Below are 72,089 nucleotides of genomic sequence, written 5' to 3' on the forward strand. Positions count from 1 at the left end.
TTATATCAACCAACTCCAAAGTGCCGCAATGTTAGTGTTTGTTGTAAATAAAATAGCATTATCATAATAGCTATATTCTGTATTTTTCGCAATAAACAATTAAGTTAATCTTCCATTTTTATTTGCATCTGCTGGCTTTTTAAACTGCTGAATAGCCCACGGAACGTTGATATGCCTACAAGTTAGCCTACTAATGTATTAATTTATATTTCTACTTAATGTATCAACCTGATGATTCCGAAATTGGAAGGTTACTGTATCATTACCACTTACGTATGAATATGAATTTACACCTCAGACGGGAGGTGATTGGTTGCTGATGTTAGCGCAATAACTGTTAGCGCCTCAGTGGTTGTTCACAGGGGTCAATGTACACGGTAGCTGCATATTCACTCATCATAATTAGTAGCCTATATGAACATAAACATTGATATATAACCGTTATATACACATATAACAATGAATAGAAATATTTAATTTCCTAACTGTTTGGGGGCCTGATGGGTTTTTTAGACTGCAGATTGCGCAGCGCGCAGCAATTCTGACCCTCGTGAACAAGCCGAGGTTATATAGTCTCGCGATCTATCACCTTAGTTGCTCAACAGTCAAAACAAGGGATTACACTTAGGCCTGTTTTAGTGGCTGTCCGGGGAACATGGCTGTCACTATTACTGTAATCAGTCGGTCACCAATCTAGCAAAAGTATTTATTAGGAATTTGTTTACTTTCGCTTTCGGATAAAACTCAGACAACAATGAATCCCAAGAGGTAAGTAGCGCCATGCTATAGTTAGCGGGCTACTTCAGGCAGCGGAGGTAACGAGATGTAACTTAACGTGGGCGTAATTTTATCCTGCCAACTAACGTTAACGCTAGCTACAAGTTTACTGGTTAAAACTGTTTGATATCGAGCTAGCAGTTTGTTTGTCTAAACTGTCTTCATTGCTTACTAGCATGAGTCATAACCTAGCGGTCAAACATGGAAATTGTTCCAATTGTTTTTTTTCATTCATTTGGGGATTTTAGAACCACTTCAAACAAGGTATGCTTGTTTTTCATGTAACGTTAGCTATAGTAGGTTTTCCTTGGCGTGACGTTTTGATAACCGTAAAACTCTCTCAGACAAGGTGACTTTATATTCGGCTTTATTTTCTCTGATTCGGAAATTCTAATTAGCATCAAAGTAGACATACAAGACTATAGCCCTTGATCATGACTCGTGGTTCCATACACATGAGTCATTGGTTGAAGGCGTCTTGTAAGGGGGGTTGGTTCGTTAAGCGCCACGACGCCCGGTCTGTACAGTAACACGCAGCGCTTTCGGTGCTGTTTTGGAAACATAAAGACCTCGGTGAGAAAAATATTTATTTGTTTAAGTTTAGATTGATACGTACTTTTTTTTATATGGTTAGTGTTCCCAAACGGCCATATTTATATGTTACATCGCTTGTTTACGGAAATCAGTCAGAAGGACCGAGGGTGTACTAACGTTACCTGTTTTAATTAGCCACAAACTTGTTGTCACTGATAAATACTGCCGGCTGTAACTGTTAAAACATCGTACAGTAAGTGTGTATTTTGCATTTGTGAAATTATTTTGATGTGTTATGAAAGAGTGATCAATGTTTCAAGGACCGTACCGCGAGTCAATCTAATCACGTTTAGATGGAGTATTTGGCTGTTCTTGCTTCCAGAACCAATTCGCCATTTAAATAGAACATGTAACTTGGACGAAGGAGTAACATTATTTTCCTTTAGTCGAATATTGGGCTAGCAAGACTACAAATCCCTGCAAGCTCCTGCACTTAATAGTTGACACATCTGAGGTTCAGTCTAGCTAGCTAGCCAGACATGTCACATCAATGTTTTCAGTTACCCATTTAGCTACCTCTACTCAAGTTATTCCACGTCTAGCTAGCTAGCTAACAAACAATGGGCCCATCTAGCTAGCTTGGTGGTGGTACTACCACAAGCTTGTTATTTTTAGTCAAGTGTAACTTGGCTAGATAGAGAGTAAGTTTGTTACGTTTGCCAATAAATGTTTTGGATGTTATCTAGCGTTCCATTATAAATGATTAAATTTCTTCAACTAATGTGAAGAGAACAACAAACGTTTGTTTTCTTATTAACAGGACGTCATGAGTGCTGATGGTGGCATAGTCCCTATTGACACCTCTAACTACTTACCTGTGATGGCTGAATGTCCACATTTAGATGACAACTCAAGCGACACTGAGAACTGGGAAAGTAATCTTCACAGACACTCAAGGTAATAAACAGCTTTCATTAGGGAAGAGTACTGTATTGCTACTTACAAAATGAATTGTAGAACAAGGACGTCACTTTAGAAAGACTTCTGAATGTGCTTGATTGTTATTGACTGTTCAGCATTCAAGACAACTGTCTAGTACTATTTTATATACAGTGCCTTCAGAAAGTATTCACACTCCTTGACTTTTTCCACATTTCGTTGTTACAGCCTGAATTTAAAATTGATTACACTTTTACAAATGTATTAAAAATGAAAAACTGAAATGTCTTGAGTCAATAAGTATTCAACCTTTTTGTTATAATTCTAAATAAGTTCAGGATTAAGTATTTGAGTACTGAGTCACATAAGTTGCAAGGACTCACTCTGTGTTCAATAATAGTGTTTCAATTTAATTTATTTTTTATTTACAATGTTGGCAGGACGAAAACAAATTCTTGTTTAAATGACGGCTTACCGGGGAACAGTGGGTCAACTGCCTTGTTCAGGGGCAGAACGACAGATTTTACATTGTCAGCTCAGGGATTCAATACAGCAACCTTTGGCCCAACGCTTTGACCACTGCCTCCCCCGCCACCCCAGTTTAACATAATGTGTGGATGAAAACCTAATTGCTGTACCACACATTCGATTTTCTGTAAGGTCCCTCAGTTGACCAGTGCATTTCAAACAGATTCAACCACAAAGACCAGGGAGGTTCTCCAATGCCTCAGTAAAAATACCCAATGCCTGGGTAAAAATAGAAAAAAAAGCAGACATTGAATATCCCTTTGCGCATGGTGATGTTATTAATTCCACTTTGAATGGTGCATCAATACACCCAGTCACTACAAAGATACAGGCATCCTTCCTAACTGTTTCCGGAGAGGGAGGAAACCACTCAGGGATTTCACTGAGGCCAATAGTGACTTTAAAACAGACTTTAACGGCTGTGATAGGGGAGAACTGAGGATGGCTCAGTTACTCCACAATACTAACTTAATTGACAGAGTGAAAAGGAAGCCTGTACAGAATACAAATTTCCAAAACATGCATCCTGTTTGCAACAAAGCACTAAAGTAATACTGCAAAGAATGTGACGAAGCAATTCACTTTTTGTCGTGAATATATAGTGTTTGGTGCAAATATAACACATTACTGAGTACCACTCTCTATATTTAAGTATAGTGGTGACTACATCAGGTTATGAGTACGCTTGTAATCGTTAAGGGCTGTGGAGTTTTTCAGGATAAAAAATAAACCCACTTGAGCTAAGCACAGGCGACTCTTGCTTGACGCCCAAAACACATTGAAACGGCTGTGCATACGTACACACCACCTCATTATTGTAGTCCTACCAAGACTAATATTGCGTTCTAGAGAGGACTGGCATGAAGCATTGTATTTGCTTATCAACGTTTTGAATGTAGAATGTACTAGGAACTAGAATATTTCTGCCGTGCGCCGCTTTGACAGATCCCATGTGGCGCACTCTACGCTGAAAAGACTATTATTTTCTGTGTTATATAGCCCTATTGGATGAAACTATTATTACTAGAGATGTTGGTTAAGTAATTATCCAAGCATGTGCATTATTCCAGATGCCGATTCACAGTTTCCAAACTGCCCCCTGGTCATTTAAAAATTTTATGCTGGAAACCTGGAGGTTTTTATTCGATGTTCCGGTATTTGTATAGATGTTTCCATAAAATGTTTAAATTGAGGAAGTGCCATTATTTCAGTTATCAATGGAAGACATACTTCCTAACAAAAATGCCCCCCCCCCCCCCCCCTTCTGGTTTGTGGTGCTGAACAGTAGCTGCGCTTGATGCTTTTATGGCCCAGAAAGTGAACTTGCCATTTACAAAACATTTAGCGGGGATGCCCTGCTTTAAGATCTATTGCCTAGGACATCAACAGCCAGCTGTGGTTTTATTTTAAATAATCTATAGGTACAATAGGCCTATTTTTCTTGTTGCACATTTAGGCCTAATTAAACTGACTAATTTGGTAATAATCAACTTCAATTCACTGGCACTATGTAAAATAGCTTAGCCATACTCAGTGATAGCCTAATATATACTTTTAGTGAACTTACTAGGCATTGCAAGACAAGATATTGTGATATAGATGACCAAGATATAGCCTATGTGCACGGTTCCGACTATATGCCGGCACCTCCTTTTGCTAGCTTGCCTGCTCTTTCTTTTCTCAAAGAAAGGTGTGTTCAGTCTTTGGCCTGTTGCGTGTAGAATAGCTCAGCCTCCTCATTTGATAGCCTCTACTTTTAGTGAATTCACGAGCCATTGCAAGTCCCAAAATTGCGAGATGCAGCACTGCCTACAGTTCCTATGCCTGGCTGTACCCCCTTCCTACCTCCTTTCCTCACTAGCTTGCTCTTTCTTCTAAAGGCCTACAGCTTTTGATTTACCGATGCACGGTTCCGACTGTCTGCCTGGTGTCTACAACTACAGTTGAAGTCGGAAGTTTACATACACCTAGGTTGGAGCCATTAACTCGTCTTTCAACTACTCCACAAATTTCTTGTTAACAAACTATTGTTTTGGCAAGTCTGTTAGGACATCTACTTTGTGCATGACACAAGTAATTTTTCCAACAATTGTTTACAGACAGATTATTTCACTCATAATTCACTGTATCACAATTCCAGTGGGTCAGAAGTTTACATACACTAAGTTGACTGTGCCTTTAAATGGCTTGGGAAATTCCAGAAAAAGATGTCATGGCTTTAGAAGCTTCTGATCTAATTGTCTAATTGACATCATTTGAGTCAATTGGATGTGTACCTGTGGATGTATTTCAAGACCTACCTTCAGACTTCGTGCCTCTTTGCTTGACATCATGGGAAAATCAAAAGAAATCAGCCAAGACCTCAATTTCTTTTGTAGACCTTCACAAGTCTGGTTCATCCTTGGGAGCAATTTCCAAATGCCTGAAGGTACCACGTTCATCTGTACAAACAGTAGTACGCAAGTATGAACACCATGGGATCACGCAGCCGTCATACCGCTCAGGAAGGAGACGCGGTCTGTTTCCTAGAGTTGAACGTACTTTGGTGCAAAAAGTGAAAATCAATCCCAGAACAACAGCAAAGGACCTTGTGAAGATGCTGGAGGGAACCGGTACAAACGTATCTATATCCACAGTAAAACGAGTCCTAAATTGACATAATCTGAAAGGTCGCTCAGCAAGGAAGAAGCCACTGCCCCAAAACCACCATTAAAAAAAGCCAGACTACAGTTTGCAACTGCACATGGGGACAAATATGGTCTGATGATAGGAAAATGGAACTGTTTGGCCATAATGACCATCGTTATATTTGGAGGAAAATGGGGGAGACTTGCCATCCGAAGAACACCATCCCAACCGTGAAGCACGGGGGTGGCAGCATGTGTGGGTTTGCTTTGCTGCAGGAGGGACTGGTGCGCCTCACAAAATAGATGGCATCATGAGGATGGAAAATTATGTGGATATATTGAAGCAACATCTCAAGACATCAGTCAGGAAGTTGAAGCTTGGTTGCAAATGGGTCTTCCAAATGGACAATGACCCCAAGTATACTTCCAAAGTTGTGGCAAAATGGCTTAAGGACAACAAAGTCAAGGTATTGGAGTGGCCATCACAAAGCCCTGACCTCAATCCCATAGAAAAGTTTTGGGCAGATCTGGAAAAGCGTGTGCGAGCAAGGAGGCCCTCGAACCTGACTCTGGTACATCAGCTCTGTCAGGAGGAATGGGCCAAAATTCACCCAACTTATTGTGGGGATCTTGTGGAAGGCTACCCAAAACATTTTTACCCAATTTAAACAATGTAAAAGCAATGCTACCAAATACTAATTGAGTGTATGTAAACTTCTGACCCACTTGGAATGTGATGAAAGAAATTAAAGCTGAAATAAATCTCTAATCTGACATTTCACATTCTTAAAATAAAGTGGTGATTCTAACTGACGTAAGACAGGGAATTTTTACTAGGATTAAATGTCAGGAATTGTAAAACTGAGTTTAAATGTATTTGGCTAAGGTGTATGTAAACTTCCGACTTCATCTATATTCCTGGCTGTGCCCCCCCCCTTCCTCACTAGCTTTCTCTTTCTTTGCTGTGAAATAGGCTAATTCCAAAAACAAATTCTTGCATATGTCAACTACTCTACTCCTCCTTTGCAAAAATACGTAATCTAAGGATTTGAGTCGATTGTTTCAGGTGATAATAAAACATGTTTTGATTAGTTGTTTCTCCAACTTTCTAGCAAGTCAAGCTAGCTTGTACTGCAGCTAGCTAGCTCAATGCTAGGCTAGGTTGAAGATACCATTGTAGCTAGCAACCGCCACCTAAAACTATGATAAAGAACTTCATTACCATCATACTTGAAATGGAAGGCCACACTCATATAATTGGCTTAGCAGCCGATGTGTATTTTTTAACACTACTATTAAAATAGTTCTCACTTATAGGAATGGGTAATTGTTTACAAGTTGCTAGCTATCCCATAAAGCCATTACTGAAAACCACATCTATTTAATCCAGTTTGAAATAAGTCAAATGTGTTTTGTTTCAGGAATTTACTTGCAATCTGGAAATATTACAATGATCTATGAATGTGTTAATTTCTGGATTGTCAGAGCCCATGTTTCTCAAGTAGATGCGTATCGAATCGTCTTGAAAGGGAAAGATGCACAATAGGGGATTTTAATATGCGTCATTCTGTTACCAAGTCGGCAACAGAATGAATGCAACTGAATTGGCTAAAATGGGAATTAATAGTAGTCACAAAGCACAGCTCAATGTGTCCTATCATAGCTGACACCCCATTCTTTCTTCAGACATCTTTGAATGTTAATTTGGAGTAGCTATTTAAGAGTTTTTGGAAAACGTGGTCACAAACTGAGGAAGATTTTACCGTCATTCTGTTACCAAAATGTACATCTACACTGTTCTTTGAGTAAATGGGTAGTTGACGTGCCACAGCTTTTTCACTCCAATGTAATTTCATTTGTGAAAACTTTTATTGAATGGGTAAGAAGATACTGCTCTGTTTGGATCATCTGTAGACACATACAATGAATAAACATTTTATACATAATTTTTGTGCTAACACTAGCTAAGCGTTAGTGTTAGAGATTAGTGTTAAAGTTACATTTAGGAGTTAGGTTTAAGGGTTAGCTAAAAAAAAAGGTTAATGTTTAGGGGAATGGTTAGCAGAAATGCATAGTAGCTAAAAAGTAGTAAGTATTCGAACTCGCAGCTAGAAGTTTGCGTTATACGCCCACCCGACCAACCACCCTACTTTCATTTTTTGCCTTAAGTAACCACCTGTCTTACGTAACCATACCAAACGTAACATATCACACTAATTTGGGTATCCTGGATTTTCTTTTACTATGCTGTTTCTAGTCTAGTAGACCAGGATCACAACAGACAACGTGTCAAATGAGGGCTTTTTAGGGTGTGGCTATTCTGGTCCATCAGATAGTGTGTCAAAAAGACATAGGCTCAGATGCATATTGTGGACTGTTAATCATGTCATATACTTCCTTAAAGTGGTCGTTTGGGCTTTTGGCAAGGAAGCCCCTTGTCTACCTCCCCCAGAGTCAGATTAACTTGTTAATACTATTTTTGTCTCTGCGTCCAGTATGAAGGAAGTTAGTGGTTTTCCATAGAAGATGACAAGTGGAGATTACATTTTGAAAGCCCTTCATTTTCAATGGAGGGAAGCGAAGTGGTCGGGGGACCATTGGGTGACGTGAAGAAGCTTAACTTATACCACAAGTCTATTGACCAATCCAAACTCACTATATTTTCTATCCCCTACTGGATTGGCCGTTACCTCACTATTTAGCCTGCTTGCTAGCCCCCACAGGGGGGCGACGCTAGCATGGCTATCCGAATTATCATGTTCAAAGGAAACCCACAGTTGGAGGTAGTTTTGCGAGCCAATGCTAATTAACATTAGCCACCTAGCTAGAATTCGTAACATGTTTTTTGCAAATTCTAAACATATCATACAAATTGTGATTTGTAACATCATATGAAATGGGTGATGGATATCCACAAATTAATACATACCATATGAAATGTAACATACTATACTGAACAAAAATATTAAAACAATAATTTCAATGATTTTACAGAGTTTACAGTTCATACAAGGAAATCAGTCAATTGAAATAAATGAATTATGCACTAATCTATGGATTTCACATGACTGGGCAAGGGTGCAGGCATGGTGGGGCATAGGCCCACCCACTGGGGAGCCAGGCCCAGCCAATCAGAATGTTTTCCCCCACAAAAGGTCTTTATTACAGACAGAAATACTCAGTTTCATCAGCTGTCCGGGGGGCTGGTCTCTGACAATCGCACAGGTGAAGAAGCCAGATGTGGCGGTCCGGGGCTGGCGTGGTTACACGTGGTCTGCAGTTGTGAGGCCGGTTGGATGTACCGACAAATTCTCTAAAAGATGTTGGAGGCAGCTTCTGGTAGAGAAATTAACATTAAATTATCTGGCAACAGCTCTGGTGGACATTGCTGCAGTCAGCATGCCAATTGCACACTCCCTCAACTTGAGACATCTATGGCATTATGTGACAAAACTACACATTTTTAGTGGCCTTTTTTCCACCAGGACAAGGTGCACCTGTGTAATGATCATGCTGTTTAATTAGTCTTGATATGCCACATCTGTCAATTGGGTGGATTATTTTGGCAAAGGAGAAATGGTCACTAACAGGGATGAAACAAATTTGTAGAATACATTTGTGAGAAGTTTTTAGTGCATATAACATTTCTGGGATTTTTTAATTTCCACTCATGAAATATGGGACCAACACTTGTGTTTTTTAAAATATTTTTGTTCAGAATAAATTGAGTTTCCTGTATTTACGCACAGAATCATACAAAATTCTCTGAGACCAGGTTGCTGTAGTTGTAATCCTACCTCTGGATGGACTTCTCACTCCTGTGATTCTCAACCAAAGCCCTTATCTGGGGAATAACTCATTTATATGAATCTCTAGCTCAAATTAAATGTTTATTAATATCAACAAACAAAACACATTTTTAGCACATATTGGCATTGTAATCTACAGCCAAGTAAAACCGAAGTCAATTGGTGCTGTCATGTTCATCATTCGCAAATCAGCAATTTTATTTAATCAACCAAGCAATTCTGCTGAAGACAATCGTGTCGAGTCGGAAAAGGCTATATAAGGACACGCCTTACGCCCAAACCTTTATTTCATTTTAGAATTCATCACAATTGGGTTAAGGTAAGGGTCCGTTTTAGGTTTTTGCTAGTGGGTTTAAGCGTCAACTGTGTCCTTCTAGTCTTCCCCTGTCGAGTCAGGCGATATCAGGACAGTAGACTGGGAGGTCGCACTACGTCAGAAGGGCTGCTCTGTGAGTCTGATTCAGTGTCGTGGAAAAAAAGCGCACAGCCATTCATTTCTACGGGTCTCCCTGTCTGAACTGAATGACTGGTCCTCGCTCTTTTTCTTCTTTTTTGTTCCAATTGGGGCGATCGAGGCTTTCGAAAGATAATTTTACAGCTAGCAAGCCGAACAGTCTACGAAATAATGCTGAAGTTCGAAAGTAATGCCCAAGGATGCTGAACCGGCTGGCAAGGCTGCATTGTTCGGAGGAGCCCAAGTCCTTTGTGCTTTCATTCCTCAGCTCATCCCGTGCTGCTTTGTCTTTCATTTGCCGTGCGATACAAACGGGTAAGTCTGCGAAGCATCCTATCCATTGCATTTATTATAGCATATGTTGATTACCTATGTTTTTGTAAATATTTATTTCAACGGTCGGCTTTTTGTGGCTTTCCCCACGCATTCTTATGAATGGCAAGAGGAAAAGAACCAAGACTACGGGTCTTGTTAAAATGAAGTGTGTCCTTTCATTGGGTTTGCCGATCAGAACGCATAATAGGGTTTACCTTTTGTGGAGGGTTAAACTCCCGACACTAGCGTGCATTCTCTCTGTTTTAATATCATAGGGAAAGTGTCAGCAGTGCTCTAAATTATTGATGGGACCCTTTTCTTTAAGGAACGGGACTCAATGCTGCAGACTCTTATAACACCAGTTCATCTATGCTTTGCCTCCATTCTCACAGTCATAGTAATGGTCTTAAAATGACTAAACATAACATTAAACATCGCAATTTGCATTTGATCATTTCGTGGAAATCAATGCCTTTTCCAAGAGGTTATGTGAGGTAATAGCGGCAGCCATTGAGTTGATATGTGGATGGATATAGCTTTGCATTTCTGCCTGCATGAAAGATGAGATGAGCTCTATCGCTTTCGCTGACCCTTTGTTTGTTAATCCTGCCAGATTTGCCTCATTCATGCACTGGGGGAAGATTTGTTATATACATTTAAAATAAAAATCTGGTCACCAAACTTTTCCCGTTTTGACATTCTACTTTATATTCAGAATTGCAGTTATGCTAAAGGAACCAAAATATTGTAGAATAGAAAGAGGGATTGATACTGCTGTTTCCACACCTGAATTTCTGCTGAGTGCAATGGGGGCATCACTCCATAACTAGTGCTGATTCTACATTCAAGCTCTTAATCACATTCCCCAACCTGATGAGCATCATTTCTCTATTGAAGAGTTTCTCTTTTTGAGAGAAACTCATATGAGCCTGTAGAGCAATTGTTTGCTCCATGTCAAGAACTGTCTTTCGATAAAACCTATTGAAAAAGGCTCTTATGAAGTCCACAAGTCATGTGAGGACACACGGGATGTACATTTAGTCCTGTCATTGTTGTTTTTATTTACATGGCTGAAGGTCTCATAGCAGTACAGAATTCAATGCAGGTGCAGTAACAAGGACAAGCTGCACAAAGATCAGAGGACCCACATACTGTAGGGCAGGCCTGGCGGTCCCTGACCTGCATACAATATGATTAGATCTTCCCGTTTCTGGACCAGTCATTAGCATCCATTCAGTTGCTGTCGAAATGTAGACAATTATTTGTTTCAGTAAGCGTAAACACTATGAATAAGATATTGCAATCAGCCCAATCTTTCCACATCCTTTACATTTATATTTATTTACGACATGTCTGCTGAAATGAAGTTGTCCACATGTAGTGGAATGACTTAGATTTTTCCTACTCAGTCAGTGAGCCATCTCTCTCACTCTCTGCGACTTCATCAGTGGAGGTGGCGCCTCAGTTAGACATTGTTAACGGTTGAATATTTCTATCGGGAGCTAGAATGTGGATGGATGTCGTCCATTTGAGGGGCTACAAAGGCAGCTTCTCTAGAGCTCTCCCGTCTTTGAGTTCCTCTTTTGTGCTGCTCTCTCCAGTCCATTCACTTTGGCCTCATCATATTTGATCATCACTTCCCTCGGGAGGGACACGCTCTTTATTAGGGAGACCTGCTGCATGGCACGTTGGTCAGACTAGACAGACCAGACAGTGTGAGCGAGCTTTCAGAGGTAAAGTGGCTGCCGCAGATAACATAACAGCTCTCGTGGATGCATTCGGCTTCTCTGCCTGTCTCAATGGGATGACCAGTTTCTCCAGTTTCCCTACAGATGGGCTCTTTTGCGATGGATAATAGTGCTATTATCCTGTGGAAGTATTTAAAAAAAAAAAAAATGATTTCAAGGTGTTTGCTCCATCAGTGTAATATTTCATATTTTACCAATGCCACTACAAGAGGAGTAATAGTCCTATTTATGTGTTCTTTCACTCCCTAATGGGTTTCTCAAAGTATAGGGCTGCAAGCAGTAGTGTTGTATTGGCCATCTTTCTACAGCAGTCGGCGCTGCTATTTTTTCTCTCACAGAGGGTTCATATGAGTTTACTGCAGGCTTTTACCCACTTCTCTGCAGAGAAGCATACAAAAGACTCCCTTTCCCCCTCTGTGCTCGTGTGTGTCTGACTGTGGATGTGTGTGGTGTGCTCCTCTCAGTGCCCAGCCCCGCGTCCCAGTCCCTCAACTAGAGGCCGACCTGGTCAACATGAACCTGCATGGCGCCAGTGGAGGCCTCGAACGCTGCAGGGACAGTGATCGCCGGAGGTCTAGCGACCGCTCCCGAGACTCCTCCCACGAGAGGGGCGAGGGTCAGCTGACCCCTTGCATCAGGAACGTCACCTCGCCCACCCGACAGCACAACAGCGGTGAGTACTCCATTACTGCTTTGAGACCACACAGGGTGCTTGATGCAACTCTGGCATAACAAGGCTTTCTCATGCCTCTGGTACAGCTGTGAGATTGAGTCCCTTTCTAACTACTTAAAAGCAGTGACTGAATCAGAGCTCTCAGAAATGTGGTTTCATCGTGTTGAAATAGCCTTAAAGCCTCACCCGGAGGCGGAGCCAGGTAGTCATACTACTCCCACTGTCTGTACCCACTCAGGGAATTAAGCCAATAACTAAACTGAATTTTTAAATTGCTACAGTAAGAGTTGAATAGTAGTCTTGAAAGGAAAGCATTTTGACTCTTGCGAAAGCTTTCAATTACTTGACCAGCGTTAACAATGTCCCTTTTCATCCAGTGTGATGACACAGCAGTGTTGGCACCTTTTAATTACAGTACTCTGCCTGTCTGTGTCTCCCAGATCGTGAGCGGTGTGAGGGTGGTTCCTCCTCCAGGTCGTCGAGTCCTCGGCCCCCCAGGGCCTTAATCTCCGTGGGGCCCAGCTGCATCGCAGCGAGCAGGAGCAGCCTTTTCAGTACTGAGACCCACTGTAAGAGTCTGGGCCATGGACACGTGCACGGTCCCTGTGACCACCTCTATGTCTATGAGAACGCAAAGGAGGGGACGCGCACATTACGGACCGCCGAGAGGGTCACTCTGATAGTGGACAACACCCGCTTCCTGGTGGACCCAGCCATCTTCACCGCCCAGCCTAACACCATGCTGGGAAGGTATAAAGCATACTATTGTATCACCACAAATTAAAGTGACATCTAAAGGGATATTAAAACAAATTAATTTCAATCCGAATGTTTTCTTCTCTCATAGAATGTTTGGTTCCGGGAGAGAATACAATTTCACTAGGCCCAATGACAAAGGAGAGTTTGAGGTGGCAGATGGAATCAGCTCAACGGTTTTTAGAGCCATCCTGGTAAGACACTCACTGGCTTTATAATAAGATCTCATTCACGTTTGATAATGTCATTGTTTTTCACCTAATGTACCCAGAGACAGGTTGGTATTGACGAAGTGAAGGATTACGCTGCTGCGTCATTAATCTTCATGACTGGAATGGGAAAGGCATTCTCTCACAGATTCTATATCCATCCCCTATTTATTTTATTAGGAAGAAGAATAGGCATTCAGGTCAGAACACCATCTATCTAAAACAAAGACCTTGATTATTGCACCAAAATAAAGGGATACTTTGGGATTTTGATGATGCCCTTTATCTACTTCCCCATAGTCAGTTGAACTCGTGGATACCATATTTACGTCTCTGTGTCCAGTATGAAGGATGTTAAGAGGTACACTACATGACCAAACGTATGTGGACACCTGCTTGTTGAACATTTCAAAATCATGGGTATTACTATGGGGTTGGTCCCTCCTTTGCTGCTATAATAGCCTCTACTTTTCTGAGAAGGCTTTCCATTAGATGTTGGAACATTGCTGCGGGGACTTGCTTCCAATCAGCCACAAGAGTATTAGTGATGTTGAGTGATTAGGCCTGGTTTGCAGTCAGTATTCCAATTAATCCCAAAGGTGTTCGATGGGGTTGAGGTCAGGGCTCTGTGCAGGCTAGTCAAGTTCTTTCACACTGATCTCGACAAGCCATTTCTCTATGGACCTCGCTTTGTGCACGGGACATTGTCATGCTGAAAGAGGAAAGGGCATTCCTCAAACCGTTGCCACAAAGTTGGAAGCACAGAATCGTCTAGAATGTACTTCAATGCTGTAGCGTTAAGATTTCCCTTCACTGCAACTAATAGGCCTAGCCCGACCCATACAAAATAGTCACAGACTATTATTCCTTCTCCACCGAACTTTACAGTTGGCACTATGCATTGGGGCAGGTAGTGTTCTCCTGCCATCTGCCAAACCCAGATTTGGAGTAAGTCAATGCAGCTGGTGGCTACACCAGATTCTAAGTACTGCAGTGCATCTCCTCCTCATGGACTGCACCAGATTTGCCAGTTGCTGTGAGATGTTACCCCACTCTTCCACCAAGGCACCTGCAAGTTCCTGGACATTCCTGGTGGATGGAATGTCAGTGTTGTCAATGTCAGTGCCCTAGCCCTCACCCTCCGATCCAACAGGTCCCAGACGTGCTCACTGGGATTGAGATCCGGTCTCCTCACTGGCCATGGCAGAACACTGACATTCCTGTCTTGCAGGAAATCACAAACAGAACGAACAGTATGGCTGGTGGCATTGTCATGCTGGAGGGTCATGTCAGGATGAGCCTGCAGGAAGGGAGGAGGATGTCTTCCCTGTAATGCACAGCGTTGAGATTGCCTGCAATGACAACGGGCTCAGTCCGATGATGCTGTTACACACCGCCCCAGACCATGACGGACCCTCCACCTCGAAATCGATCCCGCTCCAGAGTACAGGCCTCGGTGTAACGCTCATTTCTTCTACGATAAACGCGAATCCGACCGTCAACCATGGTGAGACAAAACCACGACTCGTCCGTGAAGAGCACTTTTTACCAGTCCTGTCTGAAGGTGTGTGTGTATATATATATATATATATATATATATATACTGCTCAAAGAAATAAAGGGAACACTAAAATAACATCCTAGATCTGAATGAAATATTCTTATTAAATACTTTTTTCTTAGTTGAATGTGCTGACAACTAAATCACACACAAATGATCAATGGAAATCAAATTTATCAACCCATGGAGGTCTGGATTTGGAGTCACACTCAAAATTAAAGTGGAAAACCACACTACAGGCTGATCCAACTTTGATGTAATGTCCTTAAAAGAAGTCAAAATGAGGCTCAGTAGTGTGTGGCCTCCACGTGCCTGTATGACCTCCCTACAACGCCTGGGCATGCTCCTGATGAGGTGGCGGATGGTCTCCTGAGGGATCTCCTCCCAGACCTGGACTAAAGCATCCGCCAACTCCTGGACAGTCTGGTGCAACGTGGCGTTGGTGGATGGAGCGAGACATGATGTCCCAGATGTGCTCAATTAGATTCAGGTCTGGGGAACGGGCGGGCCAGTCCATAGCATCAATGCCTTTCTCTTGCAGGAACTGCCACATGAGGTCTAGCATTGTCTTGCATTAGGAGGAACCCAGGGCCAACCGCACCAGCATATGGTCTCACAAGGGGTCTGAGGATCTCATCTCGGTACCTAATGGCAGTCAGGCTACCTCTGGCGAGCACATGGAGGGCTGTGCGGCCCCCCAAAGAAATGTGTATATATATATGACTGACCCACCGCCAAACCGGTCCTGCTGGAGGATGTTGCAGGCAGCAGAACGTTCTCCACAGCGTCTCCAGACTGTCACGTCTGTCACGTGTGCTCAGTGTGAACCTGCTTTCATCTGTGAAGAGCACAGGGCGCTAGTGGCGAATTTGCCAATCTTGGTGTTCTCTGGCAAATGCCAAACGTCCTGCACGGTGTTGGGCTGTAGGCACAACCCCCACCTGTGGACGTCGGGCCCTCATACCACCCTCATGGAGTCTGTTTCTGACTGTTTGAGCAGAGGCATGCACATTTGTGGCCTGCTGGAGGTCATTTTGCAGGGCTCTGGCAGTGCTCCTCCTTGCACAAAGGCGGAGGTAGTGGTCCTGCTGCTGGGTTGTTGCTCTCCTACGGCCTCCTCCACGTCTCCTGATGTACTGGCCTGTCTCCTGGTAGCGCCTCCATGCTCTGGACACTACACTGACAGACACAGCAAACCTTCTTGCCACAGCTCGCATTGATGTGCCATCCTGGATGAGCTGCACTACCTGAGCCACTTGTGTGGGTTGTAGACTCCGTCTCATGCTACCACTAGAGTGAAAGCACCGCCAGCATTCAAAAGTGACCAAAACATCAGCCAGGAAGCATAGGAACTGAGAAGTGGTCTGTGGTCACCACCTGCAGAACCACTCCTTTATTGGGGGTGTCTTGCTAATTGCCTATAATTTCCCCCTGTTGTCTATTCCATTTGCACAACAGCATGTGGAAATTATTGTCAGTCAGTGTTGCTTCCTAAATTGACAGTTCGATTTTACAGAAGTGTGATTGACTTGGAGTTGCGTTTAAGTGTTCCCTTTATTTTTTTGAGCAGTGTATATATATATATATATGTAGTTTCGTGAGCCAATGCTAACTAGCGTTAGCGCAATGACTGGAAGTCATGCTAGCAGATACCAATAGACTTTCAGTCATTGCGCTAATGCTAGATAACTATTCCGCTGGTGATAGTTATCAATTTCCTTCAAACTGCACGCAGAGACATACACATTTTATCTATGAGTTCATCTGACTCTGGGGAAGTAGATAAAGGGCCTCATTGCCAAAATCCTGAACTATCTCAATGTATTTATTAAATTATGTTGTGGAGTTATGGCCACAGATTTTTGGAGTGGCCATATGTATAGGGGTCAATATATTGTTTTCTGTTAGCACATTATTGCGGCATCACTTTCTTATTATTCAAACACTTGTATTGCGTTGGTATGCAATTACTGTCAAGTGATACGTTGACAAGTAAACTCGTTTACAAACATCTCCGCGGTTATCCATCCGACATTGTGTATTTTTGGGGAAGTGTGGAAATGCTGGGCAGATAATCTGTGAAGTGTTACGTAAAGCAGATTTTCAGGGATCAGAGCTACTAATACTGTACAACATGCTAGTGCTTTCATTTTTGTGTCCGTTTGCCCCGGTATTCCACTTAAGTCTCCAGAGACACAGGGCAGGAGAACAACCAGGTAATTGCATCTGTTTTTTGCGTGTATCATAAGGTTTCTGGGCTTTATTACAGTATCAGGGGCAGCTCTCTGCGTGCCTCCGAGGTAGTACTGTGTTCTAGCGTGCCAGAGTAGCAATTTCACATCTGTATGGGGAAGAGACATGCTAATGTAGATAGTCAGGACTCGGGGTTGCTGCAAGCACTTCTGTGTTTGATTTCAATGCTTACCTTGAATTTTCAGTATTGAATGTCTCGTAGTACCGATCCGTTCTGTGATTGTGAAGAGCTCTTCTATCAAAGGCGACCCGACCATAATAGCAGGGAAAGAAAAAAACATGGCTGGCAGCATTAGCATTTAGGGCACAGAGCAAGCTAACAGCCGTTTACGACGCTGTCTTGTGAATAGCTGCGCGTCGCTGCTGCTGCCTCGATACCTTTTATTTTCATCATTATACTTGAACTCTGTCAATATTACACTGGCTGTAAATAGCTCGGGGGGGGGGGGTTGTGTGACGTCGCTGACATTTGCTGTTGTCGGAAGGCTCTGTTCTGTGTGCGCAGACCAGCCTCAGTAATGGCTGCCTGTTTTGTTTTTCCTGTGTGACTTTTAAATGGCAGGATTACTACAAATCTGGGATAATCTGCTGTCCTGATGGGATCCCCATTCCTGAGTTGAGAGAAGCATGTGACTACCTCTGCATCTCCTTTGACTACAGCACCATCAAGTGTAGAGACCTCAGTGAGTGTGTATATATTGTATGATGCCCTCTTTCCCCCTCATTGCTGTAAATTGATAATGGGTTATTACATTTTAGGCAGAATATTCCTGTAATATTTCATGCCATATCATTCTGTATTAGCTGCAATATTTAGCCTGTGTTCAGTGTCGTGAGGTTGTTGATATGATGCACAGCTCTGAAACCAGGTCAATATTAGCCTACAGATTTGATGCAACTCAGATGATCGCAGGTTTCCACAATGTGGGTCACTGACTGCTGTAGCCATTGATTGACATTGTTTGAAATGTGGATGAGTGCCTAGTTTAGTTGACTTGCTGTGTGTGTGAACATGTACAGTGCAATCGGAACGTATTCAGAGCCCTTCCCTTTTTTTAAATGTTACCTTACAGCCGCATTCCAAAATGGATAAATAGAATTTATCAATCTACACACAATACCGCATAATGACAAAGGTAAAATGGTTATTTGATTTTTTTTGTAAATGTATTACAAATATATATTTTTTTATTTACATAAGAAATAAGGTATGTTTAAGTATTCAGACCCTTTGCTATGAGAATCAAAATTGAGCTCGGGTGCATCCTGTTTCATTGATCATCCTTGATGTTTCTACAACTTGATTGGAGTCCACCTGTGGTAAATTAAATTGATTGGACATCATTTGGAATGGCACACAACTGTCTATATTAAGGTCCCACAGTTGATAGTGCATGTCAGAGCAAAAACCAAGCCATGAGGTCGAACGAATTGTCCGTAGAGCTCCGAGACAGGATTGATCTGGGAAAGGGTACCAAAACATTTATGCCGCATTGAAGGTACTCAAGGACACTGTGCCCTCCATTCATAAATGGAAGAAGTTTGGAACCACCAAGACTCTCCCACCGCTGGCCGCCCAGCCAAACTAGCAATCCGGGGAGAAGCGCATTGGCCAGGGAGGTGACCAAGAACCCGATGGTCACTTTGACAGAGCTCCTGTGTGGACATGGGAGAACCTTCCAGAAGAACAACCATGTCTGCAGTACTCCACTGATCAGGCCTTTCTGGTAGAGTGGCCAGAAGGAAGCCACTCATCAGTAAAAGGCACATGACAGCCCGCTTGGAGTTTGCCAAGGCACCTAAAGGACTCAGACCATGAGAAACAAGATTCTCTGGTCTGATGAAAGCAAGGTTGAACTCTTTGGCCTGAATGCCAAATGTCACATCTGGAGGAAACCTGGCACCATCCCTACAGTGAAGCGTGGTGGCAGCATCATGCTGTGGGGATGTTTTTCAGCAGCAGGGACTGAGTGACTAGTCAAGATTGAGGGAAAGATGAACAGAGCAAAGTAGATCCTTGATGAAAACCTGCTCCAGAGCACTCCGGACCTCAGACTGGGGCGACGGTTCACTGTCCAACAGGACAACGATCATAAACACATAGCCGAGCAACGCAGGAGTGGCTTCGGGACAACATCTCTGGAGAGACCTGAAAGTAGCTGTGCAGCGACGCTCCCCATCCAACCTGACAGAGGTTGATAGGATCTGCAGAGAAGAATGGGAGAAACTCTCCAAATACAGGAGTGCCAAGCTTGTAGTCATACCCAAGAAGACTCTAGGTAGTAATCACTGCCAAAGGTGCTGCAACAAAGTACTGAGTAAAGGGTCTGAATACTTCAATTCTTTAGCAAATGTATTAACAAAAATAAACTGTTTGCTTTTTTCAGTATGGGGTCGTGTGTGTGTAGATGGATGAGGGACATATTTGAAATAAAGCTTTTACGTAACAATGTGGGAAAGGTAAAGGGGTCTGAATACTTTCCGAACACACTTTACATTTCAGCACGAGAACTATGATGCACTTTTCATGACCTTGTCCCACTGACACCACCCACTCCTATCTTCTAGGTGCACTCATGCACGAGCTGTCCAACGATGGAGCGAGGCGTCAGTTTGAGTTCTACTTGGAGGAGATGGTGGTGCCGCTGATGGTCGCCAGCGCCCAGAACGGAGAGAGGGAGTGTCACGTGGTGGTCCTGACTGACGACGACGTGGTGGACTGGGACGAGGAGTACCCTCCGCAGATGGGAGAGGAGTATTCACAGAGTGAGTTAGGTCATTCGCCTCACTGGCTCTGTTGATATAGTATATGTGGAATACTGTACAAGCAAGCCATTTCAACAATCATCCATAAGTAGTTTATATCCTTGTGTAAAGAATTGCCCTTGGCTGGTATGTGTATCCCTAATGTTAAAGGCCCAGTGCGTCAGTTCTGGACAAGTTACTTACTGGTTTTTCCTTAAAATGGTCAAAAGGTTTTATCAGCTGTTATATGATACAAACCCTGGAAATTAAGAATGAGTGCACTAGGCTTTTAAATCCAACACCTAATAGTTATGTATTGCTGAATGTCTGTGCAGTTTCTTGTAATATGTATGACTTATTTTTATTTACAGTTATATACAGCACAAAACTGTACAGATTCTTCAAGTACATAGAGAATCGAGACGTTGCCAAATCAGTATTAAAAGACAGAGGACTTAAGAAAATCAGACTTGGAATTGAAGGTATGCTGGATCACTGAATTTCCTTCCACAAAATGTCAATCAAGAAGTTTGCTTTCATGTCTTTACAATTTGATAACACTAAGTTCTTAAACCTGCATAGTAATCATGTAATTACCAGAACCACTCACTATTATGCAATCCTTATCTTATTGCTACATTACAGCATGTGTCAATGTTACTAGAAGAGTAGTAACTGTTATTATACAGGTATAAGAGCAACTCAATATCACCTAAAGGGTTACCTCAATTTGGTTAAAAAAATTAGACTACAGTTGATGTATAAATATAATACATGTATTTCGAAGTGTTTGAACAGAACATACGTCACTGTCTCTTTTTACCCTCCCAGGTTACCCCACCTACAAGGAGAAGGTGAAGAAGCGTCCCGGTGGCCGGCCAGAGGTCATCTACAACTATGTGCAGCGGCCCTTCATCCGCATGTCTTGGGAGAAGGAGGAGGGCAAGAGCCGCCATGTTGACTTCCAGTGTGTGAAGAGCAAGTCCATCACAAACCTAGCAGCCGCCGCTGCGGACATTCCCCAGGACCAGCTGGTCAACATGCACCCTGGCCCTCAGGTGGACGAACTGGACATCCAGCCTCAGCCAAGCTACCACTACGAGCCAGACCCAGACGCCCCCTCAGAGCACTGTAGTGACGAGCGAGTTTGACAGCAGAAACCAAATTGCCGTTGCAACTCTTGTGCAGCCTTAAGGCAAAAAAAAAAACTGGTATACATTGTCAACAGCCTGGGAAGGAATAGCAAAGCATTGCCTCCTTGTACTGTTAACTGACCAAAGGAGAATTTTTTTTTAAATCAAGAATATTTGAATCACAAACTTGTCTGTGGGTGTGGTGGTGCTGCTGTGTACAGTTACAGTACTGTAGTTCCTAAAGGGTTTGGTTTTATCCACTTCTGCTTGCTCTGCCTGTTGGTGCGGGTGAGACTGTTACTACAGTAGTTACCACCAGAGCACCTGGGGAGCCTCACTGATGCTTTGGCCTCAATAAAGATTTTTATTTAATAATGACTACTTGATTTGAGTATGTTTGCTTGTGCTGGAAAGGACCTAAGCTTACATGTTGTTCATTAGCTACTACTCAGTCAATGGTGCATAAAGAGCAAGACTAACATATTTGCACCTTGTCAGCCGGCTGTCATCAGCTGCTAAGTGTGGCAACCGTTTACTGTGTCTGAAGGGACCAGTATTGCATGAGCATTAAGCTGAACAAACTTTTCCAAAAAGGCTCAGTGGAATTCAGCAATGAGGCCCAGGTATATGGGCAACTCAGATTTCCTGGATACGAACCTCTGGTCATACCTGTTGTATATTACCTCCAATCCTTGTGCGTCTCCTGTTCTCTAGCTGACATTTTCTGCCACATGATAAAAATATCCCAGCACTGCACCAAATGTGACGAATTGCTTCCATATGCAATAACCTGTGAAATATGGATACTACTTATTCATTAACACGCATCTGTTAAGATCAAACTTCAATTTAAAAAATATTTTACTGCTGATACCATGTATTCATTACATTTGTCAATGGGGATATCCAACCATTGTAGTGTAAAAGCATCAAAACACATCCCTGGTAGCATTTTCAATGTATATTTTCCTAACTGAATTATCCTGTGGGGAATGTCAATGGAAGAGTGCCAATCAGGTACACTGAGGGGTCCTGTCCCGCTCTTGGCTCCAATGAGTCCTACAGTAGCATGGTTCCTGTTGATATGACTGCATGGTCAATTCAGGGTTCTCTGGGCCTTATTCCAACAGCCCTGCTGGGGCTGTCCTCACAAGGGCCAGGGTAAGTCACTGAAGTCTACAGGGCCACCGAGGCCTGCATCAGCCTCCAGGAGACTCATGATCACAGCCATGGCTGCCTCGTCATTACTGGAGCCTGGTTCGTCAATGCTGAGGTGCGAGTTGTCACCTGGAGGGGTGTTGAAGGAAAATGCTGTAGTCAGTCACACTGGTTTTTGATAACAGTTTTGGTTGAAATGGGCAGGATACAGTGTTTGAAATTCTTAGAACATGTTGCCTTTGTGTGCACAGCTACTTACTCATAATAGACTGGTTGGAGTATGGGTATCCAACGGTGTCGGGTCCTCCTGGTAGCGTCCCTGCCGACGGAAGGTCTGGCGTTCCATTTTGAATCTGCCAGAACAAATAGGTCAGTGGTGGTCGACATAGTTAGGCCTGTGATTGAAAGCTGATCTAAGTAAGCAACAGACAATACTGGAAGCACAAAATCCATCAATGTCATCTTTCAACCATCCCAATGTTCTTTATCGTGTGGCTCCCTCAGACTCACTCTCTTGCCCCCTGGAGAGCAGTCTGGAGGAGGGGTGCTGATGTTCAGGGGGCTGGAGCCACAGGTGGAGGGGGTCGAGCCTCTGGTCCTGGCAGAGAGAAGAACAGACAGAGCCCTAGTCTCATGGCGCTGAGAGACTGAACAATTCAGCTGATAAACCTTCAGCTCCAGGTAATTCATCACAACTGAACAGACTCATTTGTAAAGCCTGTCACTTTTTTGATAAAGGGTGCATAAATATCAGAGCAGGGAATTCACCCACGAAGGGATGTGTACAGAAAAGTAAATCACCGAACAAGCCAGGCTTTATGGTCTGGGTGTTATTATTTTGGTTCTACAGCTATTAACAACCTGTCATCCATTTTCTGCATTCACTCTCTCCATCCCTCACCTCTGAGTCTCCATCACCTCCTCTGCGATCATGCGACCGATCTTACCGGCACCTGCACGTGTTCCCCCGGGGATGCCTGGCACTGTCTGAAGGGCCCGTCTCCCTCCACCTGCAATCATACATATCAATCACACTGACTGCTCCTAGACTGACTGAGATCATTGCATTTTCACATTTGATCCAACTCTCCTATAGTTTTGTCATTTCATACACGTAGATACATGACATTTAATCAAAGAAAGCAATTCATTATATTTGGGGCGGCAGGTTAGCCTAGTGGTTAGAGCATTGGTCTAGTAACTGAAAGGTTGCAAGTTCAAATCCCCCAGCTGACAAGGTACAAATCTGTCATTCTGCCCCTGAACAAGGCAGTTATTGAAAATAAGAAATTGTTCTTAACTGATTTGCCTAGTTAAATAAAGATGAATAAAAATAGCATGCATCTTTGCATCCAGAGAGAATCAGCTGACAAATCTCAGATCTTGTTCCAAAGCCCTAAAGGAAGCCCCTCTGATATGTAGAAAAGCATGCCTTCTTTCACATCACTCAATAAATGTCACCTTCTGACGTCAGCACACCATCCATAGAGGCAGTGGGAGAGACGGCAGACTGAGGATAGCTGGAGTCTGCACCATCCAGCATACTGCACCTAGAGATGGAGTCACACAGCAACATCAGGACCAGTTTCAAGTACAACCACTGAATACGTACTGCCAGTTAGCTCTAAAACGATCAATGGAGCCCCATTGATACATGAACAGTTAAGAGTATTTTTTCCAATGTAATCTTCGTCATAAATAGGGCTGTAGAGAGAAGGGTGACTTACGAGACCACTGTGTTTGTGGAGACGATGTACTCCACCTCTTTGGTCCAAGGATTCATGAAACTGAACCAGCGACTTCGCAGAGTGATGAAGGAGCCATCTTTAATCTTGAACTTATAACAGTTTGTGTTGATCTTTTCTCTCATCTGCAGCACTGTTAAAAACACAAGATACCCAGGATGTAAGATCACAGAACAAAATGTGGTGACTAAATATTGTAAGATGTAAATCACAAATTAATGTTGTCACATCAGACAGTTGATCCAATACCTTGTCTGTGACATTCTGCCAGGTGGCCAATATCATCCTGATGGAAATACTCGTAGAAAGAGGTGCCAAGAAGCTCCTGGGGTAAGTATGCAAGAATGGCTGTGGCCCTAAATAGAGAGGAAAGAGAGTTTATTATCCATGCTGTTCTTTGTTTTTGAGAAGAGAACTTTAAAATGGCACCGGAGCGTTTCCTATGGACATTTTTATGATAGTTTAAATTACCGCCATGAGTAATAATGGCCTGTGAGGTGTCAAGCTGTGAGCAGGAGATTAATTCATAAAATATACGGAGGCTGAACCTGCCTTGACAAGCCTATGTACATAGGCTAATTTTGGGTGAAGTGTGGTTGAAGAGGAGAAATTTACTGACGATTTGTTGCCTCTTCACGTATTAGTTTAAACCATACTTCTAGAATGTGTGTTTTCTTGGCCAACTTGATGAACAACTAGCTCACATCTAATCATAAACCAACAATGTCATAGTAAAATGAAGTTATAAGCTCCATCATTGTACCTCTGGTCAACAAAGACAAACTTCCCATCGATGGCGTGGCGGGAGACGTAGACGGTGGGTTTGACGCGGATGTCCTCGTGGGAGGGCTGGGGGACGATGTGGGGATGCAGCTGGCCGATGGCCACCAGGCAGCTGAGGTTACAGCCCTCATTGTCGGGCTCGTTGTCATCGTCCAGGCCCATCTTGGTGGGCGGCCAGCTCTTCAGGTAGCCAGTACTGTGGATCGTGCAGAAGCTCTTGCGGTCGGCTGTAGGTAGACAATTGTAAATATATTTCCTCCCATACAATGGTTCTGTTTACAGGTGGTCCATGACTAAGTCAAGTCTAAATGACTGATTTAATGAGAGAACCACAAGCTAACCAAACAAGTAAAACCAGCCATCTGAAATCAGTGGTCAATCAAGGGGAGAACGTTTTCCTAGATAAAATATTCAACGAGGGCTTCGCTGGACATTTGCATGCTGTGCTTTGCTTACTAAATGGTAGCACATTTTAAAAGATTGAACAGAGGCTTCGTATACTTTTAAGCCAGTAGTTCTGAAAGTACCACTCAAGAGCACTAAAAAGGTGCCGAAAACTGCACAATTCCGTACAACGTCATCACGTCATGTGGTCTTTAGTGTTTTGATGCTACATAATGGTTTTCCTAGTTGGATATCCCCATTGACAACTATCAAATAGTATGTAATGAATACATGGTAGGAGTGTATTGTATAAACAGTAAAATATTTTAAAAATCAAAGTATTTGTTTTGGATAGTATCTATTCTCCAAGACATTGAGCTTAACAGATGCAGTGTGTTAAATGGTGCTAATACATTTTGACTCCCAGGGTGCAATGCTTCGCCCAGGGCTACTGCTAGAAAGCCCAGACAAACGCAAAGTAGTCTAAATATATTGTGGTCATAGCTAAGTTATGAATGCATTTCACATTACTTTTGGGTTGTTATCATATTATAATGCTAACATGAACGCCATGCTGAATATACGTTCATGTCATTGTCACTCAATAATTCCAATTTAGTTGCTAGAAGATTAACGTAGCTTTAAAAAAAAAAGTTTTGGAACTAAACCGCCCTTGCGCTGCACTGCTTTGTAACACATTTTACCTAGTGGTTTCGGTGGGCTGGTCCTAATCATCTGCTCTGTAAGCAAAACATTCCCATAGTTCGCTTCTGGGGCCAGTTGTCAACAAGCTGTGGGTGTGAAGGTATGATGTTTTCGTTAGAAAACCATTTTCTCTCCTCTCGCTTGCGTCTCGCACTCAGTGTTGCCATGTAATGTTCAAGGTAAGTTGCTAGAGGCAGGTTGATTTGTTGCTAAAAGTTGCTAAATGACGTTGTGATGTCATTGCGTGATAACGTAAAACTGCGTCATTACGTAGAATACACAATGACGTTACTCAAATTGACTGGCCCTCTCAGCGAAAAATATGATTTGACATTTGTTCGGGTACAGACAGTCTTTTCTGTACTTCTGGCTGTACAGTTTTGATTGATGTTGTAAGTTCTGTTCAAGATCAAACATTCGAGACTAACTATATTCGTCGGTTTTGGCTCGTCGAACCCGTACCACTGCTTCTGCAGTCAGCCAACAATGATTTGCAATTTTCTGAAATTGTTCCTGGCCTGCTACTGCCTGTGCACAAACTGAGCGCCTGCTGCTGACATCACTCACAATGCACTTTTGCAGCCAGGCACGTGTGTTGTGACTGAGTGTGACAGAGAAAATCGTTTTTGTGTCATTTAGAGGGAAAATGCGTGCATTTTAGCATTTGAGTCACTTTTCAAAAGTTGCTAAAAGTTCAAAATACATTTTTAAAAGTAGGAACATTTGTTGCTAGGTGCTATTTGAAAAAAAAGTTGCCAGGGTAGTCTGAAAAGTTGGTATCACTGCTCGGGCTGTGTCAGCTGCATGCATAAGTAGCCTGGCTAGCTTACAAACAGTGGTGGAAAAAGTATCCAATTGTTATACTTGAGTAAAGATACCTTAATAGAAAATGACTCAAGTAAACATGAAAGTCACCCAGTATAAATAATTTCAAATTGCTTATATTAATTCATTTTAAATACATTTACGGGAAGCCAGGGGCATGCTCCAACACTTAAGACAGAATTTAGAAACTAAGCATGTGTTTAGTGATTCCGCCAGAGTGGAGGCAATAGGGATGACCAGGGATGTTCTCTTGATAAGTGTGAATTAGACTAGACTATTTTACTCTCCTGCTAAGCATTCAAAATGTAACAAGTACTTTTCGGTGTGAGGGAAAATGTATGGAGTAAAAAGTATCTAATTTTCTTTAGGAATGTTGTGAAGTAAAAATTGTAAATAATACAAATAGTAAAGTAAAGTACAGATACCCCCCAAAAGTACTTAAGTAGTACTTTTACACCACTGCTTACAACTCCCTCCTTGAGAAGATTCCAATAAATTACTAGACAGACTCAATCCTCTCAATCCGTATGTAACGTGAGACATTTGACAGAAGTACCAAAAATGATATTACCAAACCGTTTCATGTTCTAGTATAAAAAAAGTACCAAAGTTTCGGTACAGGGTGCAACACTATACTAACACAGTACACCAGTGACACCATTTAGGATATACAGGTTGTGAGCATAGCGTTTCTGATCTGGCTGACAATGAATTATCTTCTAATGTATGTCAGGCTACAATGCCATCTTCAGTGCACATAATTTTCTTCTTGGGTTTCTAGAGATACACATTGAAAGAGAAATGAAACTACTACCGATGTCTAATAGATCTAACTATCCCTGCTCCACGTGACAGGAACGAGCGCGCAGATCTTGTGAACTAAATAATGCCAGGTTAGAACGCAATCATTTTTTGCCTTTCTCGGAGAGGACTGCAGATGGTTTAGTTTACATGTATAAGCCATACATTTACATGTCGAGTCCAAAACGAGGGGTTAAAAAAAAAGACAAAGTAACGAGGTAGTTTTCAAACCTCGATAGTTTCAATCAAAGTTCTAAAATAAGTATATTGTTTATTAGCCAAGCCACTTGGTACATAGAGAAGCATACATCCTGTACTCTATTTGTAATGCTAGTATGATGCTAATGATCTGTGATGCCAGGTTTATGAGTACTGAAATAAAAGGCATCAGGGAAGGAGGCTGGCCTAGATCTTGAGATGGGTACCTTTCTTTTTGGAGCAGGTGGAGGGGAAGTCCTTGTCCTCTGTTTTGACATAGGACCGGTTACACTTCATTCGGCAGAAGAACGAGCGTCTGGCCCCGGACCACAGTCGAGATGGCCCAGGGGTGATGTCTGTCTTAACTGGTAGACCGGCTGAGGGAGGACAATTGCATCTGCTGAACATTGTGAGCTAAATATTCCCAATAACTTGTATATAATGTTAAAAGCATTAATCTTATATGCCATGTTGTTTATATACTTAATATCGCAGGTAAACTGCCAGGTAATTGGTATACAGTATTTAATGAGACATAATGCTGTATTGACTTTTACACCCCGTGTCAAACTACTTTCCTGACATGACCTGCCCTTGTGAGGACAGGGTCGGACATGACAAGAGGGAGAGTTTACTTTTGGCATCAATGAGCCGCTCCCGAGGTGCTGTATCCGATGACGCCAGTTGCTCCTTGACTTTGGCAATGTCTTTAGGATGCAGGTAATCAAACAGACTCTGGCCAATTAGGTCATTCTGAGGAAAGGGAGATTGACTTTGGAAATTAGCATTTGTAAGCTCAGATTTGGTCTGGTATAGTACAACATGAATTACAGTAGGACATTTGACAGGAATGGAGACGTGCCTGGCAATAGTTGAGGATCTTGTAAACTGACTCCGAGACAAAAAGGATCTTCCCACGATCACATCCAACAACAAACAGAAAGCCGTCAGCAGCCTAAAGGAAGACACACAAAACATTGAGGCTTGTGTCGTCAGGCTCACCCAGAGAGCAACTTAGCAAAGAGGAGTTAGAGGGCTTGAACCTACCCTCAATATTAAGTGCTTCAGTTCATCATCGGTCAGGAAAGACGGCTTGTAGTTCGCCTCTGTGTAAGGGTTTGCTGCTCCTGTAGAAAAACACAAAACATTGTCATTGAATTCTCAAGTCACAACTTCTCCCTCCTCTTTGATGTCCAGTGACAATTTGCCTGCTGTCTCTCTCTCACCTCTTAATGTCTTCATATGCTGGACAGCCATGCGTAGGACCGTGAGTTTGTCCAGCTTGTGGGACATAGCGTTGCAGGTAGGGACTAGTGCAGCCAGCTCGTCTATGAAGCTGTTCATCTTGTCCCTGCGCCGCTTCTCAATCTGACTGTGTGCCTCCCTATTGGCAGTGTAGCAGTAAGCAGTAAGAGTCAGAACAACTCCTAGTCCTTCTGTTACACAGCACAATCTATAGACTACATAAAGTGCCTATTCATCGATGGGACACAAGGCTTTCTCTGTCTCTAATAAAATACAAAAATGAGCATTCAATTCACCCTGCAAGAGAGGTTAGAATATATTTGATCCTGGAGTTCAACCGCTTGCCAGGTCACTAGAAACACCATGCAAAGCTGCCGACAGAGACGTTTGAAAGTGAACCATGAGGATTCAAGAATGAGTCTGGGTACCTGGCATTTTTTATCCGGCCCTGGTGATCACCACACTCCCTGAAAGAAGGGGGAAAAGGAGACACGTTTTAGTGAAAACTGTTTTGCACCAATCACACACACGCAACATGGATCCTGTTACAATAACAATCCATTCACCACTGGTCCACATAGGTTATGTAAATGGTACAAGTCCATACACAGCCCTATACTATCTCAACATCTATGCTTCCCATGTACAATATAGAACCAGTTACTGGTCCTGTAGGGTAATTCATAGTTTTCCTTGTCTGTATCCATACTGCTATGGAAGTTAATCAGATGCCATCATTAACCATCCTTCCTAGCAAATGTTCTGTCTACAAGTCCTGTTTCCAAACCTTTAATATTCAAAGTATTTATCCAAAAAAGCTAACTGCAACCAAAGGTAAAAAATTAAACCATACTTACTCGAAAGAAAATCCATCAATTCTGCAAAGAAAATAATGCGTTTTAATCATTCCGTTGTCAGATGAATGTGGATCAATGACAGACTGCAGGAAAACTACTGAGCAGACATACAAATTAGTCAATATAGCAATTTGCCCTAAAATATTTATTTTTGCAGATTGCCTGCTATAATTCTGAGAAAATGTGCAAAGTAAGTGGGTTGGGTTAATTATTCATTCATAGCTTTAGAATTCAGTGAACTCATCTCCAGCACTGACTGTGCACAGTGGGCCACAGTGTGGTGATGCTTACTGGTAGTCGGAGGTGCTGCCCTTTCTCTTGCGGGTGTAGTCCATGCCTGGGGTGTTGACGGAGCTGCTGATCAGGTCGCTGGAGCTGGGGGACATGAACTCATTCATTGTAGAGGTAATGTCCATTCTTTGGTCTGCCATTAGACAATCTGAAACAGAAATATGAAGAATTAGAGTTACTAACTTGTACTATTTTGAGGAAGGATAATTCAAATGGAATTCAAGAAAAATGCCAGACAAAGCAAGGCACAAAAGGGGTCACGCTCACCACAAATGTTCATTCCAGCTTCTGGAATTTCCTTCCATCAATTTGCAATTGCTCTGGATGAAAAAAAGTGTATACCGTAAAACTTTAATAGCTGAACATTGGCACACATTTCAGCAAATAAATGCCTGTTTCAAATAAAAACGCTGTGTCTAAATTAATTGTTTACGAGGTTACCACCAACACGTCTGATATTCCCACAGTCATATGCATTAAAAACGTTATTTTATTCCGTCATCATTGCTAGCCATAGTGCCACTAAAAAGAAAACATCAAATTTATGGTGCTGATGCGCAAAATCTGGGGTGTATATGATAGGCAACCTAGTCTTTGCAAGTTTGATCTGGGATGGATTTGTTATTACACTTTACAAAAATATAAAACGCAACTTTTACTGGGTACAGGGGGGTGCAATGAACCCCCACATTCAGAAATGCTACAAAGTACACCAGCATCGGTGTACTTTAGGACCATGCCACAGAGTGCGAACAGGGGAGGGCTTTGTGTGTTGTGCTTTTTCTCTGAGTTGTAAAAGCAAGCAGAGCAGAAACTGGCTACTCTTTATTTGACTGATGTAGCTGGCAAGGTAAATGCTGTTTGACTTAACACAAAAAAGCATTTATTCCTAGTGCTGAGCTAGTAGCATAACTGACATGTAACGTTAGCTAGTGTTTCATCCCCTCGACTGAAGTTCTGTCTTAAGTGAATGAGCCAACTAGCTAGCTAGTAGCTACCACAGCCAGTTCAGCTCTAGCTAGCCTCTAGATATCCGTCAGGTAGCAGTGCCTAACAGCTGTTGTGTAGCCTGTTTTGTCCCGTTTTAACAGAAGTAAATTAACTTGGCTCGTTTCTGCCAGTTGATGTACCATTAGAGCTAGCCAAAAGTTGGCTAACGCTAGATGTTATTATTTTTGCCCTAATTAAAGCCAGTATAGCAATGTAACGTTATTGATTTGTCAGTTTCCCTAGCTATTTCTCTACTTTTCACACTGACACGGTATAAAACAGCTCCACAGGCTTCATTGTCATGGTGCAGTCAGTACACAACACTACAGTATGTTCATCATGTCTTAGCAGGATCAGGTGGTGACAGGTGTCCCAGCAGGGTCAGACAGCCAGGGAAGACCAGTCTATGGAGCCCAGGTGAATTTTGCAGTATATTATAACAATCAGTGAATGGATACAAAGTTCTGTCTTGAGTTGATGGGTAGACTAGAGTCTGAGAATAATGGTAATTTCAGTAAACGAACTATTGATTCTGTTCTTAGATAATATAATGTATGAATCTACACCAAGGTAATTCTTTGTCATGCCTCATCTGAGCAGGATCAAATGGTGACAGGGGTCTCAGCAGGTCAGGCAACCAGGGAAAACCAGTCTGACGGCACTGAGGTGAACTTTCGCATATACAACACTTTATTCTATCTGTGCAACAAACACTGAACAAGCCAGAAGCTTCAGAGAATGAAAAACCTCAAGTCAAACTGTATCAATGGCTTTTCCCAATGACACAAAACCAACAGTCTGCCCTACTGTTGGTTGTCACTCTGGTCTTGGCCTAACACACCTGAAACCAAAGAATGTTTCACTAACATCCAAAAGCTGAGTGTGATGTGTTACTCATGATAGTATCTTGTAGAAGTGTTTAGAAATATATTCAGGCCTAAAATATACTTTTTGGTCCACCAGCCACTGTGGCAGGTTGATTTAAAAATCTACCGGCCATTCAGATTTTTTTTACCAGCCAAAACATTCCCCCCCCCACAAAAACTAAATAAAATAGATGAGCATGCTTTGTAATGTCTCTTAAAACAATAAATGTGTTACTAGAAGTAATGTGGTATATGTTTAAGTTAATTTAATTTTTTTGTGACCTTAGTCTTTTAGCCAAAATATCAGACGAGACAACATTTTCACCTGCCCCTTTAAGGATGGGAGGTTACCATGGTAACGTGACTGGAGTTATGTTTGTGCCTGTGAGATTGAGAGTCTGACTAATAGCCAACGTCTTCTCTTCCCTAGCAGTTGAATCTCAAACATTGAAAAACAATTCTAGCTTGTGAACAAAACAATGCAAATAGCCAAGAAACAGAAGGACAAAGTCTCACTTCAGCAGAATTTTGTTTAAAGTAAATTTGATAAACATTTAAGCCTGTGCGCAGCACTTCTAAAAATGAATCTCACTCAGATCTTCATGTGCGTAAAGCCCCCAGTCAGGGATGCAGCGCAAGGTGGGATAGGCTCCATACGATTCGTAGTTCTTTGACTTTGTGCGATTAATTTAACATCTATGAAACAAAAACGGCAGAAACAGCTATAAAATGTGATCATACTTGACTATTTATATTCACACAGGCGAGTGAAATGCTTGCACTGTGGAGCCGTGAACACCAGCCAACGTGACTAGTGAAATAGACATCTTTCCCACCAATGTCAAAATCAACACACATTTGTCAGGTGGTGGGTGTTCATTTTAGGCCCTGAACATTAGCTTTACATGCCCCAAAAATTCTGAGGAAGGACCCCCAGATCCCCTGCCAGGTTATGACCCCTCAAACGCAAGAACTTCAAAGATTTTGCTGAGTTACAGTTCATAAGGAAATTCAGTCAATTGAAAGAAATTCATTAGGCTCTAATCATGGGATTTCACATGACTGGGAATACAGATATGCATCTGCTGGTCACAGATATCTTAAAAAAAAATAAAACAAGGTAGGGGCGTGGATCAGAAAACCAGTCAGTATCTGGTGTGACCACCCTTTGCCTCATGCAGCGCAACATCTCTTTCGCATATATTATTTTTTTGTACTTTTTACCCCTTTTTCTTCCCAATCTCGGGATATCCAATTTGAACTTTGTCTTGTCCGTAGGAGAGTTGCAGCGATGGGACTCGGGAAAGGCAAAGGTTGAGAGCAATGCTTCAGATTTGATCAGGCTGTTGATTGTGGCCTGTGGAATGTTGTCCCATCCCTCTTCAATGGCTGTGCGAAGTTGCTGGTTATTGGCGGGAAATGGAAAACGCTGTCGTACACGTCAAGCATCCCAAACATGCTCAATGGGTGACGTGAGTATTTGGACAATGGACCAACTGGGATTTTTAGCTCCCAGGAATTGTGTACAGATCCTTGCGACATGGGGCCGTGCATTATCATGCTGAAAACATGAGGTGATGGCGGCGGATGAATGGCACAACAATGGGCCCCAGGATCATGTCACAGTATCTATGTGCACCTCCTGGTTGGTTGGTCTGGTACTCCTTCTCTGAGACACTGAGCTAGGTGCTCTACCTGTACAGAGAAGAGGACTGTCAGATGTGGTCTGACTACGGCAGTAATTCTAACATCCTAGACCTAGGTTACACATCACAGAAACTCACGCAATACTATGTTGGAAAATCAAGGACAGTAACATAGAAGCAATTTCACAGTAAAAAACAAAAACGCCCTCTTTCAAATTAAAATCACATAGCCTAAATATCCATATTATATCTATCATTAAATCAGAAGTGTTGCAGAGCATAGGCATACTGTTGATGTAGAATAATATTCTGTTAATCTTCCATACTATTCATGGGCCTTTTTGTTAAAAGGCTTCAGGCTTGTGAAAGTTATTCCCTCCTGGCCTGAAAAAGCAAAGCACTTCTTGCTAGTCTCTTTTCTGTGGGAGTGGGACAAAGCCCCGGGAAAACCACTGTCATGATCAGCACAACGCGAAGCACAAAACGGTCAGTTTTGCCCGGCGTAATTTCCCTCCTTTACTTGATTAAAACATTGTCTCTGAGAACATGATCACAATAAGGCTCCCAGCGCAGGGAGGACAGTGGTTTACTGTACAGCAGTTTCCATGGCTTATGAATTTACAACTAGAGGTCAACCGATTAATCGGAATGACCGATTAATTAGGGCCGATTTCAAGTTTATAACAATCGGTAATTTTGGGTACCGATTTTTAAACGTTTTATTTTTTATATACCTTTATTTAACTGGGCAATTCAGTTAAGAACACATTCTTATTTTCAATGATGGCCTAGGAACGGTGGGTTAACTGCCTTGTTCAGGGGCAGAACGACAGATTTTCACCTTGTCAGCTCGGGGGATCCAATCTTGCAACATTGCAGTTAATGAGTCCAACGCAATAACGACCTGCCTCTCTCGTTGCACTCCACAAGGAGACTGCCTGTTATGCGAATGCAGTAAGCCAAGGTAAGTTGCTAGCTAGCATTAAACATACTTATAAAAAACAATCATAACCACTAGTTAACTACACATGGTTGATGATATTACTAGATATTATCTAGCGTGTCCTGCGTTGCATATAATCTGATTGAGCATACAAGCATCTAAGTATCTGACTGAGCGGTGGTAGGCAGAAGCAGGCGCGTAAACATTCAAACAGCACTTTCGTGCGTTTTGCCAGCAGCTCTTCGTTGTGTGTCAAGCATTGCGCTGTTTATGACTTCAAGCCTATCAACTCCCGAGATGAGGCGGTGTAACCGAAGTGAAATGGCTAGCTAGTTAGCGCACGCTAATAGCGTTTCAAACATCACTGAGCCTTCTAGTAGTTGTTCCCCTTGCTCTGCATGGGTAACGCTGCTTTGATGGTGGCTGTTGTCGTTGTGTTGCTGGTTCGAGCCCAGGGAGGAGCGAGGAGAGGGACGGAAGCTATACTGTTACACTTGCAATACTAAAGTGCCTATAAGAACATCCAATAGTCAAAGTTTAATGAAATACAAATGGTAGAGGGAAATAGTCCTATAATTCCTATAATAACTACAACCTAAAACTTCTTACCTGGGAACATTGAAGACTCATGTTAAAAGGAACCACCAGCTTTCATATGTTCTCATGTTCTGAGCAAGGAACTGAAACGTTAGCTTTCTTACATAGCACAGTCATGCTGAAAGACCCAGCCACGTTTCATCTTCAATGCCCTTGCTGATGGAAGGAGGTTTTCACTCAAATTCTCACGATACATGGCCCCATTCATTCTTTCCTTTACACGGATCAGTCGTCCTTGTCCCTTTGCAGAAAAACAGCCCCAAAGCATGATGTTTCCGCCCCCATGCTTCACAGTAGGTATGGTGTTCTTTGGATGCAACTCAGCATTCTTTGCCCTCCAAACACAATGAGTTGAGTTTTTACCAAAAAGTTATATTTTGGTTTCATCTGACATTCTCCCAATCTTCTTCTGGATCATCCAAATGCTCTCTAGCAAACTTCAGACGGGCCTGGACATGTACTGTCTTAAGCAGGGGGACACTTCTGGCACTGGAGGATTTGAGTCCCTGGCGGCGTAGTGTGTTACTGATGGTAGGCTTTGTTACTTTGGTCCCAGCTCTCTGCAGGTCATTCACTAGGTCCCCCCATGTGGTTCTGGGATTTTTACTCACCGTTCATGTGATAATTTTGACCCCACGGGGTGAGATCTTGTGTGGAGCCCCAGATCGAGGGAGATTATCAGTGGTCTTGTATGTCTTCCATTTCCTAATAATTGCTCCCATAATTGCGTAGCAGTAAGTCCTTTGTGGATCCAAGATGGCGTAGCAGTAAGTCCTTTCGTGTCGTGTCTCTGTATATATCTCTTTCGTTTTTTTACATATTTTTCTTCGCATATCTCCTTAAAAACTTTTTGCTAAACCTAAGCTTCTAATTACTCTCCTGCAACCCGCCTCACCCAATGTAGCTATTTTTCCTAAAGTATTTATATTTACTTGGAACCGGAACCCCTCAACTGAAGCTCAACTGAAGCTAGCCAGCAAACCACTAGCCATGCTAGCGGTCTTCAGCTAACCGGTCATCAGCTAACCTTCAGCCCGGAAAGCTCTCGCCAGTTCGAACAACGCGACTCTAACCAGAGCATAACGGACCTATTTTTTTTTTTTTCATCCACCGATTTCTTCCCCGGATTCCCACCGCAAATGGAACATTTTTCAGCTGGATCTTCACAACTAGCTATCTAGCTATATACGAACTGTTAGCTTGCTAGCACAGGCCTGCTAACCGTCTGCATCGCCGCGTCCCAAACACCCATATTTATCTCTTTTTGATTTTAATTTGTTTATACCTTCCGGAAACCTGCCTCACCCAATGTGATACGGAATCGCTATTATTTTTTATTTTTTAGAACACACTCAAGAACCTCCAGAAGCTAACTAGCTACAAGCTATTTAGTCATTGTTCGTTTTTTAATTTTTTAACCTGGATAACACTCGCCAGTCCAGCTTCCCTGCCCCATCCACCGCTGCCCCCTGGACACTGATCTCTTGACCACATAGCTGATGCACGCTGGACTGTCCATTAATCACGGTACTCCATTCTGCTTGTTTGTTTTCTGTTGGCCCTGTTGCCTAGTCAACGCCATTTTACCTGCTGTTGTCGTGCCAGCTGATTAGCTGTTGTTGTCAAACCTACTGTTTTAGCTAGCTTTCCCAATTCAACACCTGTGATTACTGTATGCCTCGCTGTATGTCTCTCTCAAATGTCGATATGCCTTGTATACTGTTGTTCAGGTTAGTTATCATTGTTTTAGTTCACAATGGACCCCCTAGTTCCACTCCTCATACCCCTGATAACTCCTTTGTCCCACCTCCCACACATGCGGTGACCTCACCCATTACAACCAGCATGTCCAGAGATACAACCTCTCTCATCACCCAGTGCCTGGGCTTACCTCCGCTGCACCCGCACCCCACCATACCCCTGTCTGCGCATTATGCCCTGAATATATTCTACCATGCCCAGAAACCTGCTCCTCTTATTCTCTGTCCCCAACGCTCTAGGCGACCAGTTTTGATAGCCTTTAGCCGCACCCTCATACTACTCCTTCTCTGTTCCGCGGGTGATGTGGAGGTAAACCCAGGCCCTGCATGTCCCCTGGCACCCTCATTTGTTGACTTCTGTGATCGAAAAAGCCTTGGTTTCATGCATGTCAACATCAGAAGCCTCCTCCCTAAGTTTGTTTTACTCACTGCTTTAGCACACTCTGCTAACCCTGATGTCCTTGCTGTGTCTGAATCCTGGCTCAGGAAGGCCACCAAAAATTCAGAGATTTCCATACCCAACTATAACATCTTCCGTCAAGATAGAACTGCCAAAGGGGGAGGAGTTGCAGTCTACTGCAGAGATAGCCTGCAAAGTAATGTCATACTTTCCAGGTCCATACCCAAACAGTTCGAACTACTAATTTTGAAAATTACTCTCTCCAGAAATAAGTCTCTCACTGTTGCCGCCTGCTACCGACCCCCCTCAGCTCCCAGCTGTGCCCTGGACACCATTTGTGAATTGATCGCCCCCATCTAGCTTCAGAGTTTGTTCTGTTAGGTGACCTAAACTGGGATATGCTTAACACCCGGCAGTCCTACAATCTAAGCTAGATGCCCTCAATCTCACACAAATCATCAAGGAACCCACCAGATACAACCCTAACTCTGTAAACAAGGGCACCCTCATAGACGTCATCCTGACCAACTGGCCCTCCAAATACACCTCCGCTGTCTTCAACCAGGATCTCAGCGATCACTGCCTCATTGCCTGTATTCGCTACGGAGCCGCAGTCAAACGACCACCCCTCATCACTGTCAAACGCTCCTAAAACACTTCTGTGAGCAGGCCTTCCTAATCGACCTGGCCCGGGAATCCTGGAAGGACATTGACCTCATCCCGTCAGTTGAGGATGCCTGGTCATTCTTTAAAAGCAACTTCCTCTCCATTTTAGATAAGCATGCTCCGTTCAAAAATGCAGAACCAAGAACAGATACAGCCCTTGGTTCACTCCAGACCTGACTGCCCTCGACCAGCACAAAAACATCCTGTGGCGGACTGCAATAGCATCGAAGAGTCCCCGTGATATGCAACTGTTCAGGGAAGTCAGGAACCAATACACGCAGTCAGTCAGGAAAGCTAAGGCCAGCTTCTTCAGGCAGAAGTTTGCATCCTGTAGCTCCAACTCCAAAAAGTTCTGGGACACTGTGAAGTCCATGGAGAACAAGAGCACCTCCTCCCAGCTGCCCACTGCACTGAGGCTAGGTAACACGGTCACCACCGATAAATCCATGATTATCGAAAACTTCAATAAGCATTTCTCAACGGCTGGCCATGCCTTCCGCCTGGCTTCTCCAACCTCGGCCAACAGCTCCGCCCCCCCCGCAGCTCCTCGCCCAAGCCTCTCCAGGTTCTCCTTTACCCAAATCCAGATAGCAGATGTTCTGAAAGAGCTCCAAAACCTGGACCCGTACAGCCGTACAGCTGGGCTTGACAATCTGGACCCTCTATTTCTGAAACTATCCGCCGCCATTGTCGCAACCCCTATTACCAGCCTGTTCAACCTCTTTCATATCGTCCGAGATCCCCAAGGATTGGAAAGCTGCCGCAGTCATCCCCCTCTTCAAACGGGGAGACACCCTGGACCCAAACTGCTACAGACCTATATCCATCCTGCCCTGCCTATCTAAGGTCTTCGAAAGCCAAGTCAACAAACAGGTCACTGACCATCTCGAATCCCACCGTACCTTCTCCGCTGTGCAATCTGGTTTCCGAGCCGGTCACGGGTGCACCTCAGCCACACTCAAGGTACTAAACGATATCATAACCGCCATCGATAAAAGACAGTACTGTGCAGCCGTCTTCATCGACCTCGCCAAGGCTTTCGACTCTGTCAATCACCATATTCTTATCTGCAGACTCAATAGCCTCGGTTTCTCGGATGACTGCCTTGCCTGGTTCACCAATTACTTTGCAGACAGAGTTCAGTGTGTCAAATCGGAGGGCATGCTGTCCGGTCCTCTGGCAGTCTATGGGGGTGCCACAGGGTTCAATTCTCGGGCCGACTCTTCTCTGTATATATCAATGATGTTGCTCTTGCTGCGGGTGATTCCCTGATCCACCTCTACGCAGACGACACCATTCTATATACTTTCGGCCCGTCATTGGACACTGTGCTATCTAACCTCCAAACGAGCTTCAATGCCATACAACACTCCTTCCGTGGCCTCCAACTGCTCTTAAACGCTAGTAAAACCAAATGCATGCTTTTCAACCGATCGCTGCCTGCACCCGCATGCCCGACTAGCATCACCACCCTGGATGGTTCCGACCTTGAATATGTGGACATCTATAAGTACCTAGGTGTCTGGCTAGACTGCAAACTCTCCTTCCAGACTCATATCAAACATCTCCAATCGAAAATCAAATCAAGAGTCGGCTTTCTATTCCGCAACAAAGCCTCCTTCACTCACGCCGCCAAGCTTACCCTAGTAAAACTGACTATCCTACCGATCCTCGACTTGGCGATGTCATCTACAAAATGGCTTCCAACACTCTACTCAGCAAACTGGATGCAGTCTATCACAGTGCCATCCGCTTTGTCACTAAAGCACCTTATACCACCCACCACTGCGACTTGTATGCTCTAGTCGGCTGGCCCTCGCTACATATTCGTCGCCAGACCCACTGGCTCCAGGTCATCTACAAGTCCATGCTAGGTAAAGCTCCGCCTTATCTCAGTTCACTGGTCACGATGGCAACACCCATCCGTAGCACGCGCTCCAGCAGGTGTCTCATTGATCATCCCTAAAGCCAACACCTCATTCGGCCGCCTTTCGTTCCAGTACTCTGCTGCCTGTGACTGGAACAATTGCAAAAATCGCTGAAGTTGGAGACTTTTATCTCCCTCACCAACTTCAAACATCAGCTATCTGAGCAGCTAACCGATCGCTGCAGCTGTACATAGTCTATTGGTAAATAGCCCACCCATTTTCACCTACCTCATCCCCATACTGTTTTTATTTATTTACTTTTCTGCTCTTTTGCACACCAATATCTCTACCTGTACATGACCATCTGATCATTTATCACTCCAGTGTTAATCTGCAAAATTGTAATTATTCGCCTACCTCATGCCTTTTGCACACATTGTATATAGACTCCCCCCTTTTTTTCTTTCTACTGTGTTATTGACTTGTTAATTGTTTACTCCATGTGTAACTCTGTTGTCTGTTCACACTGCTATGCTTTATCTTGGCCAGGTCGCAGTTGCAAATGAGAACTTGTTCTCAACTAGCCTACCTGGTTAAATAAAGGTGAAATAAAAATAAAAAAACCAAGGAAATGTTTTTGTTTTTTTGGACCCCTTATTTTTGTTGGCACAGAACTACCTCCATATTTCCATAAATTTGTATGGGTTACCATCAGGCGAGTCCCGTGACATTTGTAGGGGGTCGTAGAAAAAAAAACGGAGAACACCATCTTGTTCATGAGTCTCATCTTTCCAGAATGTTCATATTAGTTTAGGCCAAACCATTTGGACGCTACAGACATTTTCTTGATGTCTCATGGTCTGAAAAACACAGCTGTAGCTCGACCACCTTCCACCGCAGATGCAGAAGGGGGATTGAGACGCAGCCCATGCAACAAAAAAAACACACCTCTAGCTTAAAAACAGACAGATTTTGACGGGATGTTTTTATTATGTTACTTAGATTGATGCACGGGTGCATCAATAGACTTAAGGATTAATAGTTTGTACTAGTGTCAGTGCGGTGTCAGTGTACTAGTGTCAGTGCAGCTTTTAAGTGAACGTGTGATTTATCTTTTTTATTTTACCTTTATTTTACTAGGCAAGTCAGTTAAGAACAAATTCTTATTTTCAATGACGGCCTAGGAACAGTGGGTTAACTGCCTGTTCAAGGGCAGAACGACAGATTTTGTACCTTGTCAGCTCGGGGATTTGAACTTGCAACCTTTCGGTTACTAGTCCAATGCTCTAACCACTAGGCTACCCTGCCGCCCCGTATAGACCATGGTTGTTGAATCTTGGCCCCTGACCACTTCCTGTTGCGCTGCATTTTTTAAAATTGTTGTGACCGCCGTCAACAAGTTGTAGCTAACTTGCCTTCCCCTCCCCTTTTCTGCATACCAACTGTGTAGTAATTTTCATTCTGACATGTGAAAGGCAGCAATACGCCACAAAGCCTCTAGTCTGCCGGAAAGCTGCAACAAGAAGTTTAGCTAGCTAGCCATCTTTAGCTACTAGGGACAGCTAAGGGTCGAGTGCTGTGTTGGGGTTCGTTGATACAAAAATGTTATTCCACACACGTTGTCCTGTAACATGCACTTGCCGTGTTGAGTTCTCTGGGGCAGTTATCTAGCCGGATGTAGTGGGGCCTGGCGTTCTAAAGGGTTTTGTTATTGTTTACATTCTAAAAAAGGTATATAGCACAGCTCTTTAATGAAAACACTGAAGTTTCTAAAACTGTTTGAATGATGTCTGTGAGTATAACAGAACTAATATGGCAGGCAAAAACCTGAGAAAAAAATCCAACCAGGAAGTGGGAAATCTGAGGTTTGTAGTTTTTCAAGTCTTTGCCTAACCAATATACAGTGTCTATGGGGTCATATTGCACTTCCTATGGCTTCCACTAGATGTCAACAGTCTTTAGAACCTTATTTCAGGCTTCTACTGTGAAGGGGGAGGGAATAAGAGCTGTTTGAGTCAGAGGTCTGGCAGAATGCCATGAGCCCAGTCAGGCGCGCGGCCGTGAGAGCTAGCTGCGTTCCTTTTCATTTCTAAAGACAAAGGAATTGTCTGGTTGAAACATTATTGAAGATTTATGATAACATCCTAAAGCTTGATTCTATACATCGTCTATACATGAATTTGGGGGACTAAAATCAAATAAAATTTTATTTGTCACATACACATGGTTAACAGATGTTAGTGCGAGTGTAGCGAAATACTTGTGCTTCTAGTTCCGACAATGCAGTAATAACCAACAAGTAATCTAGCTAACAATTCCAAAACTACTACCTTATAGACTCAAGTGTAAGGGGATAAAGAATATGTACATAAAGATATATGAATGAGTGATGGTACAGAGCGGCATAGGCAAGATACAGTAGATGGTATTGAGTGCAGTATATACATATGAGATGAGTATGTAAACAAAGTGGCATAGTTAAAGTGGCTAGTGATACATGTATTACATAAGGATGCAGTAGATGATAGAGTACAGTATATACGTATACATATGAGATTAATAATGTAGGGTATGTAAACATTATATTAGGTAGCATTGTTTAAAGTGGCTAGTGATATATTTGACATCATTTCCCATCAATTCCCATTATTAAAGTGGCTGGAGTTGAGTCAGTGTGTTGGCAGCAGCCACTCAATGTTAGTGGTGGCTGTTTAACAGTCTGATGGCCTTGAGATAGAAGCTGTTTTTCAGTCTCTCGGTCCCAGCTTTGATGCACCTGTACTGACCTCGCCTTCTGGATGATAGCGGGGTGAACAGGCAGTGGCTCGAGCTTTAAACCTCTCAGAAAGCTTCACTCATACATAAATTATACTTAAACCCAAAATGGTTCTCCAGTAGATTATTAAGAAAGGTTCATCCTTTGTTGTTGCCTGCATACAGATTACAACTTCTCATTTCCGACTAATTGAAAATGAAATTGTTTAAAGTATCGTCCTTTCTTAAACAAGCCATACAAAGGTGATTACAATTTCAGTTTTATCCTCCAGAAAAGATAGAACAAATATTACAACAAATGTTATGGTTAAACTCAAATATACTGATTAAGAAAAAATAATGATTTATGGAATATTTATATTATGAATAGAAATGGAGTTGTCACATATGCAGTTATCAAAAATATGGGAATATCTTTTCAATCTGAATTTACAACCAACTGATTGCAGCACTACCATAAAAATGGAGGCGGCAAGTGGAACTTGTTTGCCTGCCATATATTAAAAGATACAAATTGACTGAGAGAAACTGGCATAAATATACCAGTTTCATTTGAGAACAAAAATGTTGACAGCTGCGCCATGTAAATTGCAAAATAAATGGGAAGAGATGTTCGATGTACGCATTCCATGGCATATGGTTTATGAACTAGTACAAAAAAAACTACACTTGATTCAAAACTTAGTTTTTCAATTTAAATGATTATATACAATTCTTGCCACCAACAGAATGCTATATATATGGGGCATACAACAATCTCAGCTCTGTAGATTTTGCTGTGAAGAAACAGATTATTAGATTATTTAGGAATGGTAAAAAATATATTTATATTTAATCACATAATATTAACCTTACAAATAGCAGTGTTGGGCGATTTGGAAAGCCATAGTCAATAAATAATATAATAAGTCGTAGGAAAGGTTTTCATCTTTAGCTCACAATCTGTGGATACTATACGATTAGAAAGGTTAAAAAACTAATGTAAAACATCACAGTACAATTGAAAAATATGGCACATGGAAACCAATATACCTTCTAAGAATTGGTATCTGTCATGTGTAAATGTTGCTGTTTATGTTCACTATATAGCTTTAGCTTATCTGACGTGCCAAAATAAATTAAATCTGCTGGCCGTGGTTAATCCCTACCAGATACATGTGAACATGATACCTGAGATACATCTCCACTGGCTGTGGTTAATCCCTACCAGATACATGTGAACATGATACCTGAGATACATCTCCACTGGCTGTGGTTAATCCCTACCAGATACATGTGAACATGATACCTGAGATACATCTCCACTGGCTGTGGTTAATCCCTACCAGATACATGTGAACATGATACCTGAGATACATCTCCACTGGCTGTGGTTAATCCCTACCAGATACATGTGAACATGATACCTGAGATACATCTCCACTGGCTGTGGTTAATCCCTACCACAACCTGTACATGTGAACGACTCCTTTTCTTTCTCCAAATTCCTTTCTTCATTTCCAAGCTCCCCTTCTTTCCCTCATCTAACTTTATTTTAATCTCTAATGACTGATATTCTCTGGTACTTTTGTATACTTTTTAGCCAGTAGTTCTGAAAGTAGAGTCCACTGCCAAAGGTGGTCCCCAAAAATTGGAAAGGGAGCAAGGAAAGGGTATAGGAGCTAGGAAAGGAAAGAACACAAGGGAAATAAGGATGAGGCAAGGAAAAGGAGGTATGGAAGGAAAGGAAGCTAGGAAAGGAGGAATGAAAGCTAGGAAAGGAGGAAGGGCACAAGGAAAATTACCTAGGAAATAAAGGAAATAACAAGAAACGGGAGCTAGGAAAGTAGGAAAGGAAGCTAGGAAAAGAGGAAACAAAGGAGGAAAGGAATCTAGGAAAGAAAAGCAGTCCACATGGCCAGTAGAGGAAAGGAAGTTAGCAAAGGAATCTATGACATGAGTGAGGAAAGGAAATATGGAAAGGAATCTAGGAAAGAAAAGGAGGAATTCACCAGGGTTGGGGTCAATTACATTTGTTATTTAGCAGACAGTCTAATCCAATGCGATTTACAGTAGTGAGTGCATACATTTTCACACTTTTTTCCTGTGCTGGTCCGCCATGGGAAACGAACCAACATCCCTTCCGTTGCAAGTGCCATGCTTTACCAACTGAGCCACATGGGTCAGTTCCATTTAAATTCAGTAAGTACACTAGAATTCAAATTCTCTTGAATGTTTTTCATTTAGGAAAATGTTGAATTTGGTTAACTTTTTGAGTTGACTGGAATTGAAATGGAATTCACCCAACCATGGCGTTCACATGTATGTGGTCGAGATTAACCACGGCAAGTAGAGAGGAAATTAAGAAGGAAAGAAAAGGAGTTCACATGTATGTGGTAACCACGGCCAGTAGCTGGCGATAGTATTGGTTTTAGAGACAGGCTAGTTCTAGTCACAGCCTACTGCTGCGGGGCTGCAGAACGATAACGTTACTATTGTATTGGGCTAGCTAGCTAGGTTGCTAACATTACCTAATGCCCCTCTAGAAAATTAGTATCACCAGGAAAAAGTAGTTGTTGTGCTAGCTAGCTAACCAACTACCCATTTGTCATCATGATATAATAAACATGACTTACTTACATTTGATAAATCAGCTAGGCCATCTCCATTCAATGATAGAACCCTCTGTTTCAAATACTGGGATATACGGTACTCAGTCTGTGACCTACTTTCTCCCCTCTGTCATGACTGCCGCACTACTAACCTAGTTTTTCTAAACCAATTATATAGGAGGACTACACCATGTCCTTTTTCTCATCAATCACAAAACGTTTGAGAACAGGAAAAGATGATGGACGTACTGGTTATCCAATCACAGGGGGCGCATTTGACATTGCAGCCGACTTTAAATATTGGGCGCGTTTGAGCGAATCATTTTTGTTAAGTCGTGACTATCATTGGTCACCGCTTTTCAGTGTGTTGTATTATGGGATAAAACAAATAACCGACCTAGAAGTCGCATGCATGAACTTTACAAAAACCATGTGATCAAAGCTCATGAAGTTTTGACTGCAGTCGACTGCAAGTTTCTGCAGTTGCTCTTCATCAACTTCATCCTTCATCCCACTTGCATTGTGGGAGGCTCTATTGTCAACCAATCATTGGGGTGTTTCTGTTTGACCCACGCTAACCGAATGTCACCAAATACAAATGAAAGCGGAATCAAATTTGCCATGATTCATGAATATAGTGTACAAATGTATGTGCTATTTGAGGCTCTCTCACAAATTGATAGTAAAATATACACACATATATGTCCAGTTTGTGACATGGGAGTTGAATGTTTATTTGGACATTACAAGACAAACTTGTACTGCCATGTTGCATTGAGTTTTGCTGTTGGAAAACCACATAAGTGTCTGACTTTTGGTTGTCCAAGATGCTCCTCCCCCGACTTTACTCCTCGACCTTCAGCTGCAGTCGGTTGCTTTCGCCTTACCACTCAAATACGCCCAGTTCCTCTGCCCAGGGTTTGCTGATGCCTGCCAGATCTTACACCTGGATCAGACACCTGTGTCATTGCATCATGCGCCATAATAAATTCTGCAGTAAAACTTTTTTCATTATGTAATCAAAAATGTTTGCTGGATATAGAGTACCAGTCAAAAGTTTGGACACACCTACTCATTCAAGGGTTTGTCTTTATTTTTGAAAACTATTTTCTACATTGTAGAATATATATGAAATAACACATATGTAGTAACCCAAAAAGTGTTAAACAAATCAAAATATATTTTAGATTCTTCAAAGTAGCCACCCTTTGCCTTGATGACAGCTTTGCACACTCTTGGCATTCTCTCAACCAGCTTCACCTGGAATGCTTTTTCAACAGTCTTGAAGGAGTTCCCAAATATGCTGAGCACTCGTTGGCTGCTTTTGCTTCACTCTGCGGTATTGCTGCCATGCTATGTTGTTGTCTTAGGTCTCTCTTTATGTAGTGTTGTGGGGTCTCTCATCATGATGTGTCTCTTTTTATATAATTTTTCATTTTTAAATCCAGCCCCCATCCCCGCAGGAGGTCTTTTGCCTTTTGGTAGGCCGTCATTGTAAGTATGTTTTTTTCAAATAAATAAAATTAAATGTTATTGGTCGCATACACATGATTAGCAGATGTTATTGCAGGTGCTTCTAGCTCCGACATTGCAGTAGTATCTAATAAGTAATATCTAACAAATTACGCAACAGATACCTAATACACACAAATCTAAGTAGGAATGAATTAAGACTATATACATATGGACGTTCAATGCCAGAGCTGAACGGACTAAGATACAGTAGAATAGTATACAATACACTATATACACATATGAGTTGAGTAATACAAGATATGTAAACATTATTAAGTAACTGAGATACCGTAGAATAAAATTGAAAACAGTATATACATATCAAATTTATTTATATAGTCCTTACATCAGCTGATATCTCAAAGTGCTGTACAGAAACCCAGCCTAAAACCCCAAACAGCAAGCAATGCAGGTGTAGAAGTGGCCAGGAAAACCTCCCTAGAAATGGCCAAAACCCAGGAAGAAACCTAAAGAGGAACCAGGCTATGAGGGGTGACCAGTACTCTTCTGGCTGTGCCGGATGGAGATTATAACAGAACATGGCCAAGATGTTCAAATGTTCACAAATGACCAGCATGGTCAAATAATAATAATCACAGTAGTTGTCTAAGTGTGCAACAGGTCAGCACATCAGGAGTAAATGTCAGTTGGCTTTTCATAGCCGATCATTAAGAGTATCTCTACCGCTCCTGCTGTCTCTAGAGAATTGAAAACAGCAGGTCTGGGACAGGTAGCACGTCAGGGTTCCATAGCCGCAGGCAGAACAGTTGAAACTGGAGCAGCAGCACGGCCAGGTGGACTGGGGACAGCAAGGAGTCATCATGCCAGGTAGTCCTGAGGCATGGTCCTAGGGCTCAGGTCCTCCGAGAGAGAGAAAGAAAGAGAGAATTAGAGAGAGCATAATTAAATTCACACAGGACAACGGATAAGACAGGAGAAGTACTCCAGATATAACAAACTGACCCTAGCCCCCCGACACAAAACTAATGCAGCATAAATACTGGAGGCTGAGACAGGAGGGGTCAGGAGACACTGTGGCCCCATCCGATGATACCCCCGGACAGAGCCAAACAGGAAGGATATAACCCCACCCACTTTGCCAAAGCACAACCCCCACACCACTAGAGGGATATCTTCAACCACCAACTTACCATCCTGAGACAAGGCTGAGTATAGCCCACAAAGATCTCCGCCACGGCACAACCCAAGGGGGGGCGCCAACCCAGACAGGAAGATCATGTCAGTGACTCAACCCATTCAAGTGACGCACCCCTCATAGGGACGGCATGAAAGAGCACCAGTAAGCCAGTGACTCAGCCCCTGTAATAGGGTTAGAGGCAGAGAATCCCAGTGGAGAGGGGAACCGGCCAGGCAGAGACAGCAAGGGCGGTTCATTGCTCCAGAGCCTTTCCGTTCAACTTCACACTCCTGGGCCAGACTACACTCAATCATATGACCCACTGAAGAGATGAGTCTTCGGTAAAGTCTTAAAGGTTGAGACCGAGCCTGCGTCTCTGTTACGAATCCCTTTTGGCCCGACAGTCTAGGGGGGGATGGTAATGAGACCCGTAACATAACTCATGCAAATGATTATTGTGACAAAGTAAAAGTGTGCACGAAATAACCACGACAACAGAAATCTACCGTCAAACTCTAGGTTTATTTATAAACACACGGTAATGAGGGGAGCAGGAAAAGGGGCTGAGCTGGACCCAAGAAAAGAAACAATAAGTATTCAAAAACACCCCTAAGCTAGACTAGCCTACTTTAACAACAGCTAACTAACTAACCAAAAATACAGTTGGTGGTCCACCCAGTTCTAACTAGTGTATTTAACAAAGTTCACCTACGGGTAGTGTATGCCCATGGGCGACTTGTCTTGGTTTCCCCCTTTTCCCACCAGCAACAAACAAACACCATAACTAAAAACAATACTCACAGGTGATGACAAAGTGCTATGGAGGTGCTTTAAACAAAAGAGAGGTTAAGACACAAAGCGAGAGTGAAACACAGAGACCTACAGACATGGCATTTACAGAGAGATTGAGCTAGAGATTGAGCTAGAGATTGCTAGAGATTGAGCTAGAACAAACAAATGATGGGGTTTTTAAACCATGGGGAAGGAACTGTGATAGGGTAGGAAATAGGAGAAGGTGTGTCTTCTGATTGATGATTGATTGATTGGGGAGTGATGATTTTCACCTGTGAGGGGAGAAGGAGAGAAAAGAAACACACACAGGATACATACACACACAGGATAACTGTATCCGTAACAGTCTCTCACAATGGTAGGCAGACAATTCTATAAAAATGGAGCTATATAGGAGAAAGCCCTGCATCCAGCTGTTTGCTTAGAAATTCTAGGGACAATTAGGATGCCTGCGTCTTGTGGCCGTAGCGTACGTGTAGGTATGTACGGCAGGACCAAATCGGAAAGATAGGTAGGAGCAAGCCCATGTAATGCTTTGTAGGTTAGCAGTAAAACCTTGAAATCAGCCCTTGCCTTAACAGGAAGCCAGTGTTGGGAGGCTAGCACTGGAGTAATATGATGACATTTTTGGGTTCTAGTCAGGATTCTAGCAGCCGTATTTAGCAACTGCATCTAGGGTATTGCGCAAGGTTAAATTTAACTTCCGGGTTGGAGCTTGAAAAGAGAGATCAGGGTCCAGCGGATGACTGTATCGCATCCAGCCATCCACTTCGGCTGATGTCAAAACACAGGCTTTATTCACCATGCAGCTGTGTGTCATCCGCAAGCACGGGAAGATCTCTTTCTTTCTCCTAAGCATCTCTGTTTTGTCCGAGTTTAACGCAGCGACAATTTTGGGGCTTCACCATGTTTCATTGAAATGTACAGCTGTGTGTCATCCGTAGTATAACTTTTCATTACATTTCATTACATTTCATTATAGTACAACGGTTTGATTTGTCTAATCTTAGCAATTTCTTCTTAGCTAGCTACATAGCCTGCCCGGTCTTTGTATCAAAGATAATTGCGTAATTATCGTATTCCACAAAGCGCTGTTCCTCTTTATCACGTCGTCCCAAGGCGCAACGTAATGTCACTAAACAAAGTAACAAAACGACCCATGAAGCTATCATACAAAAGTGCAGACACAGGCAACTAGACATAGCTAATCTGCCCAGCAGCTAGCCAGCTAAACACCTAGATGGTAAACGTCCACCGTCTCACCGAATAGCAGCACTGTAGAAACTATTACACTCAACTGAACGACTTGATTAGTTGTTCAGTGTTAGCTAGCTTACATAGTTGTCTTTGCTGTCTTCGTATCCAAGATAATTGTTAGTTTAGAGTGTGTAGTTTTAGAGTGATTATCTTAATTTACCGAGGTTATTTGCTTAGCCAGCTATTTGTCAAAGATAATTAACGTAGGAGACACTGCTAGCTAGCCAACAGCTAGCCAACGTCTACCGAATAGAACTTCCGCACTCAACAACCCTTGATTAGTGTAGTGTTAGCATTCCGCTTCGCTCCACAGGTATCACATTTTCATTTCATTTCATTACAGTACAACGGTTTGATTTGTTTGATCGTAGCTAGCTACATAGCTAGCTACATAGCCGTCTCTGTATCAAAGATAATTGTGTAGTCTAGAGCGATTTTCTAGGTTAGCTAGCCAGCTATTGTTGTTCTTTTAACGCAACGTAACGTAATCAACACTGCTAGCTAGCCAGCTAGCCCCAGAATAGCAGCACTGTAGAAACTATTACACTCAACGGAACGACTTGATTAGTGTAGTGTCAACAACGCAGCCACTGCCAGCTAGCCTACAAAGTCAACAACGCAGCCACTGCCAGCTAGCCTACTTCAGCAGTACTGTATCATTTTAATCATTTTAGTCAATAAGATTCTTGCTACGTAAAGCTTAACTTTCTGAACATTCGAGACGTGTAGTCCACTTGTCATTCCAATCTCCTTTGCATTAGCGTAGCCTCTTCTGTAGCCTGTCAACTATGTGTCTGTCTATCCCTGTTCTCTCCTCTCTGCACAGACCATACAAACGCTCCACACCGCGTGGCGCGGCCACCTAATCTGGTGGTCCCAGCGCGCACGACCCACGTGGAGTTCCAGGTCTCCGGTAGCCTCTGGAACTGCCGATCTGCGGCCAACAAGGCAGAGTTCATCTCAGCCTATGCCTCCCTCCAGTCCTCGACTTCTTGGCACTGACGGAAACATGGATCACCACAGATAACACTGCTACTCCTACTGCTCTCTCTTCGTCCGCCCACGTGTTCTCGCACACCCGAGAGCTTCTGGTCAGCGGGGTGGTGGCACCGGGATCCTCATCTCTCCCAAGTGGTCATTCTCTCTTTCTCCCCTTACCCATCTGTCTATCGCCTCCTTTGAATTCCATGCTGTCACAGTTACCAGCCCTTTCAAGCTTAACATCCTTATCATTTATCGCCCTCCAGGTTCCCTCGGAGAGTTCATCAATGAGCTTGATGCCTTGATAAGCTCCTTTCCTGAGGACGGCTCACCTCTCACAGTTCTGGGCGACTTTAACCTCCCCACGTCTACCTTTGACTCATTCCTCTCTGCCTCCTTCTTTCCACTCCTCTCCTCTTTTGACCTCACCCTCTCACCCCTCCCCCTACTCACAAGGCAGGCAATACGCTCGACCTCATCTTTACTAGATGCTGTTCTTCCACTAACCTCATTGCAACTCCCCTCCAAGTCTCCGACCACTACCTTGTATCCTTTTCCCTCTCGCTCTCATCCAACACTTCCCACACTGCCCCTACTCGAATGGTATCGCGCCGTCCCAACCTTCGCTCTCTCTCCCCTCTACTCTCTCCTCTTCCATCCTATCATCTCTTCCCTCTGCTCAAACCTTCTCCAACCTATCTCCTGATTCTGCCTCCTCAACCCTCCTCTCCTCCCTTTCTGCATCCTTTGACTCTCTATGTCCCCTATCCTCCAGGCCGGCTCGGTCCTCCCTCCCACTCCTTGGCTCGACGACTCATTGCGAGCTCACAGAACAACAGGGCTCGGGCAGCCGAGCGGAAATGGAGGAAAACTCGCCTCCCTGCGGACCTGGCATCCTTTCACTCCCTCCTCTCTACATTTTCCTCTTCTGTCTCTGCTGCTAAAGCCACTTTCTACCACTCTAAATTCCAAGCATCTGCCTCTAACCCTAGGAAGCTCTTTGCCACCTTCTCCTCCCTCCTGAATCCTCCTCCCCCTCCCCCTCCTCCTCTCTGCAGATGACTTCGTCAACCATTTTGAAAAGAAGGTCGACGACATCCGATCCTCGCTTGCTAAGTCAAACGACACCACTGGTTCTGCTCACACTGCCCTACCCTGTGCTCTGACCTCTTTCTCCCCTCTCTCCAGATGAAATCTCGCGTCTTGTGACGGCCGGCCGCCCAACAACCTGCCCGCTTGACCCTATCCCTCCTCTCTTCTCCAGACCATTTCCGGAGACCTTCTCCCTTACCTCACCTCGCTCATCAACTCATCCCTGACCGCTGGCTACGTCCCTTCCGTCTTCAAGAGAGCGAGAGTTGCACCCCTTCTGAAAAAACCTACACTCGATCCCTCCGATGTCAACAACTACAGACCAGTATCCCTTCTTTCTTTTCTCTCCAAAACTCTTGAACGTGCCGTCCTTGGCCAGCTCTCCCGCTATCTCTCTCAGAATGACCTTCTTGATCCAAATCAGTCAGGTTTCAAGACTAGTCATTCAACTGAGACTGCTCTTCTCTGTATCACGGAGGCGCTCCGCACTGCTAAAGCTAACTCTCTCTCCTCTGCTCTCATCCTTCTAGACCTATCGGCTGCCTTCGATACTGTGAACCATCAGATCCTCCTCTCCACCCTCTCCGAGTTGGGCATCTCCGGCGCAGCCCACGCTTGGATTGCGTCCTACCTGACAGGTCGCTCCTACCAGGTGGCGTGGCGAGAATCTGTCTCCTCACCACGTGCTCTCACCACTGGTGTCCCCAGGGCTCTGTTCTAGGCCCTCTCCTATTCTCGCTATACACCAAGTCACTTGGCTCTGTCATAACCTCACATGGTCTCTCCTATCATTGCTATGCAGACGACACACAATTAATCTTCTCCTTTCCCCTTCTGATGACCAGGTGGCGAATCGCATCTCTGCATGTCTGGCAGACATATCAGTGTGGATGACGGATCACCACCTCAAGCTGAACCTCGGCAAGACGGAGCTGCTCTTCCTCCCGGGAAGGACTGCCCGTTCCATGATCTCGCCATCACGGTTGACAACTCCATTGTGTCCTCCTCCCAGAGCGCTAAGAACCTTGGCGTGATCCTGGACAACACCCTGTCTTTCTCAACTAACATCAAGGCGGTGGCCCGTTCCTGTAGGTTCATGCTCTACAACATCCGCAGAGTACGACCCTGCCTCACACAGGAAGCGGCGCAGGTCCTAATCCAGGCACTTGTCATCTCCCGCCTGGATTACTGCAACTCGCTGTTGGCTGGGCTCCCTGCCTGTGCCATTAAACCCCTACAACTCATCCAGAACGCCGCTGCCCGTCTGGTGTTCAACCTTCCCAAGTTCTCTCACGTCACCCCGCTCCTCCGCTCTCTCCACTGGCTTCCAGTTGAAGCTCGCATCCGCTACAAGACCATGGTGCTTGCCTACGGAGCTGTGAGGGGAACGGCACCCCAGTACCTCCAGGCTCTGATCAGGCCCTACACCCAAACAAGGGCACTGCGTTCATCCACCTCTGGCCTGCTCGCCTCCCTACCACTGAGGAAGTACAGTTCCCGCTCAGCCCAGTCAAAACTGTTCGCTGCTCTGGCCCCCCAATGTTGGAACAAACTCCCTCACGACGCCAGGACAGCGGAGTCAATCACCACCTTCCGGAGACACCTGAAACCCCACCTCTTTAAGGAATACCTAGGATAGGATAAAGTAATCCTTCTCACCCCCCCCCTTAAAAGATTTAGATGCACTATTGTAAAGTGTCTGTTCCACTGGATGTCATAAGGTGAATGCACCAATTTGTAAGTCGCTCTGGATAAGAGCGTCTGCTAAATGACTTAAATGTAAATGTAATTTCGCTACACTCGCATTAACATCTGCTAACCATGTGTACGTGACAAATAGAATTTGACTTGATTTAGTGGTGATTGTAACTCACCTAAGACAGGACATTTTTACTTGGATTAAATGTCAGGAATTGTGAAAAACTGAGTTTAAATGTATTTGGCTAAGGAGTATGTAAATGTCCTACTTCAACTGTAAGTCTAAGTTATAGGACCTAGAAAATAGCATGTATTTTGTTTTCTTTGCAATAAGTACTACCTTAAGATCCAAGACCGACTTCTGTTGTGCTTGGAAATCAGACTGCAAGTACGAAAAGGCTTGGTTTACAGATGGTGCAACAGAGTACAATACTGTATCTTCAGCTGTAAATGTAAATGTAAATGTAAATTGAGTTCCTCAGTTAGTTGGTTAACTGATTTTTGTCCTCTGACATCCTTGTGTAGGCAGAGGGAGTCCGGAAGGGCATCAAGGAATCTTTATGTTGTCTGAGAATTTATCGCATGACTTGATGCTCCTTGGTTGGGCTCTGAGCAGATTATTTGTTGCGATTGCAAACGTAATAAAATGGTGGTCCGATAGTCCAGGATTATGAGGAAAAACATTAAGATCCACAACATTTATTCCATGGGACAAAACTAGGTCCAGAGTATGACTGTGACAGTGAATAGGTCCAGAAACATGTTGGACAAACCCCACTGAGTCGATGATGGCTCCGAAAGCCTTTTGGAGTGGGTCTGTGGACTTTTCCATGTGAATATTAAAATCACAAAAAATTAGAAAATTATCCGCTTTGACTACAAGGTCCGATAGGAATTCCGGGAACTCAGTGAGGAACGCTGTAATATGGCCCAGGAGACCTGTAAACAGTAGCTATAAAAAGTGATTGTTACCCTCCAAACCCGGGACGTGAACTGGGGACCTCGATTAGATACGATGTCCTCTGGATCCCTGTAGTGCCGGAAGACGTGGGTAAATAGAGCCTCAGCAGTCTGTAGTGCCGTAGGGAGACCAGGCAATGGGAGGAGACGGCAGGACTTAGAGAACCGATCCACAACGACCAGAATGGTAGTGTTCCCCTGAGATGGGGGAAGATCAGTAAGGAAATCTACCGAGAGATGAGACCGGTGAGGGGTTGTAACTTCCCTCTATGCAGATACCTAGGAGCCTTGCACTGAGCGCATACCGAACAGGAAGAGACATAGAGCTTCACATCCTTAGCTAAGGTGGGCCACCAGTATTTCCCCCTAAGACTCCGCACTGTCCTATCAATCCCCGGATGACCCGAAGAAGGTAGCAATTTATCACAGACACCAAGCGGCACGTACCTAAGACCGGCTCGATGTCCGCGTCCACCTCCCATACCACCGGGGCCACCAGCCAAGAGGCTGGAAGGAGGGGAGTGGGATCGATGGGCCGGTCCTCTGTGTCATAGAGATGGGACAGCGCGTCGGCCTTAGTGTTAAGGGAACCTGGTCTGTAAGAGATCGTAAATCTAAAGCGTGTAAAGAACATGGCCCACCTAGCCTGATGCGGATTCAGTCTCCTCGCTGCTCGAATATACTCCAGATTGCGGTGGTCAGTCCAGATGAGGAAAGGGTGTTTAGCCCCCTCTAGCCAGTGTCTCATTTACATTTACATTTAAGTCATTTAGCAGACGCTCTTATCCAGAGCGACTTACAAATTGGTGCATTCACCTTATGACATCCAGTGGAGCAGCCACTTTACAATAGTGCATCTAAATCTTTTAAGGGGGGGGGGGGGGTGAGAAGGATTACTTTATCCTATCCTAGGTATTCCTTAAAGAGGTGGGGTTTCAGGTGTCTCCACACCTTCAGGGCTTTTACCATAGCTAGTAACTCCCGGTCCCCCACATCATAGTTCCGCTCCTCCGGACCCAGCTTCTTGGAAAAGAAAGCGCAGGGACGGAGCTTCGGTGGCGTGCCCGAGCGCTGTGACAGCACGGCTCCAACCCCAGCCTCTGACATCCACCTCCACTATGAATGCTAACGAAGGGTCCGGATGTGCCAACACGGGAGCTTCAGTAAACAGAGCCTTCAACTGGTTGAAGGCTCCATCAGCCTCGGCCGACCACCGTAGATGCACCGGCCCCCCCTTCAGCAGTGAGGTAATGGGCACCGCTACTTGGCAAAAACCCCAGATAAACCTCTGGTAGTAATTGGCAAACCTTAAAAACCGCTGCACCTCCTTTACCGTGGTCGGAGTCGGCCAATTACGCACAGCGTTTACACGGTCACACTCCATCACCATCCCCGAGCTGGAAATGTGATAACCCAGGAAGGAAACGGCTTGTTTGGAGAACACACATTTCTCAGCCTTGACGTATAGGTCATGCTCCAAATTCTCCATGCATGCACTTCGTAGCCTATAGCTTACAGGCTTGGGATTTAATTGAGACCACACAAAATAGCCTATAAGAGTACTTGATATTACGCGCACAGCGAAAAATCAGAGATAAGTCCCTGAAAATCTCATCTACAAAGGATTGGAAGACGGCTGGAGCATTCTTCAACCCATACGGCATGACGAGGTACTCATAGTGGCCTGATGTGGTATTGAACGCTGTTTTCCACTCGTCTGCTCCCCGAATACGCACCAGATTATACACGCTCCTGAGGTCCAGTTTTGTGAAGAAACGTGCTCAGTGGAATGATTCCACCGCAGTAGCGATGAGAGGTAGCGGATAACTAAATCCCACTGTGATCGAATTGAGACCTCGATAATCAATGCACAGACACAGTCCTCCCTCCTTTTTCCTCACAAAAAATAAACTTGAGGAGACGGGTGACATGGAGGGCCGAATGTACCCCAGTCTCAGAGCTTCCGTGACATATGTCTCCATAGCCAACGTCTCCTCCTGTGACAATGGATGCACGTGACTCCGGGGAAGTGCAGCGTTCTCCTGGAGGTTTATCACGCAATCCCACCGTCGATGGGGTGGTAATTTGGTCGCCTTTTTCTTACTAAAAGCGATAGCCAAATCGGCATATTCTGGGGGAATGCGCATGGTGGAAACCTGGTCTGGACTCTCCACCATCGTGGCACCGATGGAAACTCCTATACACCTACCTGAACACTCGTCTGACCACCCCTGAAGAGCCCCCTGTTTCCAGGAAATGAGTGGGTTGTGCATAGCCAGCCAGGGAACCCCCAACACCACTGGAAACCCAGGTGAATCAATAAGGTAGAAACTGATCTCCTCCCTATGATTCCCCTGCGTTACCATATCCAGCGGAATCGTGGTCTCCCTGACCAGCCCTGACCCTAACGGTCGGCTATCTAAGGAGTGCACGGGGACAGGTGGGTCTATCTGCACTAATGGAATACCCAACTTACGGGCAAGTCCGCGATCCATAAAACTCCCAGCTGCGCCTGAATCGACTAGCGCCTTATGCTGGAGAGAGGGAAAAAACGCAGGAAAAAAAAAAAGTATGTGACCAACAGGGAGCTCTGAGTGAGATTGGTGCCTACTCACCTGGGGTTGCCGAGAAGTGTTCGCCTGCCAGCTCGACTCCCAGAGGGACTCCTCCAGCACCGGTCCGAAGTGTGTCCTCTCCGGCCACAATAGGCGCAGGAGGAGCCTCCTCCTCCGGTCTCCCTAGATGCAGCTCCTCCCAACTCCATCGGAGTTGGAGCGGAGGACTGGAAGGTGGAATTGACAGGACCCCTTCTGAACGCCTGCGGGCAGCTAGCAGGTTGTCCAGTCGAATCGACATGTCTATCAGTTCATCAAGGGAGAGTGTGGTGTCCCGACAAGCTAGCTCCCGACGGACATCCTCCCGGAGGCTGCAACGGTAATGCTCCATCAGGGCCCTGTCATTCCACCCAGCACCAGCAGCCAGGGTCCTGAACTCCAACGCAAAGTCCTGCGCACTCCTCGTCTCCTGTCTGAGGTGGAACAGTCGCTCACCCGCCGCTTTGCCCTCTGGTGGGTGGTCGAACACAGCTCGAAAACGGCGGGTGAACTCCGGGTAGTGGTCCCGAGCCGAGTCTGGGCTGTTCCAGACAGCGTTGGCCCAGTCCAGGGCCCTACCCGACAAACAGGAGACGAGGAGGCTCTCACACTCCTCACCCGAGGGAGTCGGACACACGGTAGCCAGGTAGAGCTCGAGCTGGAGCAAAAATCCCTGGCAACAGCCCCCGCGGCGTCGTCTGTGGGGGAGCTGGAGTAGACGTCGGTAGACCACTCCTCTCCCATCGTTCCATCCTCTCCATCATCTGGTCCATCGCTGAACTGATCCGATGGAGGACAGTTGTATGATGTTGTACGCGCTCTTCCATAGTTGGGAGAATAGTGGTCGCTGCTCCTGCTGACTCCATTCAGGTGGTGCGGGCTTCTGTTACGACTTCTATGAATGGTGAGTGGAGAAGTCAAGCGCAGAGAGCAGGTAATTCCTTACGTTGATCTTTATTCCAACGACAGCGGAGACATGGACATGCAAAACACAAGCAAAATACACAGGACTAAAACTGTCCGGAAAAATAGCGATTGTACTAATACACCAACACCAAATAAACAGAGAACAAGCCCGCACAATACCCAACGGGCCTAGTGCCCTTAAATAGCCTATAAACAAAACTAACTCAAAACAGGTGTACCCAATTAGACCCAATTAACAGAAACAAAAGGAAAGGGAATCGATGGCAGCTAATAGGCCGGCGACGACGACCGCCGAGCGCCGCCCGAACAGGAAGAGGCACCATCTTCGGCGGGATCCGTGACAGTGATTGAGTAGGCTGCATAGATTTCATGACGAGAAGCTCAAAAGACGAAAACATTTCTTTTTTTGTGTAAATTGAAATTTGCTATCGTAAATGTTAGCAACACCTCCGCCTTTGCGGGATGCACGGGGGATATGGTCATTAGTGTAACCAGGAGGTGAGGCCTCATTTAACACAGTAAATTCATCAGGCTTCAGCCATGTTTCAGTCAGGCCAATCACATCAAGATTATGATCCGTGATTAGTTCATTGACTTTAACTGCCTTTGAAATGAGGGATCTAACATTAAGTAGCCCTATTTTGAGATGTGAGGTATCACGATCTCTTTCAATAATGGCAGGAATGGAGGAGGTATTTATCCTAGTGAGATTGCTAAGGCAAACACTACCATGTTTAGTTTTGCCCAACCTAGGTCGAGGCACAGACACGGTCTCAATGGGGATAGCTGAGCTGACTACACTGACTGTGCTAGTGGCAGACTCCACTAAGCTGTCAGACTGGCTTACAGCCTGCTGCCTGGCCTGCACCCTATTTCATTGTGGAGCTAGAGGAGTTAGAGCCCTGTCTATGTTGGTAGATAAGATGAGAGCACCCCTCCAGCTAGGATGGACTCCGTCACTCCTCAGCAGGCCAGGCTTGGTCCTGTTTGTGGGTGAGTCCCAGAAAGAGGGCCAATTATCTACAAATTCTATCTTTTGGGAGTAGCAGAAAACAGTTTTAAACCAGCGATTGAGTTGTGAGGCTCTGCTGTAGAGCTCATCACTCCCCCTAACTGGGAGGGGGCCAGAGACAATTACTCGATGCCGACACATCTTTCTAGCGGATTTACACGCTGAAGCTGTGTTGCGCTTGGTGACCTCTGACTGTTTCATACTAACATCGTTGCTGCCGACGTGGATAACAATATCTGTATACTCTCTACACTCGCCAGTTTTAGCTTTAGCCAGCACCATCTTCAGATAAGCCTTAACGTCGGTAGCCCTGCCCCCTGGTAAACAGTGTATGATCACTGGATGATTCGTCAGTTTTACATATGAGATGAGTAATGCCATATATGTAAACATTATTAAAGTAACTAGTGTTCCATTCCTTAAAGTGGCCAGTGATTTCTAGTCTATGCCTATAGGCAGCAGCCTCTAATGTGCTAGTGATGGCTGTTTAACAATCTGATGGCCTTGAGATAGAAGCTGTTTTTCAGTCTCTCGGTCACAGCTTTGATGCACCTGTACTGACCTCGGCTTTTGGATGATAGCGGGGTGAACAGGCAGTGGCTTGGGTGGTTGATGTCCTTGTTGATTTTATTGGCCTTCCTGTGACATCGGGTGCTGTAGGTGTCTTGGAGGGTGGGTAGTTTGCCCCTGGTAACGCTTTGGGCAGACCGCGCCACCCTTTGGAGAGCCTTGAGGGTTTTAGGTGACAAGCTAAATTTCTTTAGTCTCCTGAGGTTGAAGAGGCTCTGTTGCACCTTCTTCGCCACACTGTTTCTGTGGGTGGTCCATTTTAGTGTGTCAGTGATGTGTACGCCGAGGAACTTGAAGCTTTCCACCTTCTCCACTGTGGTCCCGTCGATGTAGATAGGGGGGTGCATCCTCTGCTGTTTCCTGAAATCCATGATCATCTCCTTTGTTTTGTTGATGTTGAGTCAACAAAACTGACTTGCCTAGTTAAATAAAGGTTAAATAAAAAATCTATAAAAATCCCAAACCATCTCAATTGGGTTGAGGTCTGGTGATTTTGGAGGCCAGGTCATCTGATGCAGCACTCCATCACTCTCCTTCTTGGTCAAATAGATTTTACACAGCTTGGAGGTGTGTTTTTGGTTCATTGTCCTGTTGAAAAACAAATGATAGCCCGACTAAGCGCATACCAGATGGGATGACGTATCGCTGCAGAATGCTGTAGTAGCCATGCTGGTTAAGTGTTCCTTGAATTCGAATAAATCACAGACAGTGTCACCAGCAAAGCACCCCCACACCATCACACCTCTGCTATGCTTCAAGGTGGGAACCACACATGCGGAGATCATCTGTTCACCTACTCTGCATCTCACAAAGCAACGGCGGTTGGAACCAATAATCTCTAATGTTCATTGCTCGTGTTTCTTGGCCCTAGCAAGTCTCTTCTTATTATTGGTGTCCTTTAGTAGTGGTTTCTTTGCAGCAATTTGACCATGAAGGCATGATTCACTCAGTCTCCTTTGAACAGTTGATGTTGAGATGTGTCTGTTACTTGAATTCTGTGACGAACTTTTTTGACTGCAATCTGAGGTGCAGTTACAGTAACTCTAATGAACGTATCCTCTGCAGCAGAGGTAACTCTGGGTCTTCCTTTCCTGTGGCGGTCCTCATGAGAGCCAGTTTCATCATAGCGCTTGAAGGTTTTTGCGACTGCACTTGAAGAAACTTTCTAAATTCTTGAAATGTTCCGTATTGACTGACATTCCTGTCTTAAAGTAATGATGGACTGTCATTTCTCTTTGCTTATTTGAGCTGTTCTTGCCATAATATGGACTTGGTCTTTTAGCAAATAGGTCTATCTTCTGTATACCAACCCTACCTTGTCACAACACAATTGATTGGCTCAAATGCATTAAGAAGGAAATAAATTCCACAAAGTAACTTTTAAGAAGACACACCTATTAATTGAAGTGCATTCCAGATGACTACCTCATGAGCGGGTTGAGAGAATGCCAAGAGTGTGCAAAGCTGTCATCAAGGCAAAGGGTGGCTACTTTGAAGAACCTCAAATATAAAATATATTTTGATTTGTTGAATACTTTTTTGGTTATTACATTATTCCATGTGTGTTATTTCATATTTTTTTCTACAATGTCAAAAATAGTAAAAATATAGAAAAACACTGGAATGAGAAGGTGTCCAAACTTTTGGAAATTACTTCTGGTCAAGTGGTGTAAAAGTATTTAAGTAAAATACTTCAAAGTACCACTTAAGTAGTTTTTTGGGGTATCTGTACTTGACTTTACTATTTATATTTTTGCCTACTTTTACTTTAACGTCACTACATTCCTTAAGAAAATAATTAGCTTTTTACTCCATACATTTTCTTCGACACCCAAAAGTACTCATTACATTTGGAATGTTTAGCAGGACAGGAAAATAGTACAATTCATGCACTTATCAACAGAACATCCCTACTGTCTCTGGTCTGGCGGACTCACTAAACTCACATGCTTCATTTGTAAATTATGTCTGAGTGTTGGAGTGTGCCCCTGGCTTTCCGTAATTTAAAAAACAAGAGAATGGTGCCATCTGGTTTGCTTAATATGAGGAATTTTAAATCATTTATACTTTTAATTTTGATACTTACTGTAAGTATATTTTACGAATTACATTTACTTTTGAGCTTAAGTATATTTTAAACTATATACTTTTACTCAAGTAGTATTTTACTGGGTGACTTTTACTTTTACTTGAGTCATTTTTTATTAAGGTATCTTTACTTTTACTAAAGTATGACAATTGGGTCCTTTTACCACTACTTCTTCTGGTGTACCAAAACGCCATGACTCTGTCGGTCTGAGCGAGGCGTTACAATGGCTGGATAGGTATTTTATGTATCAGCTAACCACATCATACAGAAATCTGTCAATTGATGAAGCAGTCTATGATGTGCATGCAACCATTGGTAGATGCATGTAATTGAGCAGGGGAACGAGACCAATAGTGGGCTCGTTTGAGTAGTAAAGCACCCACTACATTCCCGCGCCCACTACGCATCACTACATGTCACGCCCACTGCCATTGAGGCTGCTAGCTAGCTTGGGGACACCTGTACACAACCCCCCTGAATTCGCTTCACTGGTATGAGAAATGGGCTGGCGCCCCATTAGGTCATACAAGTGGGCACGTTTGAGTGGTAAGGGTGGCTTAAGCAACCGACTGTAGACGAAAGTCGAGGTGTGAAATCAGGGGTGGTACAACCCCCCGACAGTTGAAAGTCAGACACTGTGGTTTTCCAACAGCAAGGCTCAGATCAAAGTGTTGCCGTTATTTATACAAGTTTGTATTTCTCTCGGTCTCCAACCCCCATATTACACACTCACAAACTGAAATCATATATCGTGTTTAATGGGCGAGAGTCCTGAAGCAATCAAAGACCAAGCCAAGCGCTTCAGAGTCCTTGTAAAGTGCAACCCTAAGATTGGGTATAGCCAAGGTACAGTTAAGTGGCTGACTGTTTGCATTCACATACCGGTATGCACACAAGCACTTCTGAATGATACTGTGTTTAGATCAGGGGCGGAGCCAGAGGGGTGTCCGGGGTGCCACCCCAAAATGTAATTCGCTACTGGTAGTTTTATGCTGATTGACATCTCATTTCACCTCTTATTGAAAGAAGCATTTATTTTTGACGTTCGGTGGCGCATTTTTCAAATCGAGGACGAGGAAGAGAGCATATTAACGTTGGTTGCGAGATACAGAAGAAGAAGAACATACAGAAGAAGAATAGAGAATACTTCCACAGCACCACAAGCTCTTTTCGTGATTGGTGAAGGCATCATATTTGAAGTACCAATTGAGTGAATGTAAACTTCTGACCCACTGGGAATGTGATGAAAGAAATACAAGCTGAAATAAATCATTCTCTCTACTATTATTCTGACATTTTACATTCTTAAAATAAAGTGGTGATCCTAACTGACCTAAGACAGGGAATTTTTACAAGGGTTAAATGTCAGGAACTGTGAAAAACTGAGTTTAAATGTATTTGGCTAAGGTGTATGTAAACTTCTGACTTCAACTGTACATGGCATGCTGTAATCTGAAGGACAGGCTTCCAGCAGTTCTGAGAGTGCTACAGGATCTCACACTTGAAAATAGTGGTGGTAGATCAGTGGACGCAAGGGGGCCTTCTTTCTCAGATTTACATTTCATAGGGCTTTTGGTTACCTTTTGTAAAGTGCTTGGTGATGCCAAATGTCTTTCTGACATGCTCCAATCAAGCTCTCTAGACCAAACAAGGGCTGTGGATCTAGTAGCTGCCTTTACAGACACAGTACAGGACTACAGAAGTGAGGGTTACTTTGGATAACTTTGGAAAGAGGTTGAAGAGATGGCAGAGCATTGTGAAATAAGTGTACAAACAGTGTGTTAAAGACAGCCTAAAACAAGCTTAAGATTGCACAACTCATTGATGATGAGCACTGTAGAACAGAAAAATAGTGACCAAAGTGATGGTGAGAGCTTCCAAAGAGCTGTCTTTTATCAGGTGCTTGACAGTCTCACAGCTGAGCTGCGGAGACTTTTTTCAAAGAAGAATTGCGAGATAATGCAAGGTCTCTCAACCCAAAGAGGACAACATACATGAATGAGGAGCCTCTGTTTGCCTTTGCTCCGACCTTTTGAGTCAGATTTAGAGGACCTTAAACATGAGGTTCATCAAACCAAGTGGCTTCTTGATAGGAGAGAGAAAAGTGGAAGGGACAGACCATCTACTGTCCTTGACTTTGTTGTGTTTCTAGAACCGTATAAAGAGGTCTTCCATGAGCTATTTCGGATTAAAACGGATTAAAACCCACCTTAGGACAACAATGGTTGATGACAGGTTAAGTCACCTCGGAATTCTCAGTGTTGTGTCAAGGAGGGCACGCTCCCTCAACATGGAGGAGTTTGTGAAACATTTAGCCAGTTCTCACCAGAACCGCATAATTATGCAGTTTTAAATCTGCCTAGGACAATTTGGCTCTTAGGCGGTCCCTCTGGTCATGATTAAGTTCTGCCACTGGTTTAGATATTAGTGGGATTGTTTGACGGAAACACAGACACATTAATGCAATAACTGTAGTTTTGTCAATAAGCAAATCCCGTTGAATTAATTTCCAAGGACAGCATTTATTATCAGTATACTTTCATGAGATGCAAAAACAATTCAATTTCCATGCAGTTCTTAGTAAAATGTTAAGTTATATACTTTAGCCACATGGTGGAAGCAGAGTCTAAGTAGATACTAAGCCGGTACAGCACCATGTTGCCAAGCAAATCACAAAAACATTTCCAATACTACAGTATGTTTGGATTTTTGTATGATCTGATAATGAATGCTACATTGGTCTATTTCAGCCATATTAGTAGCGCCTCATTGACTGCTTTTGTCTTGATCAAGAATGTCATACATCACTGCAGTGCTTAATATGAACCTAAGCGAATAGGAGGCCTTGTGGGCTCTGGTCGTTCTTCTAGGGAAGACTAAATATGTCAGAGCTGTTTGACATCTCTTCGAAGAAGTAAGAATGTACTTTCAATGTATATCACATTGTAGCGCTTTCATAAATGACATGAAACTGCATACATACAGCATATGTTGTGTTTTAGAGCGCAGGGATTCTTGAAAGAGGTTGCCCTCAATTTTTTTCTCACAAGTATTTATTAACAACATGTGAAATATATATTTTGATAGACCAAAGTATCAGCTATCACACCATGTAAAATAACAACTAAATAACATTTTTACAATTATTGTCCAACAAGTGTTTAAAGGCATAGATTATTTTAATTCAAACATTAGAAAATTCAAATATGTAATACAAATCTCCAAACTTCTTTATGATTTATTACACTGTTAAATGCTCCAGGATCATTTCTTTAGCGTTTTGGCTTGTTTTTCTAGATATAGAGCATAAAACAACATTTATAAAGCTAACATGACCCCTTAGGTTTAGCACGGCAAATGTTTATTCTAATCATTTCAGAACAGTGAATACAATATTTGTTTCTGAATATTGACAAGAAAAATCCATCATTAGGGGATTAGCGATCAGTGAATGACTCAAAACCGCCTCTAAAAATAAAAGTTAAATACAAACATTTGTCAAATATGGAAAATAATTCATTTGAAAAGCCCCAATAAAAACAACCATTCTATCAGATCTTTCAGCACTCTGACAGAGTTGACATTAGACTAAAATCTGACTGAGTTTGTTTTATGGAGTTGACAGAAGTTGCATTTTTCAAATCAATCAAATCAAATTTTGTTTGTCACATGTGCCAAATACAATAGGTGTAGACCTTACATTGAAATGCTTACTTACAAGCCCTTAATTAACCAACGATGCAGTTTTAAGAAAAATACAATTAAAATAGAAATATGACAAATAATTAAGGAGCAACAATAAAATAACAGTAGCGAGGCTATATACAGGGGATTCCGGTACAGAATCAATGTGCGGAGGTCATTGAGGTCATTTGTAGATGTAGGCAGAGGTAAAGTGACTATGCATGGATAATATCAGCAGTGTAAAAATGGGGGGTGGAGTGGGGACAATGCAAATAGTCTGGGTAGCCATTTGATTAACTGTTCAAGAGTCTTTTGGCTTGGGGGTAGAAGCTGTTAAGAAGCCTTTTTGACCTTTTTCTTCTTCATTCAAGTAGTATCCACAGTAGCAATTTAGTTTTGACTAGGTCTCTTACCTTCATTTTCCTACATTTCTTTATGACTCTTAAACCTAATTAAATGTAACATATTTTAACCAAAAATTAATTTTCTATTTTATTCTATCAGGCAGGCAGATTAAGTTGACAGTTTATGATTGTAACCATGGTGATTCCAATATTGTCTTTTTAAATCTATCAAAAGTAGAGAACTTTCCAGACCATGAGTGGTCTTGTTGCACTATATGCAACGAGGACATGAATAAGGGGTCCTTATGGTATAGCCGACCCTGCTCATTCCTGATGACTTTATACTCAAAAAATATATAAATGCAACATGTAAATTGTTGGTCCCATGTTTCATGAGCTTAAATAAAAGATCCCAGAATATTTTCATATGCACAAAAAGCTTATTTATCTCAAATGTTGTGCACAAAAGGTTTCTTCTTTAACCTTTTAATTTAACTAGGCAAGTCAGTTAAGATCAAATTCTAATTTACAATGATGGCCTACCCCAGCTCTGTGCATACAAATTGTAGCTCTTAGGCACAAATCTCACATTGAGAAGACTTCAATAAAACTGCAATTCAGGGCTATTTGGAGGGGATCTGCTTGAGGACTTAACATGCCTCATGTGCTCTTTCTCTTTCTCAACACTATTTCACTTTGCATCCCTCTCTAAAATCCCATGGCCTTTTCATATAGACCATCATCATCACTACAGCTCTTTGTCCTCAGTGACTGGTTTCACCATAAGATCCACAGATGCTTCCCAGTAACAGTCTGAACTCATGCACGGAAAGCAGTGGAGGCTGCTGAGGGGAGGACGGCTCATAATAAGGGCCGAAATGGAGCGAATGGAATGGAAACCATGTGTTTGATGTATTTGATACCATTCCACTGATTCCATTCCAGCCATTGCCACGAGCCCGTCCTCCCCAAATAAGGTTTGTCCATTTTCATGTTACACAGCTTTATCATGGACATGACAGCAGTGAAAGCTCTTTTCTTACAGATGCCTCCTGCTTTATGTCAGGAGGCGGAAGCTGTGCAACCATGATGGCTCTTAAAGCAGCTGTCTCTCAGCAACAGTTATAGTTAAGTAATGAGATCTTGGTCTGTGAATGAAATATGGAAGGTTCTTCACCAGCTGGGCCTCTGGTATCACACTCACCTCTCCAAGTCCCACCAACCCCTCTGACTGCAACCTTAGGCCCCCATGAGAGACTAAACCTCCACCCACCCATCCCTCCACTATCATCTACAGTGTATGTAATTTGTGCTGCTTGATTATCTTGATTGGGATCTCAGTTTTGACTCAGCATGTCTCAGAGAAAAGCTGACCATTCAGTGCTGGCGGCCTGCACACCACAGGGGATTAAATGCACTTGAGTGAATTTTTCTAATGCATCATTTGAAGTACAAAGACCAGCGTTTTTCCATTGACTCTTCATAGAGCTCTGCTTTAAAAGTTTGTCATGTAACTGAAAATCTTAAGTTTTCATTACGGAACTTTTTGATGCCAAAGCCAAATTCTCTTGCTCTCCCCCTCACTTTCTCCTTGTCCTCTCTCTCACTTTATGATGATGTAGGGGTTTCATCCATCCATTTTGTTATAACCCTGTTCACATCCCTGACCTGCTGGGACTCTGCTGGCTGTATGGGACCTCATCATGTTGCGTGGCACAGGGAGGCACAGCCTCTGTGATTCTGTAAACCCTTTGTCATCATGTACTTTATCGTTGTTGTTTTTCACCCTACCATTTTGTTCACTGTTATATTTTCACCATACTCTTTCCCACTTAACATTTGTATGTACATCCACTGGATCAGCCCATGATTGATCCTGTAGGCCCCCAAAGTTCTCAGACTGGAGTATGAAGAGCCACATGGACAAGTAGGTAGTCAGTTAGCTTAGTGTCTGAGTTGTGATGCTATTGGTCGTGTGTGTGTGGAGGGGGGGGGGGGGGGGTGAATGTGAAGTCAAGAGGGAGGGCGGTGCGTGGGAGCATCTGTAGTGTTAAGCACTCAGAGGGTTTCTCTAGGCCCACCACAAATACTAACTCAGACACTAGAGGTTTGAGTTAGATTTTTTTTTAAACACACTCCCAGGGCCTAGAGGTCCCTGCTTATCTCACAATCTAGATGTGTTTTTATTGTACTGACTGTCATTGACTAAATGGTCCCAGATTGGTTTTGCGGTTTGCCAACTATATTTTTTGGTTCATTTTTGTATGTCCAGTACTGGTCTGACCATTTACCAGCTGTAGGAGTCTTGGCTGTTGAGCCTTGACCTTGCTGCCCTTGCTGCTGACGGTACCTGTGGATGTGTTACATCATCCTTCCTCAGTCAATAACACAGAGAGACTCTGGCCCACACACAGTAGTCTAAAATCATAATAGGAATCTTTTTATATACATTTGCTTTTATTGGACAGCCATTTGAGTGCATTTGTCGTTTTCAAATAAATAGACTTCTCTCATGAATGCAAATCAGTCAATATAGCGTCAGAAGTTTGACAGGTTTTGTTGGCGTCTAACGGTTCCCTATGGAAACATGGCAGGGGTACTGGGTTTATGTATACAAATGTGGCTGGCCTGTTCATGATGTCGAAGCAGTTTCCATACTATCTAAACCAAAACCTTTTAATTGTTCTGTTGCCCGCCTCTCTTAGAATAAATATTTATATCACGACAATAAGTTTACTTTGGCCAAAGAACTGTGGACTATCCTCTTGTTACTGTGGGTTGAACAGTAAATTGAGTCCCATCAGCATGTTAATCATTGGGGTTTAAGAGCTCTTTGATATCCAGGCTTTGTTTTGGTAGGCGGGGGTGTTGTTATAGCAACAGTGCCTTGCCAACACTATGTTGTTGTTCTTGTAGTAGGATTTGGATGGTGTAATGGGATCTATTGGATGTTTATTGATTCTGCTCAACATGGAATAATTGTTGATCTCGACTAGTATCATATTTAACTTCCCTTTCTGTTTGAAGCAGTACTTTGCAAAGCAATATAGAATTGAGGTATTCACTTCAGATTAGGTATGAAATAACTTTTTAGCTTCCTTGAGGATCTTCCCTGCAAATCAAGTCATTCATTTGCATGCCGTTCACATTTGAATGTTTAGCCTTTTGACGGTTGTCAACGGGCACCGAGCTACATGCCCCATTGAAAGCCCCTTGTTGCTAGCCTGGCATCTATGTGCCAGCCCAGTGAGGTCATGGTTAAGTGGTTTCCCTGTCTCTGAGGCCAGGATCCTCTTACGAAAGGAACCCAGGTAGCAAAAATAGGTTTAATCAACTTTTTTTAGGTGTTGGATTGGTTGTCTAAACATTCTGAATGCATTCAGATAAACGTTCGGTTTTGGTTATAGTGTTTTGTAAACATTTGTCATAGGCGTGCATCATCAACGTTTGGTAAATGTTGGTATTAGTGTAATTTACAACGTTGGCTATTAGTTCCTTTTTAAACGTTAATGAACATCCACCAACGTTTAACACACATTGGCAAACGTTGGCAATAGGTGTATTTTACAATGTTGGAATATGTTTCAAATAAATGTATTTTTAAACGTTTATTTAGGAATGTTGAGAGAACATTCCTAAATAACATTGTTACAACGTTTGTTTTTCCCAACCTAAGTCCAGGAACGTTTTGTGCTACCTGGGAAGAGCCAAGCTTTCTGAAACCATAGCTCTCCTGTTCAGTGCGAGAGAGAGTGGGAGGGAAGCACAAAGGCATAGGGTTAGAAAGTTATCCATACAGCAGTCAGCTGGTTAGAGGATTTTTTTATGTTGTATCCTATCACCCAGTTGCCCAACTAAGATTATAATATATTTTCAAGAAAGACCTGATTTAACCCTGGCTTTAACTCAAAATCCACAGCCATGGGCTGGTTCATTCCCCTTGGCCTGTTTAATCTAATACAGAGTGGCCAAGGTGGACAAGTCAAACACCAATAGATCATCTGGTTAATGAAGGACTTTATGTTTCATCCATCTCATCTATTGGTTTCTGCCCTAAAGTGGCTGTCTATCACTTGTCACCAGAGCCAGGGTGATAAAAATGCTTTGTTCCTGCCATAGGGGGACTACTATGCCCTCACTCCACCCCCACTCTCACTGCCCACCCCTGTCCCCCCTTCTCTCCATTCAGGCCCATTGACACATCTCTCTGCCTGAGGAGTTGACAGCTCATTTGTTTCACTGACAAGCCCACTTCAATGCGGCCCCTTTTTCACAGTGCTTATGTAAAAGCCAGTATGACATGAAGCACAGGGACAAGTTGTGTCCCAGCTCTGAGGGCTTTTTAAGTTAATATTTTTTTGTTATAACCATGCTATATCAGAGGTTTGACTAATGTCATTGAGTCTTTAGGGCACACTGTCATGCATTGCCTCCAACCGATGTGATGGGTGATCAAAGTTGAATGAGGAGATTGGTGTCCTAATGTGAAGCCTTGTCCGTCCCACCTCCTCGTTTCCCCCTCAGCTCTCAGCATTGTGTCCTCCTCCAAGCCCTGCGGAGTGCCAAAGTACAGGAGTGGGAGATCAAGTGCATGAAAAGCCTGGTGTTGGATGAAACTGACGAGGGACACCACCCAGGTAAAACACAGACATATTGTTGTAGTGTTGCAATTCAATTACTCTACCTGACTCCTGTGTGGCGTGACTCCCCCCTGAGTTCTGTGTTCGACCAATGACCGGCCCCGATACTGTAACGGGAGAAGTGGGTGGGAAACTAAAAGTTAAGTGTTAAGGTCTGACAGAGGATCCTGAGATAGTCTTCCTCTCTGATGCGCAGTCTCCAGTGTCCAGGCCTTATCTGCTGGCCCATGGTTGTAATGGATTTGGCAGGGTGAGTCTGTGAGAAACTTGTTCACCCTGACTAAATGTCAGAGCTATTTTATCTGGACCCCGGGGATGATTCACAAAGCTCACTCTTGAATTTATGTGCTTTGTGTTGCAAAACGGACTCTTTTCTCAGTAGTTTTGTCCTTGTTTATCTTTCAACTGGGACTGTGGGCTCTTTCTTTCTCCCTATCCCTCTTTCTCTCTCCCTCTTTTTCGGGTGTAGCAAATTGGTTGATACCACATTGGATCATGGTGCTGCTCACTCTATGGTTCTGCTTCATTTTTGTTTTCAGCGGTGAAGTGAAGCATTTTTAAGGAAATGTTGACATGACTCAGTCCAGAGGGGTATAATACGAAGCAAGTTTGATCTTCTCAGTGTTTTCTAAAGCTAGCCAGCTTCAGTTAGCTTCCCACTCCAGCTCAGGCTTCATCCATACTAAGACGGTGGATATTGCTCTTCTGCCTGCCACTAACTCTAGCAGGCTTGTAGCTGCGTGTACAGTTTAGTCAGTTGACTTCCTCAAATGAAGTGGATGATGTCACAATCTTTGCGGGAGGGAGAGAATCTGATTTCATTGGTCCTCAACTCACGGCTCAGCCACTTCATTCAGGATAAATGTAGTCGTCCCTGACTTAGCCTGTCCTGGAGCAGGTACATTCTGAAGGATTTGTTGCCATTGAAATGTACCTGGCTGAAAGGTGCGCCACTTTCGTGGTACCAGTCATCCTGAGTTGAACTCAGAGTTAACCAAAGTTACCTCACTAACTCCTAAAACATGAGTCAAAGTCTAAGGCTCTGAAGGGTATACTACAGAGCAGATTCAATGAGTTATCCAGCTAACTTTGATAAACAACCAGAAATAACAACCAGATTTTCTGGTTCATTTAAGAAAGCTAAACTCAGGCATGTGTTTTTGTTTGTTGAGTCAATTAGACCATGCCCATTTTAAAGCATATAATTATGAAAAATAAAAAGTTACTTCATAATATTTTGTCAAGTTAGCTGGCTAACTCATTTAACCTGCTTTGTAGTGTACCCCACTGGACTGTGGTGGTGCTTTCACCCACGGTACTAATGGATGACAGTGATTTACCATTCAGAGATGTGGAGATGAACTGGGTCAGGCCCGTGGGGACCCTTCATTTTGTGTTTATGTTTACTATTGTGTGTGTGTAATCCTCATTCCCTCACAAAGCTACAGTGACTGTAGCCATCATCCTGGCACTGTCTCAGGCACTTAGTAAGTACCATAATTTCTCTGAGAGTGAAAAGGCTTGTTGATTAGCTGCTACTCGCTCTGTGCTGCTCTGATCCCAGATCTCCGTGTCTGAGTCACGTCGCTGTGTTGTCTATAATCTCTTGGCAGACCAATGGGGAAAATATCTTGAGTTATT

The 72,089-nt window shown here is 43.4% G+C and overlaps 2 protein-coding genes across 8 annotated transcripts; one reads left to right on the forward strand and one right to left on the reverse strand.

The window, feature by feature from the left end:
* The first annotated feature begins 587 nt into the window (after positions 1-587).
* On the forward strand, positions 588-21,439 carry btbd10a (BTB (POZ) domain containing 10a). Of its 5 annotated transcripts, none has more exons than XM_029634727.2 (9): positions 588-768; positions 2,132-2,268; positions 12,196-12,404; positions 12,845-13,154; positions 13,252-13,354; positions 17,746-17,866; positions 19,752-19,949; positions 20,300-20,410; positions 20,760-21,439. In XM_029634727.2, exons 2-9 carry the CDS (start codon positions 2,138-2,140, stop codon positions 21,077-21,079), a joined length of 1,503 nt encoding a protein of 500 aa, XP_029490587.2. In that variant the 5' UTR covers positions 588-768; positions 2,132-2,137; the 3' UTR covers positions 21,080-21,439. The 5 variants fall into 5 exon arrangements, with proteins under 5 accessions (XP_029490587.2, XP_029490591.1, XP_029490588.2 ...); XM_029634728.2 differs by lacking the exon at positions 588-768 and adding an exon at positions 1,258-1,350; XM_029634729.2 differs by lacking the exon at positions 588-768 and adding an exon at positions 1,474-1,564.
* Positions 21,440-21,904: 465 nt separating this feature from the next.
* Positions 21,905-45,299, reverse strand: bmal1a (basic helix-loop-helix ARNT like 1a). 3 transcript variants are annotated; one of them, XM_065009830.1, is made up of 19 exons: positions 45,184-45,299; positions 33,134-33,604; positions 30,321-30,373; positions 30,054-30,201; positions 29,763-29,783; positions 29,334-29,372; positions 28,887-29,044; positions 28,708-28,787; positions 28,523-28,615; positions 28,296-28,413; positions 27,888-28,037; positions 24,728-24,974; positions 24,214-24,320; positions 23,947-24,097; positions 23,681-23,769; positions 23,121-23,229; positions 22,730-22,817; positions 22,479-22,572; positions 21,905-22,348 (listed from the first exon to the last, which is right to left on the reverse strand). In XM_065009830.1, exons 3-19 carry the CDS (start codon positions 30,331-30,333, stop codon positions 22,209-22,211), a joined length of 1,845 nt encoding a protein of 614 aa, XP_064865902.1. In that variant the 5' UTR covers positions 30,334-30,373; positions 33,134-33,604; positions 45,184-45,299; the 3' UTR covers positions 21,905-22,208. The 3 variants fall into 3 exon arrangements, with proteins under 3 accessions (XP_064865902.1, XP_029490584.1, XP_029490585.1); XM_029634724.2 differs by lacking the exon at positions 33,134-33,604; XM_029634725.2 differs by lacking the exon at positions 33,134-33,604 and having other exon boundaries at positions 45,180-45,299.
* Between the last annotated feature and the right edge of the window lie 26,790 nt (positions 45,300-72,089).

The sequence above is a fragment of the Oncorhynchus nerka genome, linkage group LG25 (assembly GCF_034236695.1).
Source record: "Oncorhynchus nerka isolate Pitt River linkage group LG25, Oner_Uvic_2.0, whole genome shotgun sequence".
Taxonomy (NCBI): Eukaryota; Metazoa; Chordata; class Actinopteri; order Salmoniformes; family Salmonidae; genus Oncorhynchus; species Oncorhynchus nerka.

Excerpts from the sequence above, each read along its gene's own strand:
- btbd10a (XM_029634727.2), top strand. The coding sequence starts at position 2,138 with ATGAGTGCTGATGGTGGCATAGTCCCTATTGACACCTCTAACTACTTA. Across the intron at positions 2,269-12,195 it reads AATCTTCACAGACACTCAAG|TGCCCAGCCCCGCGTCCCAG; the intron begins GTAATAAACAGC and ends TGCTCCTCTCAG. Across the intron at positions 17,867-19,751 it reads CATCAAGTGTAGAGACCTCA|GTGCACTCATGCACGAGCTG; the intron begins GTGAGTGTGTAT and ends CCTATCTTCTAG.
- bmal1a (XM_029634724.2), bottom strand. Across the intron at positions 29,373-29,762 it reads ATTGATGGATTTTCTTTCGA|GGAGTGTGGTGATCACCAGG; the intron begins GTAAGTATGGTT and ends CCCTTCTTTCAG. Across the intron at positions 22,573-22,729 it reads GCTCTCCAGGGGGCAAGAGA|ATTCAAAATGGAACGCCAGA; the intron begins GTGAGTCTGAGG and ends TTGTTCTGGCAG.